This window comes from Protobothrops mucrosquamatus, unplaced genomic scaffold, assembly GCF_001527695.2.
Source record: "Protobothrops mucrosquamatus isolate PMUCROS unplaced genomic scaffold, P.Mucros_1.0 scaffold1157, whole genome shotgun sequence".
In the NCBI taxonomy this organism is placed as follows: Eukaryota; Metazoa; Chordata; class Lepidosauria; order Squamata; family Viperidae; genus Protobothrops; species Protobothrops mucrosquamatus.
In genome coordinates, this window is record NW_015387372.1 from 182,092 (window position 1) to 249,254 (window position 67,163).

General features: G+C 54.7%; 5 protein-coding genes across 6 annotated transcripts; 1 reads left to right on the plus strand and 4 right to left on the minus strand.

Annotated features, from left to right (window-relative positions):
• Positions 1-1,284: 1,284 nt before the first annotated feature.
• Positions 1,285-2,397, minus strand: GPR4 (G protein-coupled receptor 4). The gene has a single exon (XM_029284982.1). It carries the CDS (start codon positions 2,395-2,397, stop codon positions 1,285-1,287), a length of 1,113 nt encoding a protein of 370 aa, XP_029140815.1.
• Positions 2,398-21,827: 19,430 nt separating this feature from the next.
• Positions 21,828-39,822, minus strand: EML2 (EMAP like 2). 2 transcript variants are annotated; one of them, XM_015820677.1, is made up of 22 exons: positions 39,756-39,822; positions 37,974-38,139; positions 37,667-37,828; positions 34,758-34,874; positions 29,712-29,740; positions 29,220-29,349; positions 28,952-29,101; positions 28,615-28,684; positions 28,067-28,177; positions 27,543-27,638; positions 27,259-27,393; positions 26,345-26,444; positions 25,735-25,889; positions 25,199-25,324; positions 24,986-25,117; positions 24,825-24,892; positions 24,294-24,382; positions 23,753-23,850; positions 23,407-23,494; positions 22,710-22,805; positions 22,197-22,327; positions 21,828-21,953 (listed from the first exon to the last, which is right to left on the minus strand). In XM_015820677.1, exons 1-22 carry the CDS (start codon positions 39,820-39,822, stop codon positions 21,828-21,830), a joined length of 2,442 nt encoding a protein of 813 aa, XP_015676163.1. The 2 variants fall into 2 exon arrangements, with proteins under 2 accessions (XP_015676163.1, XP_029140811.1); XM_029284978.1 differs by having other exon boundaries at positions 37,667-37,787; positions 37,957-38,139.
• Positions 39,823-41,683: 1,861 nt separating this feature from the next.
• Positions 41,684-44,256, minus strand: LOC107291640 (kelch-like protein 17). The gene is made up of 4 exons (XM_015820661.1): positions 44,178-44,256; positions 43,642-43,720; positions 43,321-43,548; positions 41,684-43,202 (listed from the first exon to the last, which is right to left on the minus strand). The coding sequence occupies exons 1-4, from the start codon at positions 44,254-44,256 to the stop codon at positions 41,684-41,686; spliced, it is 1,905 nt and encodes a 634-aa protein (XP_015676147.1).
• Positions 44,257-44,801: 545 nt separating this feature from the next.
• On the minus strand, positions 44,802-49,184 carry LOC107291641 (F-box only protein 27-like). Its single transcript, XM_015820662.1, has 5 exons — positions 48,827-49,184; positions 48,435-48,558; positions 47,561-47,656; positions 46,803-46,941; positions 44,802-45,618 (listed from the first exon to the last, which is right to left on the minus strand). Exons 1-5 carry the CDS (start codon positions 49,182-49,184, stop codon positions 45,418-45,420), a joined length of 918 nt encoding a protein of 305 aa, XP_015676148.1. The 3' UTR covers positions 44,802-45,417.
• A 1,108-nt stretch (positions 49,185-50,292) lies between these two features.
• Positions 50,293-56,601, plus strand: ACP7 (acid phosphatase 7, tartrate resistant (putative)). The gene is made up of 13 exons (XM_015820663.1): positions 50,293-50,395; positions 50,722-50,922; positions 51,841-52,023; positions 52,111-52,136; positions 52,325-52,422; positions 52,601-52,663; positions 53,310-53,424; positions 53,508-53,621; positions 53,974-54,031; positions 54,682-54,749; positions 55,097-55,168; positions 55,519-55,656; positions 55,983-56,601. The coding sequence occupies exons 1-13, from the start codon at positions 50,293-50,295 to the stop codon at positions 56,058-56,060; spliced, it is 1,317 nt and encodes a 438-aa protein (XP_015676149.1). The 3' UTR covers positions 56,061-56,601.
• The last annotated feature ends 10,562 nt before the right edge of the window (positions 56,602-67,163 follow it).

Below are 67,163 nucleotides of genomic sequence, written 5' to 3' on the forward strand. Positions count from 1 at the left end.
GAACGGGCATTGGTGTCTTTCTGCACAATCAGGAGTACTTCTAAACATCTCCTGTTTTAGGAACTGGTACCCACTGAGAGCTGCCCTCCTCTGGAAGGAAGACAGAGTCCTCCCCCTCTTCCCGTTGGGTGACGGATCAGGCCAGGCTGAGACTTAATTATGTGACAACCAATCATGGACTCTGAAAATGTTCCACTAATGACCCTTCCAGAAACTCCCTGTGTTCGGCTTCCTGTCCTAACTAGGAGATGGGAAACTATAACCAGCTAAGGAGAAACAGACGCGGGTTAATGTTTTCTTCTTGTGATGTTTGAAGGGGCCCTGGGGAAGCATCTGTGTACTGAGAACTGCTAGCTCTGGCTTCATCCATGCGGCTCCTTTCGGCTGCTCTTGTTTAAAGAAGCAGACATAAATTGGGCGAGGGAGAAAAAGCAGGAAGTTCCCAGCTCTGTTGCACAGGAACCCCTGCGTGGCCACTCAGGGCTCAAACCTTACTGCTGCTGCTTCTCTAGATAAGAGAAGTTATCCGTTATCTTTAGAAACCTTTACCTGTTGCTGTCCCGATGCCTTAGGGCGGCAGCTTCCAAAATCACAAACAGCCCTTTGACCTGGTTGTCTGGAAATTGAATGGAGGAAGAGGAAGGCTAGCCTAATGGAAATGGCTGGTTTTGGAGCCGTGCAAAAATGACGGAGGTGAAGACCAGAGAGAGCCCAGTGCAAGGACCCGGTGGCTCCTTTCTCATAGAAGGGGAACTTGTAGAAGAGAGTGACAGTAGGGTCGGGGTGGTGGTTTTTTACACCCTTAAATGGTAAATTGTTGGATGTCGTGTCACATGGTGTCACATAGCGCACATAGTAGGCCGATGGGAATCAGCGCAGTTTTACTGCTTGTGTCTGTGATGGGAGTTTACAGGGAACATCTGGCTGGCCTCAGCATGTGAAATTTGATGGAGCTTCAGCCGTATCCCTGGGTCCCATTTTTATGTGATACAACAGGGTATCGCTGATGAGGTGCTGCTATGCCGCCTGACTGTATGAGGGGAAAATTGCTCTCCCTGCTGTAGTATGGGCAATACATGTGAAGTGCTTTGGATGCTTGGAAGTGTTGTAAGAATGCCAGGTATTGTTATCAATGGACCTAAGTGTGGAACATGTGACAGAAACATGCGCGGACTCAGGACTGTTTTTAAATTGTTGTAATATTATTACTGGCTCTTCAAGACTCCGTTCCTTGTGTCCTCGAGATGCTGCATGGCAGAGCACCTGGTGCTTCTCCAGGAGCATTCACTGCTTAAAAGTCAGGATCTTCATGGGGAGATCCTCGTCTCCCATCCCCAACCCGCCAGCCTGCGAGGAGGGCGGCAGCGGGAAGGCCAAGGGCTGCCGGCAGAAGATGCTCTTCTTGGTGGAAAGAGGGGTGTCGAGGGTGAGCGAGGCACTGGCCATCTCCTGGGGCTTGGAGCTGGTGAGGAAGCGCACCAAGGTGGAGAGGGCCTTGGCCACATCGCTTCGGGCACCTTCGTTGGCAAAGCAGTAGAGGATGGGATCCGCCACGCAGTTCAGGCTGGTGAAAGCCAGCGAAGTGTGGTAAGCCACGAACATCTTCTCCTCAAAGCTGCAGTCGCACGGCCTGCTCAGGTAGACGGTGCTGCGGGAGAGCAGGATGAGGTGGTAGGGGCCGAAGCAGAAGAGGAGGATGGCGATCAGGCTGAGCGAGAGGCGCTTGATCTTCGCCTTCTCCTGCTTCTCGGTGGAGACGTTGCCGCGCACGGCCCTTAGGATCCCCTGGTAGGAGCAGAGCATCAGCATCCAGGGAAAGAGGAAGCCGATGAAGACCCGGTAGAGGTTCATCCAGGCCACCCACTCCTCCATGGGGTACTTCTCGAAGCAGAAGGTGTGGTTGTAGCGATCGTGGAAGAGTTCGTTGTGAAACAGCGGGGCTGAGTTGGCCCCGATCTCGATGGTCCACACCACCAGGCTGACGGTCACCGCAGTCTTGACCCTCCGGAACTTGGCAAAGCGCAGGGGGTGTGCCACGGCCAGGTAGCGGTCCACCGAGATGCAGCAGAGGAAGGCAATGCTGATGTAGATGTTGGTGTAGAAGATGAACCCAAACAGCTTGCAGGATTCCTGCCCGTGGATCCAGTTGTCGTAGTGGAGGAAGTAGTCGATCCAGAGGGGCAGCGTGGCGATGTAGAGCAGGTCCGCGATGGACAGGTTCATCAGGTAGACGCCCAGCTCGTTCTTCTGCCTGACCTGCAGGTAGGCCGCCCAGAGCGCCATGCAGTTGGTGGGCAGCCCCACCGTGATGACGACGATGTACAGGGTGGGCGGGAAGAGGTGGTCTACCCTGGAGTCCACAAGGCAGCTCCAGCTGGCTTGGCTCGCGTTGCACATCCTGGAGCCCAGCTCAGCACCGGAGTTTGCGTGGCTGGAGGTGGTGTATCCGCAGGACCAGGCGGGCCGCCGAAAGGAAGTTCCTGAAGCTGCCACAAGGAAGAGGCTCCATCATCACCCTCTAAACGGTGCCGATTACCTTTGGCTGCCGTCTGCCCGATCTCCGGGGTTGGGCTACCGCCCAGTGGCCTTTCCTGGCTTTTCAGACCTGGGGGAAAGAACGAGAGACGGGTTGCCACTTGCGTCTTTTGTGGTTCGGTTGAGAGCACAAGTCACAGAGAAATTACATGACGCACGTTTTGGGCCAGAGAGGCGAGAGCGGCGGGAACCGTGCCAGAGCCTGGGCTTGTACAAGAAAAACATATGGCGCTTTCCTGGATGTTGAGCCTTAAAATAATAATAATGTTATTGTGAGGAGCCATCAAGTCCAGCCCTTGCTGGTTCACTGCAGGAACTAAAACTGAAACTTTTCTGACAAATGGCTGCTCAGCGTCTGCCTGAACACAAACTGCATCCCCTTTAGAGGAGACCTTAACCTCCCTTGGTCATTTGGATCCACCATCAAACCTGTCTTCCTGTTTATTTGGGATGGTAAAGAAAATGTGTGTTTCTATTCAATAGTATCCTATCCCTCTCCATTCTCTTTTTTCAAGGCTGAACACGTGGGGTCCTCGGTGCTCTCTGAGCTTGGGGTTTTTCTTGCAGATGTTTCATTACCTAATTAGGTAACATCATCAGTGCTAGTAAGTTTGTTCCTTGTTCATATACTGTAGCTTGCCCTGTCTGTGTTGGTTGGGGTATGATGGTAGTGAAATGTCTCCATGAAAACCACCAAGCTGAGAGAGCACCAAGGACAAACCCCCCCCCCCCAGTTCAACCTGGAGCTACAAATGCTCACTTCTGAAGGCTAAATACGTCCTCAGTGTCTTCTGGCAGAACATGAATTCCAACCCTTATGTTACTTACATACATACATACATACATACATACATACATACATACATACATACATGCCTTTGAAAAATGGTTCTGCAGCTTCTGATGAGAGAGAGAGAGCTGAGAAGCCAAGAATTTCTCGGGGCAGGGAAAGGAACCTTTGGGTCCTCCGGAACTTCTGAGAGTAGGGCGGTCATTGTCCTAGACTAAAGTGTCTCAAGATTCTTCCCTATTTTTACAGCAATAAACAAACATGCGTGTGCCCTATTACTTCCTCGGAAAGCACATCCCTTCTTCCATCAAGATCGGTGGCCTGAAACCGAGTCTCAGGCCAGCAGCCCCAACACTCACGATCCGCAATCCTCAGCCTAGCACTTCTGGGAAGCAGGGAGCATATAGAGGGGGCGCCCTCCCCTTTCTTGTGGATATAACCTCACCCATTGGAAAAGGGGTGACACGTGTGGGAGGGGCCCATGAGCTGGTGTGGCAAATTGGGAAGGGGCAGCACCCGAGGAAATAGAGCTGCAATTGAAATGCAGGGTCCCAAAAAGATTTTCCAAAGTCTCAACATCTTTTTTTGTAATCAGCACATTACAAAAAAGATGTTGAGACTTTGGAAGAAGTGCAGAAAAGAACAACTAGGATGATTAAAATCCTGGAGACTAAAACATGTGAAGAACGGTTGCAGGAACTGGGTTTTTCCCAAAGCCTATTGATGGTTCACACGTGTATAGCTGAAATCCGCATCCGTGTGGGCAGCCCCTCTGTTTTAGGGTCTTCATGTACACAGCGCCAAGTCTGCTGCCGTTAAGCCATTTCTCAAGGAATGGCAGGTTGATTCTAGGCAGAAAAGTCTCCTGAAAAATTAATGTTGACCTATTGGGGATGCTTAATCCTTCTGGCTGGAACTGAAGGTCACAAGGACCCCCCTCCCTGCTAAGAGGGTTCCTGGAGGCCCCCCTGCCGGGCTCCAAAGGGCAGAGAACAACGCAGAGACAGGCTGGTGCGCCCACAGCAAGGTTTCTGCCAGCCCAGCCAGGATGTGGGAAGCAGAACCACACTCCCCATCATCCCCAAATTAAAAGTTGTGCCAATTACAAGCCACGCCTGCCAGGGTCCCTGGGCACCAGTTCTCCCCTGCCTCCAACCACGTTTCCTTCACCAGGGATGTTTTTGGAGGTGAGTAAATACAGCTTCATCCTGTTGACAGCAAAGAAGGAACAAAATGGCCGTGTGCAGGCAAGTCGCTCAGATGTGGTGCAGGTACTTTAATGCACTTTGACGAGACGTTAGTGGACCTGAAATCTCCACCAACAGGGAAAGGGGGTCCTTGGAAAAGGACAGATCCCACAAGAAGCAGCGGGTGGAAACTGATCAAGGAAAGAAGCAACCTAGAAATAAGGAGAAATGTCCTGACAGTGAAAACAATTAACCAGTGGAACAACCTGCCTCCAGATGTTGTGGGTGCTCCAACACTGGAAGGTTTTAAACAGATTGGACAACTGGTACAGGGTCTCCTGCCTGAGCAGGGGGGGTTGGACTAGAAGACCTCCAAGGTCCCTTCCAATTCTGTTATTCTGTTAATGTGATCTCCATCCGCTTCCTCCAACTTCCGTGATCCTCAGCCGGCCGAGGGTCGGATTCTGTTCTGCTCTGTACAGCCTCTGGGGCATTGAGAAGAGAGTGGGATGGGGCATACTGGGAAGGGGCGGGCCCTCCTGCAAGGAAGAATGGCAACTGGGGTGAGACTGATGGATTCTGGGCTGGGGAGAGGATGCCAGAGGAAGAGAAGGACTCAGGATTCCCTCCTCCTTTTCCAAACCCGGGGAATGCAACCAATCCTCAAAACCATTTATCTTTTGAAGAAGAAAGGGAAAGCAAAGTTTTACTTCTACGAGCAAGTCAGCTGCTCGCCATCGGTGGCCTTCCTGGAAACGGAGAGCCTGCCGTGGGGAGAGCCTTTCGCGGCCACTCCTGGAGAAACAGCCGGAGGGCCAGGAGGTCAGGCGGAGGTGGGGCACCAACCGGCAAAGACCTGTTGTGGGCACATCCAGGCAAGAAGCCAACATTATCCAGGACCCGCAGGACCCTTTGGGTACTGTTAGCAGGGCGTGCTGAGTAAACGTGTGTGTGTGTGTGTGTCCTGTGAGTTTGGACTTTCCCCGCAGCTCAAATCCTGCTGCCAGAGGTGCCTTCTATTTGTCAAAGCAGTAAAAACGAGGTCAGGGTAGATAAGAAAGGAGCCTCGCAGATACTTAAATTTTCCTCAACGTCTGTAATTGCCCTGCCCCGCCCGAAAGACTTGGGCTCAGCACATTCTCCACTTTGGGCTGCTGTGGAGGGGAAGGGAGATCAAAGGCCTTCGGTGGAAATCGTACTTCTTGTAGGAACCCTTTGGCTTTTCCGAACAGTTAACGAGCAGAACGACTTGACTCCAGACACTGGAGGTTTTTAAGCAGAGACTGGACAGCCGCTTGTCTGAAACAGTGAAGTATACAGGTAGTATACAGTAGCTGGCTCGGGAATTCTGGGGGTTGAAGTCCACAAGACTTAAAGTTCCAAGGTCGGACACTCTTGATCTAGGGTCTTGGGCTTTGAGGGATTGGATGAGAAGACCTCCGAAGTCCCTTCCAACTCTGTTATTTTGTTAATTAATCAGTGGAAAAACGCCTTCAGAAGTTATGGATGCTTCTTCACTGGAGGTTGTCAAGAAGAAACTGGGCGACCATTTATCTGGAATGGCATAGGGTCTCCCGCTTGAGCAGGGGCTGGACTGGAAGACCTCTGAGGTCCCTTCCAACGGTATCATTCTGCTATTCTGCTAAACAGCAGCATCTTTGGTGGGTAATCCAAAGCAACTGGAGGCTAAAACCCAGGAACCGACCCCAAGCAAGCAGCCACCTCGGCCCTCTTTGCTCTCCGCTCTGAGCCACCATGAAGCGGACAGGAAGCTAAGCAGAGAGAGCATCACTGTCCTGGGGTGCTTGTGTGTGTCTGGGGGGGGGGGCTGAGTCCAGGAAAGGGCAGACCCAGCCCTAAGGAAGATGCTGCCATTGTGCAACCAGGTGGCCTGGCTGAAGGCACCCACCGGAGTCCAGGCTGACCACAGTGGGTTGACCCAGGACGCCCATCTGGTGAGCTTAGAGGTCTCCCCAAACCGGGACAAGACAGCCGTAGCACAAGAAGTGTGCAAACAGAGAGTCCAGCTATATACAGGTAGCAATTGCAACCATTCGTTTAGTGACTATTCGAAGTTGCAACGGCACAGCAAAATGTGACTTACAACCGGTTTTCCCACCCAGGACCGCTGCAGTCAAGATTCAGGCGCTTGGCAGCTGGTTCATACTTATGACGGTCGCAGCGTCCCGGAGTCACGTGATCCCCTTTTGCCACCTTCTGATTAGCAAAGTCAGTGGGGGAGCCAGCTTCACTTAGCAACCGTGTGACTAAACAACTGCAACGATTCGCTTAACAACTCTGGCAAGAAAGGTGACAAAATGGCACAAAGCTCACTTAGCGGGTGTCTTGTTTCGCAGTGAAAATTTTGGACTCGGTTGTGACCGTCAGTGGAGAACGGCCTGTCTGTGGAGCCTCTCCTGGGAGGACCGTCCTTACCCGGAGGGTCGAGCCAGGGAGTCAACCTCAGGGGGTCAGTACAATCCACCCAGTTTTAAAAAAGGAATTGGAGCAGTTTGTTAACAAGGAATTAAATTCTGGATGGGCGCCTGTTACGCCAGGAGCCACACACGGCTGCAGCAGACGGCCTGCCCTAGAGGCAGAACAAGGACAGAAAGGGATGGGGGGGCCGGAGCCGTCTCCCTCCTCAAGGACATTGTCTTCTTCTATTACTGGCCCAAATGAGATTAAGAATACAATTCTGGACCCCGGTTCCCACCTGCTTCCGAATGGGCTAAGCAGCTGGCAGACGGCCTCTGCTGCCTGGAAGGAACGTGGCCAGCCTTGGCCCTGACCTGCCATCCTTACAAATGTTTGAGTATCCTGAATAAATTCTTTGCTCACCGCTCATCGTAGGGAGGCAGGGCAGAAATTCAAGCCAGGAAATGGGTTGAGGATGCAGAAGACTTTCCTCTCTGGCTGGAGAAAAGGGAGCCAGCTCAGAAGGAAGGGAGTCTTACAGTGCAGATGCGACTAGGGGAGACCTTGTAACGGCCATACTGGAGGAGAAGGAAGAGGACGGACGAAGAATGTCCTCACTTCTGCAGAAGATTTCAGTTAGAGTTTTCCAACTGTGGCAACTTTAATTCTGCCAGCCCAGAATTCTGAGAGTCCAAGTCCAGAAGTCCACAAGTTGCCAAGGTTGGAGACCTCTGCTCTAGTCCAGGGCTGGCTGGGGAATTCTGGGAACTGAAGTCCACAAGCCTTAAAGTTGCCAAGGTTGGAGAGCCCTGTATTTGAGGAGCACAGAAAGAAGCAGCAGGCTTTTCTTGAACGTCTGGTGGCTTCTCTGGAGGGACACAAAGGCTGCCCTGGTTGCCTAACACACTTCACCCGATCAGTTAAAACCCCAGCAGCTTCCTTAATTGCTCCACTTCTCGGAGGAAGCTCAACCTGCGTGAACCATCTGTTTACTTTGTGGTTCGATGTGTTTTGCAAATTCAACAAGATATAAAAAAAAAACGTCAAGCTAAGTGTCCTGTAAAAATGCAATTTGGACTTTATGAATTTGTTCCCATTTGAGATTTTTCCGTGTCGACCTCTGAGACCAGTGGGCCTGCGGGAGAAGCAGGAGGAGAAACTGGGCAGAAAGCCGCCTCAGTTCCTGGAGAGTCAGAAATAAAACGCAGGCGGGCGAGGCGCTTCCTCTGTTCCTAGGCGCCCAGCCGGTAATCCTTAGACAGCTTTGCGTGTTCTGCCCTGTTAAACACGCCAGGTTCCTCCCAGACAGCTTCTTCCAGCCAGTGGATATATTAAGGGGAAAAAGGGAGTGGAAAACACTGGGGGATGAGAAGGGAGAATCAATGCGTGTGCAGATGTTGAGACTCTGGAAAGGGTGCGGAGAAGAGCAAGAAAAGATGATTCTGGAGGCTAAAACATATGAAGGAAGTGGGAATGTCTAGTCGAACAAAGAGAAGGACCAGGGGGGACATGATAGCCGTGTTCCAGTATCTCAGGGGCTGCCCCAAAGAAGAGGGAGTCAAGCTATTCTAAAAAGCACCTTCTGAAGGCAGGACAAGAAGCAACGGATGGAAACTAATCAAGGAGAGAAGCAACCTGGAACTAAGGAGGAATTTCCTGACAGTGAGGACAATTAACCAGTGGAACAGCTTGCCACAAGAAGTTGTGGGTGCTCCAGCGCTGGAGGTTTTTGAGAAGAGGCTGGGATGCCATTTGTCAGGAATGGCCCAGGGTCTCCTTTTGAGCAGGAGGTTGGACTCTTTTGGCCCTTTCCAACACTTATTCTGTAATAGAGGAGAGCACATCTGGATGGTGTTGGCCTCTGCGCAAGGAACAAATAAAACGCTTTATCTCTGACATGGAGAGAGGGATGGCTCTCCTTCGGGGGGGGGGAGAGATCCCAAAGCCCAGGGATGCTACTTTGCAGCTGGAGGGCCTGGGGGGGCCCCTCCTCCCCTCCAGCCCATCAGGTGCCTCTCTCTGCCCTCCACCCACCAGCAACAGTCAGTGCTCGGCCCCCAATTCGATCATTCTGCCACTTCCTATTTATATCCCAGAAATGCAGGTGTTTCTTAAGCAGCTGCTGTATGGACAGACGGAAGAGCCCAAATGTTCCTGTGGGATCTCAGCAGTGTGCCCAGGATGGGTGTGTGTGTGTGTGTGCGCGCGCTCGCTGTGGGGCTTTGCTGCTTCCTCAGAGAGGTGATGGTTGCCTCTCTTGGGTTAGGGCCCCCCCCCTGCAGCTGGGGAGTCTTTCTTTGGAGCTGCCCTACTTTCAGGACAGGAGCCTCTAGGTTCTCCTCAATCCAGGTGGGAGGCAGTGTTTCGGTGTCGATAACCGAATGAAAATGCAGAAATGCATTAAAAAATCTTACAGTTCCCTTTCTTAGGCAGCTCTTAAGAGGCTCTTGGGGAAGGGAAGAAGATGTATTTTCAGTTTCAAAATTAGACACAGAATGAGCTCACATTTGTACAAATCTGGACAGCCAGTTCCGAATTGCTTTTATTGGTGCCTTTTGTCATTTGAGCGGAGAAGCTACGCAGGGTTCACGGGGAGAGCAGCCCTCGGCCAAGACAGAAGAGGCGGCTTTGGGAAGCAGGCAGGCAGAACGGTGCTGCTCTCCGTTTCCCAGATCCCACGATCCCCAGCAAGCCGCCAGTTCCCTGCGTCAGGGATTTTCATCCCCCGGAGGTGTTTGGGTGGGTCTGACGAGCAGCTCCCGGCTAATCCAGGGTCTGGGTAAATAACCACGTCTAGGCGTTCCTGCAGGCCTGAGCTTGACCGGGCGCCCAGGCCCGGGGGTGCTCCTCTTGGGGGGAGGGAGGTGGCTTGACGAACCGCTTTTGTTAATCAGAGGGCTAATTGTTCCTGGTTTGCTCTGCTGCTGGCTGATGGGTGGAAGACGGGCGTTTAGGCTCCAGCCCAGGGGGCAGCCTTCCGCTTCTGTCCAGAAAGGAAAGGGAGGGATAGATAATATAAGATGAACCCCTTTGACTCTCTTACTCTGTGCCACTCAAACAAGATGGTCTTGTAGAGATTCAAACCATCTGAGAACGCGAAGGTGGCCAAGAGTTGCTACAGGTCTCACTACTACATGCAGGGGAACTGAGGCAGTCTTTCAGCCATTAAGCACAGTGCCTCCTTTAGCTAAACCCAAGGCATTGGAGTGGGCGCACTCCCGTCCCTCCAGGCCTGGGCATGAGGTCTGTGGGCCACGTTTTGCCTCCGTGGCTGGCAGCAGCTCAGCCTGCCTTCTCCAAGACCCAGATCCTTCAGCAAACATTCACACCCGAGGTTTACCCGCATCTGTTCAAGCTGAGTGACTTGTCTTTGTGCAAAAGGCTGGGCTTCCTTGGTCTTAACCACGGTTAGATGTTTGTGTGTTGCTACTGATGCCTCTGAGCCAGTTAGTCTATGATTTGCTCACAGGGCATGTCCAGCGAGTGGGCTAATACAGTAACCAGGTTAACTGCAAAGGAGGATATTTGTAGCTCAGGGTTGAAAGGGTGGTCTGTGAGCTGGGTGGTTTCCTTGCAGGCGTTTCATGACCCAACTAGGTAACACCATCAGTGCTAGGAGGGAGTGGGAGGAGAGGGGGGCTCTGTGGGGTCCTTGCTGCTCTCTGAGCTGGGTGGCTTTCTTGCAGGCGTTTCATTACCCAACTAGGTAACACCATCAGCGCTAGTCCTGCACTAGACCCCTCAAGTTAACTGTGTTGTGTGAACACTGAGACTCCAGGTATCCTTGGCCTGAGTTGCACATGATCTCCAGCCGTTGCCGGCTCCATGGAGTTTTCATTGATTTCACCTGAAATCTGAGCAGTCTGGAAACCTCAGGCCAGCTCCTTCGTGGGGATATGAGTGGGCAAGGCGGGCGGAGGAGAAGTGTCCAGCCCTGGAGCCACGCCAGGTGACCAATCAGAGGAACAGACAAATAGCCATCTTTGGGGCGGAGGAGAGTTTTAATCCTGCACCTGGGTCATTCTGACGGTTAATCTGCCCTTTGCAGCTAAAACGATTATGTGGCCCTCCTGCCTTCCGGCTGCGTCTCAGCCGTGGTTTGGAAGCCTCCACGTCTCCTGCTAGATCCCCTAACTGCTCTCATTATTACTATCAAAAAGGATTATTAGCATTAAATCCTTGCCTAGCCTGTTTCTCCAGATAAAAGCCTCATCCAGCAGGTTATATCATATTTTGAAAAGGTCAAGTATAAACACAATACGAAATATGTAAGTAAGTTCAAATGGTAAATAAAATAACAGTAAGGTAGCGCTAGTAGGTAAAACCTGAGCTAGAAAGATAATAAAAACCAAACCGCTTGGAATAAAGACTCCAGAAGGCCCACAAAGAGAGGCAAAAGGCAAAGCTGGCTGGGGAATTCTGGGAGTTGAAGTCCACAAGTCTTCAAGATGCCTAGTTTGGAGACCCCTGTCTTAAAGGAATTTCCCAGAAGTGGATCCACTCCCAAAAAAGTTCCGGCACAAGACTCCACCACAGTTGGTGGCATTAAAAGCCCAGAAAGAGCCAGCCAGGCTCCTCTCCTCAGCCCATGCCCCCTCCTCCCCCAGGTCACCTTCCCCCCCCAAGGCGGTCCAGGTGTCCGTCCCCAGCAGGCATGTGGCCGGAGAGGCGGCAGGAAGAAAGGGCTGCTCCTCTCCCACCCGCCATGTGCTCTGGGATTTCAAAATTGCATTTGGACTGATTTCATTATCGCCAGAAACTTCCATTATTTGTTGGGGATATCGGGGCAATTTTGCTATCCGCGCAGCGAGTCAGTAAAGATGAAAATAGAAATACGTTCGGGAGGGTCAGAGGGGTAGGGGGGCTGCCTCCCTGCTCCTCCCGCTGGAAGTATCCCCTTTCTCCTCCCTGCGGTGTCTCCGGAATTGCATGGGAAGGGGGGGGGAGTCTCTGTTAACCCACGGCCACCGTGGGGACAAGAGCCACAATGAAAAGCCGGCCACTTGGGTGGGTGGGTTTGCCCATGATGTGCTGGAGCTTCTTGGCTGAAACCCACCCCATTTCCTGACCTGGGGGGGGCCCGGGAGGGAGCTTTCTGATTGGAGTCGGGAGTCCAGGCAGGCTTGGGGTGCCACTCAGTTGCCCGAACTTGAGCAGGCGGTTTGGCCGGCGGGAAGCCCATGGGCTGCTCCGTTTGGGTGCAGGAGGGGGACCGAGGTCCAGAATGGGGGCTGGATCCAGCTGCCACCTTGGTGATCCTACTAACCTCAGAGGTTGGGGGAATCCAAAGTCAGAGGGGGACTGAACTCCCTCTCTGCCAGGTGGGGCATCTCCCTCGTGCCCTTCTGTTGCTGGGTTCTCAAAGAGGGCCCGGGACCCCAGCTAGCCAGGCTCCCAGAGACCCCTGTGGAGAGCCAGGGCTGTCAAAGGGCTCCTCTTGTGCAACACAAAAACTGCCCTTGGCCAACTGTGCCTGTGCAGCCGCCATTTCTTTCCTGACTGCCATGGATCAGCTAGCAGGGGTCTCCAACCTTGACCACTGTAAGACTGGTGGACTTCAACTCCCAGAGTTCCCCAGCCAGCGCAGCTATAGGCTGGGGAACTCTGGGAGTTGAAGTCCACCAGTCTTACAGTGGTCAAGGTTGGAGACCTCTGACCTATAGGCTGGGAGGGTCTCCTCTCTGCTCAGGGAGGTATGCCCCCCACCGCCGCCGCAATTGCCTGAAAAAGACTGCTGGAGCATCTGGAATCTTACCCAGGTTGCAGGGCCAGGGCCTTTTTGCAGCCAGCCTCTGGGAATATGCAGAGTGTCTTTCCTCTGTGCTGAGCACACAAACTGCCCAGCTGGAGTTGTTACCTGGGCAGAGGGCAAAACTTGCCAGGCAGGCTGGGGTCCCAGGACCTCCTCTGTATTTATTCAGGCAGGATCCAGGAATCCCTTTCCGAGAGGGAAATGCTCCCTCCCAAGCCCCCCACCACGGGGCATGCTGGATCCCTGGGGCAGCAGCCTCCATCACAGACCCCTTGTGAGAGTAAGATCAAGCCCCCCCCCCCAACGGCTTGGTCTCCCAACCCCTGCTGACTTTCAAGAGGTGAAGGAAAAGCACTTGGTGTATGCTCAGAGGCCCTCTTTGGCCTCTCTTGGCACGGCAAGGGCTTCCCTTTACTCCGGGGGAAGCGCCCTCTTGGCCCCCTCCTCCGGCAAGCAACGGACCCCATTTCCCTCCCCCCCCCGCCTGTCCCCGTCCCGGCAGTGCCGGCCAGCGGATGCTCACGGTTGAGCCTTCCCCGGGAAGGTTGCCGCCGCCGCCGCCTCCTCCACCGGCGGGGTCGGGGGGCGTCTCCCGGGCGGCGCCGGTGCGAAGGGGGCGCGGGACAGCCGCTCACACCGCCGGCGAGGCATCTTGCCCGGCTTCCATCAGGACCTCCGCTCGCCGCCCGGCTCAGCCCGGAGTGATCGGCGGCGGTTGCCCGGAGACTTTCTCGGCGCGGCGCCTTCCGCGGAGCCAGCCTCTCGGGGCGGGGAGCCGCTTAACCCGCTCGCTGCCGGCTCCCCCGGGCGCCCCGCCGGCCCCGCCTGCCGGGCCCCCCGTAGGGGCTGCGGAGACGGGGGGGCTCCGGGGAGGGGGAGGGGAGTGAATCCAGACGTTAAAGGTCAATTTGGGGCTGGGGGCGGCGGGGAGAGGAGCTGGAGGGGGATCTGGGCGAGCCTCGAGGACCCTCCTCGCAACGCCTCCGCGCTCAGGCAGCCTTCGCATCCCGACGATGCTGTGAGCCCGACCGGGCTCTGCCCCCTCCCTGCTCAGCCCCGCTAGCGACCCAGGGCGGACGGGGCGGAGGAGGGCAACACTGGCCTGCGAGGAGCGGCATTTCGCGCATCCCGGGAGCCCCCCCACTCCCCCTCCGCCGAGGCAGCGCCCACCATCGCGGGGACGGTCCTGCCGCTGCTCCGGAGCGCTCCTTCCCCTGCGAGGGCTCAGCCTGCTGCCTTCCTGGGCGAAGGGCCCCTTTGGGCGGCAAGAGCCGGTCTGGCGTCCCGGAGAGCCGGAGTGCCCCCACCATCCACGATGTGCTCCTTCAGTCCAGGGGATTCGGGTGAGAAGAGCCCCTGACCTGGGACCTCCACTCAGGCGACGATGGGCTGCTGGCCCAAAAGATCAGAGAGACCCCTCTGCTCCCCAATTCCTTTCTGGCCTTTGAGGTGGGGGGCCCTGAGGGGCTGTGGCCCCATCTTGTGGTGAGGGCACACAGAGGAGGTTGCCACCCTGAGGCTTTAGGGACTCGGCCCTCACCCACCTTCCCAATGCCTGGAAAGCAGCTGCTTCTCAGGGAAGCCATTCAGACGTTCCCTGGCTTCCCCTGGGGGGCTCCTGGCTAATGAGCAAGCCCACTGAGAGAGCATCTGCAGGGGCTCCCCCCCCCGTAGGAGCCACTAGAGTGCTGGGGCTGCCAAAGAGATGCAGGACAAAAAGGGCAGGCGGGTCAGCCTGGGGTTGTGCAGGAAGGGTGGTCCTGCTGCCTGCAGATGCTCTTGGACAGTCCCCCCCCTCAGCAAAGGACAGGAAGGGCCTCCTTCCTTGATGAGCTGCTTCCTGCCTCATCCTCCTTCCTCACTTCCCAAAATAAGGCCGCCTTCCTTTCCAGCACCCTGCCCCAGAACCCACCTCTCTCCTTCCTCCGGCTGGACGTCCCTTTGATGGAGACCCTCCCCCCTTGGCCCCTGAACCCCCAAGAGACTCACAAGGGCCCCACGTTGCAGGCTTGAAAAAGGCCCCCGACTCACAGCAGGCAGAGGAGCAGGGCCCGGAAAGGCAAGGGGGCCGGGTGGCGAAGCAGGAGATAATCCTGTTTGGGTGCCCTAATATTTTAATAGCAGAGCGGCAGGGAAGACTTACCTGCGCCTATTTAAAGATGCCCCGTGATCCAGCCTGCTAAGCCCTGGAAGGGCAGCAGAATGAAAATCCCACGGGAGATCAAGACAAGCACACCTTTTTCCTGCCTTAGACACACACACACGCGCGCGCGCACACACACACACACACGCAGAGAGAGAGAGAGAGAGAGAGAGAGAGAGAGAGAGAGAGCTTCTGCATTTATATCCCAGACTTTATTTGTATTCAAGAGTTTTGCTTCCCATCCATACAAAGGAAGACCTCCTGCCCACCCCCATTTTAAGAACCTCTTTAAGAACTTGTGAGGCGGGTCAAGCTGAGAGAAGTTTCAGCCCAGGTTTGTTTAGCCCATATCCGAGGATGGTTGTCTTTCCACCGTGTGCTTGTGGTTCCCTCAGCCACAGCTTGCAAGTGGATCCACAGATTTTCACTTGCACAATACGCCCAAGTCACAAGCAGCCACAGAGTTGGATGCCTGCCACAGGGCAGGTCCACCAGGGATGGTCTGGTGGGCTTTGTGCTTGAGGCAGGGGCAGCGGCGTTTGCTTGGTCCGGGGGAATCCTTTCCTGGCTTCTGACCCGCAGGAGAGGGCAGGTCCTCCCGCCTTCTGCCATTTGCCAAAGGAACTGAATGGGGGGAGATTCCCAGAAGGGAGACCAGATTCCAGTCTTCTTCTTCTTGAATTGGCCAATAAAGCTGCTCTTACCAGCCAGGTTGCTATGAGCCTCTCGGGTGGTCTGGAAACACACCTGAGGCCTGACTTTGCTTTGGGGTGCAGTTGCAAGTTGTAGCCCGACAAGGCCAGAGGTTTTGGGGTGGAGGCACGCTGATCGTGCAAGGATCCTCTGAAGCGTAACAGCCAAAGCTTTGTCGAAACTCCACTGATCTCCCAGGGCAGCGGTTCTCAACCTATGGGTCGCGACCCTATTTGGGGTCGATCGACCATTTCACGGGGGTCGCCAAGCAAGGCTGTCCGCCATTTTTTTTTGTCCATTTTTTCCCCCTTTTCCGGCGGGTGCCTTACCTCCCTTGGGCTGGGCCAGCTGGTGGTCGGCCTGCTCCGTCTCTGCCGCTTGCCATCTACGCCTTGGCCGGCGAGGGGGCGGAACCACACATGTGCGGCGCTCCCGGGCAGGGAAAGTCCTCGACTTACGACCGGTTGGGTAGTCCTCGACTTACGACCGGTTTAGTCCTCGACTTACGACCGGTTGGGGGTCTCGGCATTAAAAAGGTTGAGAACCACTGTCCCAGGGGGATTCTTCTCAAGACCTTGGGACGCAGCAACCATGGGTCACGAATGCCACGTACATCAGGACAGTTGAGGCCCTTCTGTGGAGCAGGAGGAGGAGGAGTGAGGAACTCTGAGCATACTCGGAGAGCTTCTTCAAACCCTCCCACTCAGCTGGGGCCAAAGACAAGCCGTCCCACCCCAAACCCCTTCTCGGTGTGGCGGTGTTCCAGCCGAGGATTGTCCTGGCAGCCAACACTAAGCCCTGACTAAGCCAGGATTTGGGGCTGGCCCTTGTTTTCCTCTGGAGGCGTCTTCAGGCAAGTGCGACATGAGAGCCGCCCAGCCGCAGGACCCGAGCCGGCTCCGTTGGGAGGCTGCCTTCAGAAGCTGCTCATTAATAAGTCAGAGGATAGCAAAAATAAGAGAGCGGGAGGGTCCCCGAGATCCCAGAGCAGAGAGAGAGAGAGAGAGAGAGAGGATTTGGCACCTGGCATGAAACCTTCAGCCGCAGCAAAGAAAGCCAGGGACTCTGGGAGGGGGGGAAAGGGACGGGGACGGTGGGGCCCTCCGCCCAGAAGGCTCCCAGCAGAGGCCGCAGACAGGAGGGCTACGCTGGCCGCCTCCCCCACCCTCCAGGCAGCCAGGAAGGCAAAGGGTTTGGGGGTGGGCGAGTGGGAGAGCCGGCCTCTTTGGAGAGGAAGTCCTACGGGTGGGGGGGGGGTCCCGTCCCTGTGGCCCGTTGCCTCCCCCACTGGAGGCCCCTCAGGCTTCCTAAATAGCAGAGCCTCTTCTGGTCCTCCAGCATCAAAGCAGCCCTGGGGACGTTATCCTGGGGCTCTCTGAGAGCTCTCTAATCCGGGGGCTGGGGGAGCAGCGGACGATCCATCCCAGAAGCCTCCAGCCCAAAAACTCCACCGTGGAGCTCCTTCAGCGGGAGGATAGCCAGACCGGAGACGCAGGCAGATCAGCTTCTTTATGCCCAGAGGTGCCCCCCCCCCCCTTTTGCAGGAAATGCAGATCCTTCTTTCCCCAAAAATCTGATTTTCAGAGACAGGGCACCCCAAGGTGCTTTTTTTTTCCAAAGGCAGCTGGACTTTCTTGGTTCTTTTTTCCTCGAAAACGTTTCTCTTCTCATCCAAGAAGCTTCTTCACCATTCGGTGGCTCTTCAGAACTGGAGAACCTTCTTGGATGAGAAGAGAAACGTTTTCAAGGAAAAAAGAACCAAGAGAGTCCAGCTGCCTTTGGGACAACCCTGGCTGGGAGGATGAAGATTCCCCATGGATGCAGGTAGTCCTCAACTTACGACCACAGTTGAGCCCAAAATTGATGTTGATAAGTGAGCAATTTGTTGCGGCTTTTGTCCCATTTTATGGCTTTTCTTGCCCCACTTGTTAAGGGAATCCGTGTAGTTGTTAAATTAGTAACACGGTTATTAAGGGGGTCTGGCTTCCCCTGCTGACTTTGGGGATCACAAAAGGGGACCACATGACTCCGAGAGGCTTTAACCGTCATAAATGAGAGTCAGTTGCCAAGCCTCCGAATGTAAACCACGTGACCCCGGGGATGCTGCAACGGTCACCAGTGTGAAAAACGGTCCGAAGTCTCTTTTTTCAGTGCCGCTTCAACTTGAACGGTCACTAAGCGAACTGCTGTAAATCGGGGACCGCTGGCGGTTGTGTCTGCTGCGGACTCGGTTTTGGCCAAGGCAGAACCCCTGCCGGACACAGGAATCTGCTCTCCCGTGGTCAAGGCCCTCCGGCTCTGGGGCTCCAACCCTGACATCCGGCGCAGCCACCATGCTGCTGGGCAAGGCTGGCTGGGGGCGATGGGAGATGTAGTCCAAGCGCCTGGGAGCTGGGGAAAGACAAACCTTCTGGCTGGAAGATCTCGGTCAGAGGGAGGATGATTCTTTCCCGCCTCCCTTGAAACCCTCACCCAGGAGTTGGTGGGAAGAGCGGAGCTGCAGGGCAGGCCTTCCACGCTGAGCTTCGGCCCCAGTAAACTGGCCCATAACTCCGCCAAGGGCCCCATAAAGCCCCAGGGGCCTCTGGCTCAGGGGTCAACGAACTTCCAGGCGAGAAGGCCAAGGCAAGCCTGCAGCCCCACCTTTGCCGTAAAGTAAGAGTAGCCTGCTTGCTTCGCTCTGGAAATGCCGGGGGGTGCTGGTGGTGGTGCTGGTGGCTGTAAAAAGGAGGAGCTGGGGAGGAAGCCAGGCTGCCTTTTGGGTCGAGGTAAAGAGGGGAAAAGGGTGTGTGGATTTTTTTCTAGGAAATTTGAAATGTAAGCAAGGAGGAACGCCAAACAGACCAATGTGGTTTTGTTTTACTGCGGTGTTTATCCACCTCAAGAACTTTAAGACCTGTGGACTTCAACTCCCAGAATTCCCCAGATAGCACGTCCACACCGTCTTAAAGTTGCCAGCAGGCTGGGGAATCCTGGGAGTTGGAAGTCCACGAGTCTTAAAGTTGCCAAAGTCGGGGACCCCTGCTTTCAAGCATTGCAACCAAAGCTGAGCCTAGAACGATGTCTAAAAGCAGTTTTCCAAGGAACCGAACGCTCGTCCCTTCTACAGTTTTTGTAAACCCAAAGCTGGCTTGTCAGCCCACTGCAAAACAAGCTGCCCTTTTCCAACTGGCCCTCCCTCCGCAATTGCGTTACCAGGAGGGGAGCTGAAGAGGAACTTGCTCTACTTTACTTATTTTGAATGGCGATTAAATCGGTCAGCTGGTTCCGCGTCACAGGGGCTTGGGAAAGCACAAGGCCAGTAGCCACCCAGAAGGGAGGGGAGGGGAGGGAAGGGGCAGTGATCCCTTTCGCTGCAAACTTTTCAAAACTTTCTCCCCCTTCCCCCCTCAGCTGCCCTGCAAACCCAGAGGGCACTTCCGCGGTGGCACTTACGGGCATGGGTAATTCTAGGCCACAGCTGTGACATCGCCCTCCCACCCACCCCCCGAAGAGCCGGAGGGGCTTCCAGCAAGTCCCTCCCTCCCTGCCTGCCTGCTGCAGCTTGCAGTCAGTCGGAAGGAACTGGATCCAGTGTTTGGGTGAGATCCAGTTCTCTGCAGCTGATGTATGCAGTGACCTTTGCCTCTCAGCTGAGTTTTCCCCTTTTAATAAGAGACTAGCAGAAAAGACACACCCCCCCCAGCGAGCAGGACAGTTGTGGCCCTGGCACTCCCCTGCCAGGCAGGCACTTTTAGTGCAACATGTTGGTCTACTGGAGGAAGCACTTAACTTAGGAGAGCGTTTCTCAACCATGGCTACTTCTAGACTGGAGTTCGGACTGAACAGACTGAAGCCTGGACTTCAACTCCCAGAATTCCCCAATCGGCCTTCTGACTGGGGAGTGCTCCACCCATCAGGCACTGCCACCCGACCCATGGTGAGATTCTAAAACCTTCCCGCTCGCTTTCTCTCCACCTCAGGCCCCGGAAGTGCCATCTTACCAATATCGGGTAATAGACTAGCGGAATAAGAGAGTCGGAAAGCACCTTGGAGGTCTTCTAGTCCAGCCCCCGGCCCTCTCTTGAGCTGCACCAAAGCAGAAGCAGGACTCCCACCAAGGCAGGTCGTTGGCACAGCCTGTTCACCTCCCTCTCGGGGCCTGGGAGTCTGTGGGAGCTGCTGCGTTTGCAGAGCAGCCTCCACCATATGTTTGATTGCAACCTTCGGTCAGGAGCCTTTGTGCGCTTGTCAGTTCCCGGTGGAGTTTGCTTAAGGTTCAAAAGTTGCCCCTGACAATGACATTTGTGCACCAGAGGCAATGTGTGTTCTTCTACCTCTTTTTATTGGATTGTATACACAATTCCTAGGCTCCCCCAGTACCTTTTCTTTGGAAAATACAGAAGACAGTCATGCTACGGTCACGCTAAGTCCCCCCGCCCCACAACTGACGGTGCCACTGGCCCGCAAGCCCCCTCAGCCCCCTGGCCCAAACCAGGAGAAGGCCCAGTGCCGAAGACCCCTCACCCCGGGCTGAAACTGTGGCTCTCCCCAGCTTTTCCCACGGCATTTCCTGGACAGAAAATGTGCCCCCCCCCAGCCTGGCATCTCCCCTGCCCAAGGGCCCTTGGTCCCCCTTCTGCACCAGGAGGAGCTTGTTCTGAGGGAGGAGCCTCTCCCCCACCTTGGCCTCCCCGCCCTGCCTTCCTCCTCCTCCTCCTCCTCCGCCTCTGCCCTTACCAAGCCTGCTGGATTCCACCTCCTGGCGCATCCCCAGGCAGCAAAGGGGAATGAAAGGGAGGGAATTGGGTGGGGGGGGGCAGGAGCCCCTCCTGCTTCCTCCATAGGCCAGCATGGAAATGACGGGGGTCCTCAACCTACGACCACAGTTGAGCCCAAAATCTCTTTGGCTAAGTGAGACATTTGTTCAGTGAGTTTTGCCCCATTTTACGACCTTTCTCGTCAGAGTTGCTAAGTGAACAGCTGCAACTGTTAAGTCAGTCACATGGTCGTTAAGCGAATCCGGTTTCCCCATTGACTTTGCTTGCCGGAAGGTCACAAAAGGGGACACCGCAGCCGTCATAAATGTGAGCCAGTTGCCAAGGGTCTGAATTTCCATCATGTGGCTGTGGGGACATTACATTAAAAAATGGTCCTAAGTCGCTTTTTTCAATATTGTTGTAACTTTGAACCATCACTAAAATCATTGTAAGTTGAGGACTATTCGTAAGTCCCCTTGGACTGGGGAAGCTGGAGGGGGGGATTAGGGGGTGGGAGGCAGGCTGAAGAAAGGAAAGGGGAGGGGCTCTTTGTCTGACCAAGCCCCTTATGCAGAAATTGGACCTTGCAAAGAGCACACAGGATAATCACCAGCATGTGTGTGTGTGTGTGTGTGTGTGTGTGTGTGTTCACAATGCTGCCATCACAAAAAGAGTGAACTAAGTAGCCTGAGGATGCAAGAGAATTCGAGGCTCTCTCTGCTCCCCCCCCCCATGGCAGATCAATGCTGGGGGCGAGGCTAGCGTCCTCCCACTCGGGCTGAGTATCCCAGGACAGGGGTCTCCAACCTTGACAATTTTAAGACTCAGCCGGCAGAGGAATTCTGGGAGTTGAAGTCCGTGACAAGTCTGAAAGTGAGACCCCTGTCCCAGGAAACGTCCCAAGGCTTCCATCTCACCTGGGCTGCTTCACCTGTGCCACCCAGCATTATTTTTCCTTGGGAGGAGGATGGGGGGGGGAAAGAGGGGCAGAGACCCCATCCCTCTTTGGCCCAGCAAGATGTCTTTTGCCCACCCTCCAAGTGCTGGCTTCTGACCGAGCAGCTGGCCCCCTCCCCCCCCAGGGGGAACCCGGGAACCCAACTGGCTTACATTCATAGTGCAAACGTGCCCCAAAGCATCTGGGGAGTCGGAAAGAAACCGGGGGGGGGGCTTCAGCTGTTCCTGCCAGGATCTCTTGAACCGGAGGCCAAGAGACCCCTGGCTGGGGGGGAGATATTTGTGCCCCCCCCACTCTCCCTCAACTCCCTCACATTCTCAGCCTGTGCAACCTTCTGCCTTTAAATATAGATATATAGAGATCGATCTAGATATATATTATCATTATTCATATAGGGATTTCTGTAAATATAGCTGCCCGCAATCTCTTTAAGTGCCTCTTTCCGTCTCCCTGGCCTCCGCCATTAGCCCCCCTCCCCTTCCCCTGAGTATTAAACCCTCCCCAAAGTGTTTAACAGGATGCAGCCTGCCTCCCCCTCCCCCGCCTTTGCACCCCCTGCCCCCTTAGCCCCACCACCGAGGCGGCCCCACTGGCCTCCCCACCCCTCCCTCCCTACACGAGGCGCCACTGGAGGACACTGGTGTCCACCCCACCGGTGGAGAGCAGCAGGCTGTCGTCGTGGAGGAAGGCGATGTTGGTGACGTGGCTGCTGTGCCCGCTGTAGGTGTGGCTGGGGCCCTGGGGAAAGAGAAGGGGGTCAGAGGGCCAGGAGGCATCCCTAGAGCCTGCTTGGCCGGCCTCTGTGGGAAAAGTGGCAGCCGGCTGGCCTTGTGCCACCCCCTGGCAGCGCAGCCCATTCCCCAAAGGCCACAAATGGGCTCCTCCCTCCGGCTGGGGCCTTGGGCCCTTCTCCCCCCCCCCCCGGCCGAGAAGGGTTTCAAATCCCAGCGTATCTCAGAGGCTCCCGGCGTGGCTGCTCACCCGCGGCTGGCAGCAGGGGTAGGAGAACAAGTGCACTTTGCCGAAGTCGTCAGCCGACGCCAGGAGCTTGCCCTCGTGGGAGCGGCACACGGCGTTGATGTCGGTGCCATCCGCCCCCTCCGGCCAGATCCCTACAGGGGCAGGAGAAACGGTCAGCGGGAGGCTGAAGCTTTTGGGCCACTCGGCCTCCTCTTGACGCCCTCAGCCCACCCTGGGAAACGGAACTGCTCTGGTAAGGCCTCCAACGGCACCTGGCAGCCAGCAGGTGGGGCAGAAGGGGGGCTTTCCGTTTGTGCCTCTGGGTGAAGGGGGGGGTCCCAACACGGGGGTGTTGGCTGCACTTGAAGCTAAATCCCCACCTGGGTGGATTCCTGAAGCTCAAGGTCCTCAGAAGATGCTGGAGGGCAGAGCATCCCCTGTTGCCTAGGCACACGTAGCCCTGTGCTGCCCCCTGCTGGCCCAGGCGCAGACACCCTCCTGGCACCCACGGCTGCTCAGCCCCACGGCGCTTACCAAACACCCCGAAGCCCAGCACGCAGGTGGCGGTAGCCCACTCCAGGTTGCGCACAGCCTCCGCGCTGGTGACTTGCCGGCAGGTGGAGGGATCCCCTGGGGCGGGAAGGAAGGCAGCAGGAATGAAGAAGGCGAGTCTAGAGCTGCCTGTAGCCTCAGCATAGCTAGCTGAGGAGTTCTGGGAGTTGGAGTCCACAAGTCGTAAAGTTGCCAAGGTTGGAGAGCCCTGCGCTAAGGGACAACTGCCCTTCCACCCACTGAGGCTGGGGCCAGTTGGCTCAGGTGGGCAGGAAGAGGCCCCTAAGGGAGGGGCTCCGTGCCAGCTCCAAGATGCCAGAGGGCCCCCCCCACACACACACACGAGGGCCCTTCCGCTCTCTAAAGCCAAGGAAAGCAGAACGGACAATCTGGCTGGCCTGAATAGGCCTGTCCTGGGGGGGGGGGGGCATCCTTCAAGGGCCAAGACAGCATCTAGACTAGCAGGCCTGCAAAGTCCCTTCCGTTATTCTGAAACTGGGCCAGGAAACGGCCAAAGGCCGCCCTCTTCTTCCAAGGGGGGAGGGGACACACCTCAACCCCCAACAAGGACACGGCAGTGACCACAAGTCACCCTGTGGGGGAGAAGGGCAGCTTCCAAATTTGATAAATAAATAAAGTGGAATAAACGACGGTCCCTCTTCAGGCCCAGAATACTCACAATAGAGAATCTCATAATCCCCCGAATTGGTGACCAGGCAGCTGCTGTCAAAGGCCCAGTCCAGATGGGTGATGAAGCTGGAGTGACCCTGGGGCAAGGAGGACAGTCAAAGCCAGTTTTGGGAAAGGCCGACAAGGAGAAGATCCTCGCATCAGCGCCCTCTTTTTCTTTTGGACTTTCAGGAGAATCTGGAACTCGCAGCAGCTCTGTGACTTGGCAGGAGAGCCTTGGCCGTCCGGGGCTGCCCAGCTGAGCCCCAGTTCAAAGGAGCGCCAGCCCGCCCTGCCGCGCCCAGAAGACCCCACCTGGAGAGGCCTCTCCCCCCCCGGCAGCAGCCTCCACTCACCGAGCATTTGCCAACCCGACCGTACTTCCTGCCACCCTCGGAAACCAGGTAGATGTAGACAAAGTTATCATGGGAACCCAAAGCCAGGTACTTCCCGTCTGCAAAGCCAAAGAGGAGAGTCAGCAGGGAGGGGGCAACGGCGTGGAGGAAATGTGGGGCAAAATCTTTCTTTCTTTCTTTCTTTCTTTCTTTCTTTCTTTCTTTCTTTCTTTCTTTCTTTCTTTCTTTCTTTCTTTCTTTCTTTCTTTCTTTCTTTCTTTCTTTCTTTCTTTCCTTCCTTCCTTCCTTCCTTTCTTCCTTCTCTCCCTCCCTCATTTCTATTTCTAAACCACCCATCTCTCTCAAACACCCCCTGCGGCATCTGGGGCTCAGAACCCCAAGAAATCACCTTCAAATCTGTGTCTTTTGTGTCCTTCCCACAGAAGGACACGGGGGGGGGGGCTGGACTGCCTCCTCTTTGGCAAACCCACACCCGATGCCACGCTTGGCCTTTGCAAATTCTCCTACCCCCTGCCTGTACGGAGCCCCCCCTCTTTCCAACCTGGGGAAAAGCTGACCACAGAGATGGGCTCTCCTCCGTCCGTGTGAATGGCCACCAGGTCCCGGGTCTCCGTGTCCAGCACTAGCCACCTGGTGGGAAGCAGAATGGGGAGGGGGGGGAAGAGATGTTACAGCAGGCCAGAACCCCGCAGGGGCTGCAGGTGCGAGTCTCCCTGTCTGTCTGCTCCTTTGCACCTTCCCCCATGATCAAGGCAGAGGAAGCATACCAGAGCAAGGAGATTAAAAAGTGAGCAGGTTTTATTAAAGGAGGACAGAGTCTCCTCCACGCCAGGGGCACAAAGTTTGGGGCACTTGAGTCTTTCTGAACCGAGAGGCCCCCAGCAGTTGGGCCCAGGGAAACTCCTGCCCCTCCCGAGATTTCCGAGACCGCTCCCCATTCCTCTTTGAGCAGCTATCCAAGACACCCAGGAGCCCCCAGAAGGGCAGCACAGTACCAAAGCATTGAAGGGAGGGGGTCCCAGAGAGGGTCTTCCACCCTCCCCACCCCACCAGGACTCCCTGCGCCCATTACCTGCCCGTGACAGTGCCCACCACCAGTACCGAACCGTTGGGGTGGAAGCCAGCCGAGCGAGCTGCATCCTGGAAGAGGGAACAGCCTTCAGACGGTGCCCTTGGGGCCCCAGAGGTGGTCTTCATGGCCCCAGAAGCCCCTGCAAAAGACCCTGTGCTCACCTCAATTCCCTTGCTCCACAGAGGCTGGTGGGTGGCCACACTCCACAGGTGGACCTGCTTGTCCTGCCCACAGGTCAGGAACTGGTCCACGGTGGGGTGGGTGGCCAGGCCCCAAAGCTCTTCGGTGTGTCCCTAGTAGGAGAGGGGGGGGGTCAGCTGGCCTCTCCATGAGGGTACCCAGGGTGCCAGGGCCCTCCCAGCACAGACCGCTACCTGCACCAGGAGAGAGAAGCCGGTCGACAAGGACCCCTGTAGCACAGAGTTGCGAGTGGTGCCCACAAAGAGCGAGTCGCCCTTCCCTTCAGCAATGGTGCGCACTGGTCCGAAGCCATCCGGGACCTGCAGAGAATCACAGAGTTGGAAGGGACCTTCGAGGTCTTCTGGTCTGACCCCCTAATCCAGGGGTCTTCCTCCTGGCTGAGGAGTTCTGGGAGTTGAAGTCCACAAGTCATAAAAGGGCCAGGTTTGAAGACCGCTGCCCTAATCAATCGGGAAACTCCAGAGGGACAGACAGACAGACAGACACGGCCCTGAGGAAGACCCGGAGAGACCCAGCGCATGTCCACAACCCAGACAGGGAGCGACGTGAGTTGGGCTGCTTAAGTAGGGATAAAATATACTAAACCTATTTTGGCTTGGGAAGAGGCTCCTATGGAGAGCGAGCACTTTCCTCTCTTTTACCACTAAAAGCCGAGCATCTTTTTCACCCTGCTGGTCATTTATTTCAGGGGTTTGGCCCCGGGTCTCACCTCGTTCTCCTGCAGCTTCTGATAATCCCGTCCCCAAAGCACCACCCGGCGGTCTCGGCCGCCCCCCGTGAGGATGGTCCCATTCCGCAGCACACAGAGGCCGAAGATGCCCCCCTCGTGGGCGCCGGGCACCGCGTGGCAGATCCGGTTCCCCCCTGCCGGTGAAGGACAAGAGTGGCACAGAGCGGGCATTTAGGCACAGCCCGCCCAGAGCACCAGGTGGGGGGATCTGCCTCCTGTCCCATAAACAGGGCATCTTGGTTTTATAGCAGGGGTCTCCAGTCGTGGGAACTTTTAAGACGTGTGGACTTCAACTCCCAGAATTCCCCAGCCAGTCCACACGTCTTAAAGTTCCCATGATTGGAGACCCCTGCTATAAGCCACAGGGGTTGAGTCTTCCTCATCTTGACCTGGGGAGACCATGGAACCAGCAGATTCGCTTTGGAGCAACCGTAGTCTGGCTTGCATGATTTAATAGTTAATTTCCACGCTGTCGGTTGCAGGGATTTAATCCACAAACCCTGCTTTATGCAAAGTCAGTACTCCTGGCCTGGGGTGCCCAGACAGCCTTTGGGGAGTAAGAAAGAGCCTTGCCCACTGCCCAACCGACCTTTGCCCCAGATGTAAAGGTTGCCCCCGGAGTCGCCGGTCACCGTGTCCCCGTTTTCTGTAAAGGCCACGCAGAGGACATACTTGGGCTTCTCGTGTTTCTGCAGAGAAAGGGGGGGGGGAGAAGAAAGGGAGGAGTCCCCAAAGGGACACTTCAGAGCCCCCCCCGAATATCTCCATTCACCCGCTGCTGAATTGCGCCTAGTCCTCGGCTTACGGCCACAGTTGAGCCCACACTTTCTGTGGCTAAGCCAGACAGTTGTTAAGAGAGTTTTGCCTCATTTTACGACCTTGCTTGCCACAGTTGTTAAGAGAATCATTGCTGTTGCTAAGTTAGTAACACGGTTGTTAAGAAAATTTGGCTTCCCCATTGACTTTGCTTGTCGGAAGGTCGCAAAAGGGGATCACACGACACCCCCCTCCCCGGGTGCTGCGACCGTCATAAATGTGAGTCAGTTGCCAAGCGCCTGAATTTTGATCATGTGACCACGGGGATGCTGCCACGGTCGTTAAGTGTGAAAACAATCATCAGACACTTTTTTTCAGTACTGTTGTCACTAAGCGAAGTGTAGTAAGTTGAGGACCACATATACTACGTTTGAAACAAAAGGTGTAAAGCCTGAATCTCAGCTTCTCGTCCCACTTCTGAATGGGAGGGAGATGGAAGGCAAGAGGGAAGCCCACAAGAGAGTGGGGGGGGGGGCTGATCGGGGCCTACATTTCCCAGAGTTCTGTGCTCCAGCAGAACTCAGAACCTGCAATTAGCACAGCGAAGTGTCTGCTTATTTCTGGACACCGGTAAGCTCTCTGGCACGAGGCCCATGGACACCAGTGGACCTGGGCAATGGGGCTGAGGGCAGGGAAGCCACCCCAACGCTGCCCCCCTCCCAGCCCCCCTTCTCCCCTTGCTCTCACCTCAAAGATGCCCTGCCTTTTGCTGAGGCTGCCACCTTCCAGGGTCCAGAAGTGGATGTGGGATTTTCCACAGGTGATGAGGAGTGTGGGCTCCGTGGGGTGGAACGTGGCGGCCAGCACGGACTCATTGGAACACTTGGGAAGGAAAGGAAGGAAGGAAGGAAGGAAGGAAGGAAGGAAGGAAGGAAGGAAGGAAGGAAGGAAAGGAAGGAAGGAGAGTGTGTCAGATGTGAAACACGGGTGCCGGATTTGGTGCAAGGAATGGAAGCGAGCAAGACGGCTACCTTCACGTCAGCCAGCTTCTGCTCCTTCTGCCAGTCCCAGACGGAGAGCACGTGGTCGTTGGAGTCATCCACGGCACACAGGAGGCCACCCCCGTTCTGGGCAGAGGAAAGAGAGGGCCAGTTGGGCAGGGAGGCAGCTGCCCCCCCAAGAGTCGCTCAGCCTGGGCAGGTCGTTCCTTGCACAGGTTGAAGGGGAGATTGATTCTATTTTGCTCAGTTGGGTGGGAGGGGTCTCCAAACTTGGCAACTTTAAGACTTGTGGATTTCAACTCCCAGAATTCCCCAACCAGCCATGCTGGCAGCCAAATACCCCATCTTGACTGGCTGGGGAATTCTGGGAGTTGAAATCCACAAGTCTTAAAATGGTTGAGGTTGAGAAACGCTGCTCCCAACCAAGGATGCCCCATGTTCTAATCTGGCCACAACGTGGTGTGTGTGGGTGTGTGTGGGTGTCCCAGGTGGTCCCTTTTGGGCCACAGGAGGAAATCGCGCTCCAGAAGCTGGCAGGAGGGGGTCTCACGCACAGACTTGGAGAATCCCACGCAGGTGACTGCTCGGTCGAAAGGTCCAGGCCCCAGGACGTGGAGGGTGTTGAGGCTCACGGAATCCCAGATGCGCACCTGGGGCGGCAACGCCTGTGGGAGACGCAGGGAGACGCACCTTGAGACAAAAAGCATTTCCTCCGAGAACGCAAACTCGGCTTGTGCCGCTCGTTGCCAATGGATGCAACGTTAGCCACGGGGGAAAAAAGGAAGACGAGTGGAACAGGTTCCCGAAAAGGTCCACTGATTGCCTGTTAGCCACGACAGGAACAAACAACACAGGGCTCTGGGCCAGGCAGCCTGCAGCCTGTGAACACCCTGAAAATGCCAGGGGAAAGTGGCTGGGCGATGCCCACTTTAAATGCTCCCGTTTTGTGCACTTCTGACCTTTCTGCACCAAACGCCCAAAGCAGCTGAGGCAGAGACGCAACTTAACAGGCGCCGTTTTTCAAACGGCATTAATTCAGCTCTAAACTGGGGGGTTTCCTCTCTAACTGTAGCCCCCCTCCCCCTTAGGTCACCCCCTTCACCTTGCCGTCCTTTGACGTCCCGGCCACCTGTCCGGTTGCTACAGTCACCATGTCTGGATGCACAGTCAAACTAAGGGAGACAGCGAAGGGCCCAAGTTACAGGGGTGCAGGATACCCCGGTTTACTAGGACCGGGGGCCACCATTCCTATCGCACTCTTTTCCCCGGGGTAAAGCGCCTCCCCGCCTCCTTACATTTCTTCAGCCAACTACCATTTTCCCAAACCATTCTCCAATTCTGCCAAGGTGCCAGTGGCCTCCCCTAACCTGGCGGTGCCTCTTTCCCTCCCCGCTGCTTGTGTCCGTCTCCCCAGCCATGCTCCCACGGGCCCTTCCTACCACTTGATATCGTCGGTGTGGCCCAGGTAGTGGCGCTGTCGCTGCTCTTCCACGTTGTAAAGGACGGCCACGGCAGCCACGAAATAGACAATCTCCCCCGTGGGCAGCAGGAAAAGGTTGGCCCGGCAGTCACGGCCCCGATACCCGTACCTGGAGCGATGGCCACGGGTCAAGGGACAACACAAGGGGACTTTGCCAGGACGCCTGGAGCCAGCCTTTGGGGCCCAGCCGCCCTCCGCCCCGGGGGACCCAGCCGTGAGCAGGATACACCCAGTCCAGCTTCAGCTTCTTGTGCGGCAGCTCCAGCTTGGCGTCCAGGCTGTAGGTGGCCACCACGGCATCGGGGACAAACATGGGGATGGGCCGTCCCCGCAGGAACATTTTCACGTAACCATCCTCTGCAGGGGAGAAGGGGAGGGGGGCAAGGTCAGGTAGGGCAGCTGGCTGGATCCTCGTTTGATCCCCCCCCCCAAAGGCCAGGTAAACTCCCAGCTCTCAGCATGGCCCACCCCGCCCCATGGGTGGCCTGCAGGTAGGGCAAGTGGGGGCCTCATCCTCATATGGGACCCCAAAGGGGCGCCCTGCAAATAGGAGGGCCAACGCCAGCTTTAGACCTCTTTAGGACTGGTCTGCATCCCACTCTTTGTAAAACTTCCCTCCCTCCTGTGGGTTTTCTTCTCCTGGGCTGCCCCCACTCTGGCCCCAGTGAAATAAGCTGGACCTTCTCCCCCCCCCATCTATCATGGCTGCATCCACTCACCAGCATTGAAGATGGCTTCTTTTGGTTTGCTATGAGAGAGAAAGAAACTTGATTGGGAAGGAATAGGAAAGGGGGGGGGGAGATGGGGAGGGGAAATAAGCCCCACACATCTAATTGCAGAGTCAGCTGACCCTGGATGACCCTTCAGTCACCCACAACCTCCCCCAAAGGGAGACAGACTACTTCCCCCCCCACACCCCCAAAGATACCCAGATACTTGCCTGAACGAGTGTCCTCACATTTTAGGGGTCCTCCTTTCCCTACCAGTCCATCACTCCCTTCTTCCTGCCCCTCTTATTCCCAAGTCCTGGACCTCTCCAGATATTAAGGCATTCCCGTGTCTTCCCTGCCCCCAGCCCCAAGTGACCCCTCGGGAGACCCCAGCCCCATTGCAGGAGAAGCCAGTTGGAGTCCAACACAGCATGGTGTGCAATGTGAACGCTGCCCAAGCACAGCGGGGAGGAAGCAGCTCTGGCCCGGGGTGACTGCTGGGGCTGCCACAGTCCCCCCCCCGCTGCCCCCCCCNGGGGGGGGGGGTGTCCCTAACATAGGCCACATTCACAGCATGGGTGGGTGAATTTGGCTGCTGCTTGGTGGGGCTGCATATGTTGCATGCAGATAATCAACATCAGAGAGGAATGATCTTCCTGCTTAAGTCACCCTAGTTTCTCTCTTTTTGCTTATCTAATTTTCTGCATAGTTTCCTGGCGTGCAAGGTTGCCGGATGTCATGGCTGCAGATAACGCTCCTTGGCCTCAGCTGGCTAAAGGAATTTTGCTCTGCAAGGTTTCGGCTGCCCTGCAGAGTGGCCGGGGCAGGCCTCACCCAGTCTGAGCTGCCCAGCTCCCAGGGAGATTAGATGGACCAGCAAAGGAGAATATTTGCCGCTCAGGGTTGAAATGAGGGCTCCTCGGGGCTCTCTGAGCTGGGTGGTTTCCTTGCAGACGTTTCCTTACCCAACTAGGGAACATCATCAGTGCCGGAAGGGAAGGGTTTTAACTTCCCACTGATGATGTTCCCTAGTTTGTGCAATGAAGCGTCTGCAAGGAAACCACCAAGCTCAGAGAGCACCGAGGAGCCCTGGGATCAAACTGACCGATCCTGACTAGCTTCATAGCTCAGAACACTCTTCTCTGCATTGCAACGTTGCTTTGGCAGCGGGAGGTGCTGGTGGCGATGGCGAGGGTGGCAGGCGCGCAGTGGGGGTGTGGTGTGGGCATCTGCCCGAGTGGCCAGTTCAGACATACCCGTCGCGTTTGCCGCTGCAGGAGCTGCTGGAGGAAGTGGTGCGGCTCCTCTGGTCCTTGAAACTCTCGCGCTTGAGCGAGGCGGGGCGCTCCGGCGAGGGGCAGCTACTGTGCCCGCTGTAGGAGAGAGAGCCTGAGCGAGAGAGCCAGACAAGGCCTGCAGGGGGGGGAAGGCAGCGGGGTGAGTGAGCCAGCTGGGAAACGGGCGATGGAGAAGAGGAAAGCCAGGCGGAAGCAGATGCAGGCAAGAGGCTGAGAAGCGCCAGGCCGGAAAGAAAAGCCCCCTCCGAGTCGGAGGGCTGAATGTGCAGAAGAGGCCATGAAGTTTTTCCCAGCAGCAGCTGAAGCAGCCAAAGGTGGAAGCAGCAAGCCAGGAGAGGGAGAGAGAGAGATGTGGGGCCCTTCGCTTGGGTGCCTGACCCTCCTGCACTTGGAGGGCTGGAAGAGGAAAGCTTTGCAGAGCTGTTTTTGGTTGCAAGGGGTCAAGCCACGAAGGGCTGCTCCCTTTCCTCCCCCTGGCCAGGGAGCCTATTGCAGAAGAGACCCCCTGCAGACCTCCCCTTTCTCCCTGGGGGGCTGGAAGTGGGGGGGGTAAGGACAGTGCTCTGGAAGACAGGCCTGGGGGGGAGCCTGATCAGTCTGGTTGACCCAGGCCAGTCAAGCAAAGGAGGAGAGCCGAGGCAGCTCCCTGAACCTAGGCAAAGGCCTGCCTGCCTGCCCCCCAACTTAATGAGCACCCTCGGGGTTCACCAGCTGCCCTTGGGGGACTCGGCCTCACGTCGGTCTTGCACTGTCACAGAGGCGAGGGAAGGTTCCCCAGCTACCAGGCCCCTCTGCGCCCCCCTGGAGGGGTTAGCATCACAGCAGAAGCAGGTGGGGCGCAGGAAGCAGAGAGCAGCAGCAGGGGGGGGTGAAATGGGGGTCAGGAGCCATGTCATGATCCCATGGAGAGTCAAGAGGCATCCCTTGAGTCCCTAACCACCCTGGAGGGATGATTTACTGTTCCCCTCCCCACTCTATCACATATTGTATGAAGAGGTAAATGTATGATTTGCTAAACCCCCCCCCCCCATCCTGGAAAAAAAAAGATTTATCCCAAGATCTAACCAGTGCCACTACGGGTGGCCAATATAAAATGTTATTCTTTAAAATCACTAATTTTACTGCTTCTCTCAGTGCAGTGGTTCTCCACCTTGGCCCCTTTCAGATGGGTGGGCTTTAAAGTGGGTGGGCTTTGGTGGTTGTGGAATTGTGGGAGTTGAAGCCCACCCATCTTAAAGGGGCCAAGGTTGGAAAGTCCGTCTTTCCAGGAAGCGCAGCCTCTTCTAGAACTAAACCATCACAAACCATTTCAATGGAAAAAAAAAGTATTTTCATAGGCCTGTTCAAAAGAATCGTCTCTGCCTCTGAATTCTGACTCTTGAGAAGGGACTTTGGGGGCCTTTGGGGACTGTAGTTTTTAGGCAGCTGTCTGGCTGACCCCCACCCCACCCCCACCACTAGGAAAAGCTGCTAGGGGAAGAGGATCTTGCGCTGACTCAATGCATGCGGTTTCATTCATTGAGGACCAGCAGCTTGAATGTTTGTTCTACTGTTCTCCCACTTCCCTCATTTTTAGCGAGCAGGGACCCGGAAGCCAATCTCTCCATCAAGTCCAAGTCTTTCGTGGAAAATAACCCCCAAGTTTTCTCAACTGCACAGAAGAATTCAGCAGGAATGTTTGTTTGCGCTCTGCCCGTCCCCAGAGTCAGAGGCGCCGCTGCGGGAGACAGAGATGGAAGCGCATCAGGCTGTCTCCAAGATACAGCCAGGTTGGGCGAGGCGCCCGCAGGACTTGTGGAGAAGTTTCTGGCTTTTTCTGACTTCCCAGGAGCTTTGGGCAAGCCTGCTGCGCTCTCCCAGAAGGCTTAAATCTCATCGGATTGGAAAAAGAGGAATTTTCCTTCGCCTTGCTCACCTGCCTAGGAAACCTAAACTGCATTCCTGAACCACAATTCATCTTTCTTGAATTTTTTTTCTTCAAAAAAAAGAATACAGGGAATCCTTGACTTATAACAGTTCATTTAGCGACCGTTCGCAATTACAACAGCACTGAAAAAAGCGAGTCGTGACTGTTTTTCACACTTACAAGCATTATAGCATCCCCCAAACCACGTGATCTAAATTCGGACGCTTGGCAACTGACTCATAGTTATGACGGTGGCCGTGTTCCGGGTCACGTGATCCCCTTTTGCGTCCTTTAACAAGCAGAGTCAATGGGGGAAGTCCGATTCAGTTAACAATCTTGTTGCTAACCTAACAACTGCAGTGAGTCGCTTAACAACTGTGGCAAGGAAAGTCGTAAAGTGGGGCAAAACTCACGTAGCAATTGTCTCGCTTAGCAACATAAATTTTGGGCTCAATTTGTGGTGATAAGCCGAGGAGTGCCTGTGCTGCCCGCGAGGGGGACTGTTGAGGAAATAGTGAGGCCAGCCACGTCCCCTTTGGCGCCTTGCAACTCAACCCTGTTGCTTTCTACTTTCCTCAGCAGGGAACCGGGGAGGTCCCGATTCTGTGTGGACTGAATTTCCACGCATTTCAGTTCTTGAGGGGAATGTGCACCCTTCAGAATGCTTTTCAAAACTGAAAAAACATTTTAAAACTTTTATCTGTTCAACCCCTAGGTAGGTAGCCCTAAGAAGAGCCAGAGTGGGGGGGCATCTCCCGCTCAGGTTTTAAATTCCTTCTAATACTAGAAATCCCTTTTTGATTCAGGCGCAAAAGGCCACCAGGCATCTAAAATGCAGCAGCAACCGTCATCCTGAGAGCTGTGGGTGCGATTCCACAGGCCCTCCCCGCTTCCTAAAAGGGGCAGCGCCCCCTGGTGGACCAGCGCATCACCTTTTTCCANGTTTAGTTGGTTCCGCACCGAAACAGAGCAGCCTCGAGATGCGGGAGGGAGGGGGGTGAAGAAGGGGCGCTGGTCTTTGTGTCCAAAAATGGCCAGAGGGCTTAGAAATCAGCTGCAGTATCTCCCCAGGCCCATCCCAGGCCCAGGCTGCCCTGCCCTATTAATGGATGGATTTCTCCTGTTGAAATGGGGGGGGGGGTGTCCCTAACATAGGCCACATTCACAGCATGGGTGGGTGAATTTGGCTGCTGCTTGGTGGGGCTGCATATGTTGCATGCAGATAGTCAACATCAGAGAGGAATGATCTTCCTGCTTAAGTCACCCTAGTTTCTCTCTTTCTGCTTATCTAATTTTCTGCATAGTTTCCTGGCATGCAAGGTTGCCGGATGTCATGGCTGCAGATAATGCTCCTTGGCCTCAGCTGGCTAAAGGAATTTTGCTCTGCAAGGTTTCGGCTGCCCTGCAGAGTGGCCGGGGCAGGCCTCACCCAGTCTGAGCTGCCCAGCTCCCGGGGAGATTAGATGGACCAGCAAAGGAGAATATTTGCCACTCAAGGTTGAAATGAGGGCTCCTCGGGGCTCTCTGAGCTGGGTGGTTTCCTTGCAGACGTTTCCTTACCCAACTAGGGAACATCATCAGTGCCGGAAGGGAAGGGTTTTAACTTCGCACTGATGATGTTACCTAGTTTGTGCAATGAAGCGTCTGCAAGGAAACCACCGAGCTCAGAGAGCATCGAGGAGCCCTGGGATCAAACTGACCGATCCTGACTAGCTTCATACCTCAGAACACTCTTCTCTGCATTGCAACGTTGCTTTGGCAGTGGGAGGTGTTGGTGGCGATGGCGAGGGTGGCAGGCGCGCAGTGGGGGCTTGGTGTGGGCATCTGCCCGAGTGGCCAGTTCAGACATACCCGTCGCGTTTGCCGCTGCAGGAGCTGCTGGAGGAAGTGGTGCGGCTCCTCTGGTCCTTGAAACTCTCGCGCTTGAGCGAGGCGGGGCGCTCCGGCGAGGGGCAGCTACTGTGCCCGCTGTAGGAGAGAGAGCCTGAGCGAGAGAGCCAGACAAGGCGCGGGGGGGGGAAGGCAGCGGGGTGAGTGAGCCAGCTGGGAAACGGGCGATGGAGAAGAGGAAAGCCAGGCGGAAGCAGATGCAGGCAAGAGGCTGAGAAGCGCCAGGCCGGAAAGAAAAGCCCCCTCCGAATCGGAGGGCTGAATGTGCAGAAGAGGCCATGAAGTTTTTCCCAGCAGCAGCTGAAGCAGCCAAAGGTGGAAGCAGCAAGCCAGGAGAGAGAGAGAGAGAGAGATGTGGGGCCCTTCGCTTGGGTGCCTGACCCTCCTGCACTTGGAGGGCTGGAAGAGGAAAGCTTTGCAGAGCTGTTTTTGGCTGCAAGGGGTCAAGCCACGAAGGGCTGCTCCCTTTCCTCCCCCTGGCCAGGGAGCCTATTGCAGAAGAGACCCCCTGCAGACCTCCCCCTTTCTCCCTGGGGGGCTGGAAGCAGGGGGGGGTAAGGACAGTGCTCTGGAAGACAGGCCTGAGGCCTGGGGGGGGGGGCTGATCAGTCTGGTTGACCCAGGCCAGTCAAGCAAAGGAGGAGAGCCGAGGCAGCTCCCTGAACCTAGGCAAAGGCCTGCCTGCCCCCCAACTTAATGAGCACCCTCGGGGTTCACCAGCTGCCCTTGGGGGACTCAGCCTCACGTCGGTCTTGCACTGTAACAGAGGCGAGGGAAGGTTCCCCAGCTACCAGGCCCCTCTGCGCCCCCCTGGAGGGGTTAGCATCACAGCAGAAGCAGGTGGGGCGCAGGAAGCAGAGAGCAGCAGCAGGGGGGGGTGAAATGGGGGTCAGGAGCCATGTCATGATCCCATGGAGAGTCAAGAGGCATCCCTTGAGTCCCTAACCACCCTGGAGGGATGATTTACTGTTCCCCTCCCCACTCTATCACATATGGTATGAAGAGGTAAATGTATGATTTGCTAACCCCCCCCCCCATCCTGGAAAAAAAAAGATTTATCCCAAGATCTAACCAGTGCCACTATGGGTGGCCAATATAAAATGTTATTCTTTAAAATCACTAATTTTACTGCTTCTCTCAGTGCAGTGGTCCTCCACCTTGGCCCCTTTCAGATGGGTGGGCTTTAAAGTGGGTGGGCTTTGGTGGTTGTGGAGTTTTGGGAGTTGAAGCCCACCCACCTTAAAGGGGCCAAGGTTGGAAAGTCCGTCTTTCCAGGAAGCACAGCCTCTTCTAGAACTGAACAGACATCCTTTACAACCATCACAAACCATTTCAATGAAAAAAAAAAGTATTTTCATAGGCCTGTTCAAAAGAATCGTCTCTGCCTCTGAATTCTGACTCTTGAGAAGGGACTTTGGGGGCCTTTGGGGACTGTAGTTTTTAGGCAGCTGTCTGGCTGACCCCCACCCCGCCCCCACCACCCCCACCACTAGGAAAAGCTGCTAGGGGAAGAGGATCTTGCGCTGACTCAATGCATGCGGTTTCATTCATTGAGAACCAGCAGCTTGAATGTTTGTTCTACTATTTGCCCACTTCCCTCATTTTTAGCGAGCAGGGACCCAGAAGCAAATCTCTCCATCAAGTCCAAGTCTTTCGTGGAAAATAACCCCCAAGTTTTCTCAACTGCACAGAAGAATTCAGCAGGAATGTTTGTTTGCGCTCTGCCCGTCCCCAGAGTCGGAGGCGCCACTGTGGGAGACAGATGGAAGCGCATCAGGCTGTCTCCAAGATACAGCCAGGTTGGGCGAGGTGCCCGCAGGACTTGTGGAGAAGTTTCTGGCTTTTTCTGACTTCCCAGGAGCTTTTGGGCGAGCCTGCTGCGCTCTCCCAGAAGGCTTAAATCTCATCGGATTGGAAAAAGAGGAATTTTCCTTCGCCTTGCTCACCTGCCTAGGAAACCTAAACTGCATTCCTGAACCACAATTCATCTTTCTTGAATTTTTTTTCTTCAAAAAAAAGAATACAGGGAATCCTTGACTTATAACAGTTCATTTAGCGACCGTTCGCAGTTACAACAGCACTGAAAAAAGCGAGTCGTGACTGTTTTTCACACTTACAAGCATTATAGCATCCCCCAAACCACGTGATCTAAATTCGGACGCTTGGCAACTGACTCATAGTTATGACGGTGGCCGTGTTCCGGGTCACGTGATCCCCTTTTGCGGCCTTTAACAAGCAGAGTCAATGGGGGAAGTCCGATTCAGTTAACAATCTTGTTGCTAACCTAACAACTGCAATGAGTCGCTTAACAACTGTGGCAAGGAAAGTCGTAAAGTGGGGCAAAACTCACGTAGCAATTGTCTCGCTTAGCAACATAAATTTTGGGCTCAATTTGTGGTGATAAGCCGAGGAGTGCCTGTGCTGCCCGCGAGGGGGACTGTTGAGGAAATAGTGAGGCCAGCCACGTCCCCTTTGGCGCCTTGCAACTCAACCCCGTTGCTTTCTACTTTCCTCAGCAGGGAACCGGGGAGGTCCCGATTCTGTGTGGACTGAATTTCCACGCATTTCAGTTCTTGAGGGGAATGTGCACCCTTCAGAATGCTTTTCAAAACTGAAAAAACATTTAAAAACTTTTATCTGTTCAACCCCTAGGTAGGTAGCCCTAAGAGGAGCCAGAGGGGGGGGGGCATCTCCCGCTCAGGTTTTAAATTCCTTCTAATACTAGAAATCCCTTTTTGATTCAGGCGCAAAAGGCCACCAGGCATCTAAAATGCAGCAGCAACCGTCATCCTGAGAGCTGTGGGTGCGATTCCACAGGCCCTCCCCGCTTCCTAAAAGGGGCAGCGCCCCCTGGTGGACCAGCGCATCACCTTTTTCCAGGAAGGAGTTCCCTCTTGGGGGACGAGGGGGAGGTGGCGTAGCCTCTCCTGTGCGGGACGACCCCATTGCTCAGGGTGGGCCTGGAGGGCAGCCCCCGCAGCAGCTGGTAAACTGCAGGAGAGACAGGACAGGGGTCAGATGGGGACCCCCGCCTCCCTGATCTCCTGCCCCCAGTTTAGACCCCCTTACCCCAGTTGCCCTGCACTCCACTGTGGCCGGACCTCTGGACACCCCGGGACTTGCAGGGGCCCAGTCTGCAGCCCCTCCACGGCCCGGATACCTTTGTCGGGTCTCCGCTTGGAGAGGCTGAGCCCGTTCTCCTCGCAGGTGCTCAGGCGCCGCAGGACGTCAGCCAAGGCCGCCTTCAGCACCTGGATCTCGTCCTCCTGCAGCTGCAGGCGCTGCTCCAGGTAGGAGATGCGGTCGTCCACTTCCATGCTGCTGAGGCCGGACAGGTTGTCATCTGGGGAAGCAAAGGCCGTTAGGAGCAAGGAGCCTCCAGGACAGACCCTCCCCCATAAGCGTCTCCCAGCTGCTCTTTCATTTCCCCACCTTCCCTTTTTGCCCCTCGGGCACCCCAAGGACTGGCAAGGGTCCCGCTCCTCAGGCAACCTCTAAGCCAGGCGGTCCAGGCTGAAACTGCCATCCTAAAGGATTTGGAAGACCATCACATTTTTTGTGCCCAGCGATGTGCAAGGCCTGCCCAGGTCATTAATTCACAGATCAATGGCCATGCCAACCCCCCTCCCGATAAATATGCCCTTATTGGCGAAGGGAGGGAAAGGGGACTGTGGGCTCCCTCGTGGGAACGGGGCCATGGGGTGGGAAGTGGGCTTCCCTTGTCAATCGCGAGTCAGAGGCAGTGGGACTGGTGCTTGGCCCACCTGCTGCCTCCTTGGCTCATTGGCATTTCCACAGCAGGGAGGAGGCCCACTCAGAGCTGCCCGTGAGTGGCCTGTGCCCACCTGCTCACCCACAGGAGTGTTGCCAACTCCACCCCTGGCAACAAATCAGCAGCAGGACCAGCAGCCTTCAACGGGGGGGGGGGCTCCCCTCTTTCTTGATCTCTTCTGCAGTGATGGGCCCAGTGCCCCTCCCGCCCGCCTGTTGCTGCCGCTCGCCTGGCACTGCCGGCCCCTCCCTCCGCCTGCCCACAGCATCCCTTCCCTGCCGCTTCCACACCCAATCAGAGGCTGGTCTTGCAGCCAGGCAGAGTACCAGCCACGGATGGATGGATGAACAGAGATGGTCCTGGGGGAAAGCGGGGGGGGGGGCTTGTTGGAGAGGGGCTCCAAGTGATGGCAGGAGGGCAGTCCTGCTGGGTTGGGGTCATCCGTGCCTCCCCATCCCCCGGTCTGGGCCTGCCCCCTTTGCTGGCTGGCCTACCTCCCAGGGCTGTGAGGAGGAGGCTGCATTCGTCCCCAAGTGCCCTTCAGTAATCCCTGGAGCTGACGCACATGCGGGGAGAGCAGACGCCCTCTGAGCATGCAAAAAAGGCCGGTGGTCGCAGCAGCGGGAGGGGGGACACAAGCCCCGAGCAGGGGGGCAGACTGCGCTTCCTGCCCTTCCCGGCCCGCGCGCGGCTCTTCCCTGGGGCGACTCGGAATTCTCGGCACGGCCGTTGCGGCCGCTAGGATGGGTCGCCCCCCGCCCCGCCCCGCCTCGCCCCTCTGGGCCTGCCTGAAAACCCGGGAGGGGGTCGGAAGGAGGGGCGGCGGGGCGGCGGGGCGGGGCGAGGCTCGGGCTGCCCCGTCAGGCGCCGAGCTCGGCTAGCGGGACAGGCCGGCGCTCCCCACCTGCCTGCGCGGACGGGCGATCGCGCCTCCCCGGGCGCTGGGCAGCCTTCCCCCCCCGGCTCCGCCCTGCCCCGCGCCCTGCCCTCCTCGCCCGGGCTGCGAGACCCCCGCCCGCCCGCCAGACCCGAAGCCCGATGCGCGCACCTGCCCGGGCGGGGAGGATCGGGGCCGGGCCCCTCCCCAGCGGGCCCCGGGCGGGCGGGCGGGCGGGGGGCTGACTGCGGAAGCGGGGCTGCAGCAGAACAGAAGCCGCGGCGGCCGCTGCAGAGGCGCCCCCACTCACCGTTGCAGAACTGCAGCAGCAAGGAGGTGTCGTAGAGGCGCCCGCAGGCGGGGATCCCCTCGGCCATGCCGGCCCCGCGCCCCCCCCCCCCCCGCCCGGGCCCCCGCCCGCTCCACTCCGGGCTGCTCTCCCGCGCCCGTCCTCCCCGTGCGGTCCCCTGCCCGCCTGCCTCCCGTTGCCATGGCAACCCACCTCTCTCCTGCATCCTGCTGGCCGGGGATGCCCACGGCAAAGACCCCCCGGCTGGGCTCCCCTCTTGGCGCGTCCCCGTCCAAGCAGCCGAGCGCCCACCCGCCGACCCGCAGGCACAGGGCAGCCCTACCTTGGGCTCCTTCCGAGCCCCACCCACCGGCCGCGGAGCTCCTCCTGCTTCCCTTCCCCATCTTCACCCCTCGAGCCTCTCGCTCGCCGCTTCCCTGCGCTCGTGCTCCCCCCCCTCCCCGAAATCTGCAGACTGCTCGCCCTGCCCAGCCCCATCTTGACCACGCGAGACTGACTTGCAACTTCGGCCCTTCCAAGCTCTGGCTCTCCTCCCTCTCTCTGGGTCCCAGACTTCGTCCTCTCCTCCACTGGTGCTCCTTCCCTCTCTCTTCCCCTCCTCCTTTCCTGAAAGTTTCATTCCAGCGTTTGCTGTAGTCCTTCCTGCCCTGCAGACTCTCAACCCAAACCATTTTTCTCCTTCGTTCCTTCCTTCCTTCCTTCCTTCCTTCCTTCCTTCCTTCCTTCCTTCCTTCCTTCCTTCCTTCCTTCCTTCCTTTTCCTTCCTTCCTTCTCCTCCCTCCCTCTATTCAGAGCAGCACAAACCTTTCTCCATTCTGTCTCTTCTCTCCCCACCCCTCAATCAGATTTCCCCTCACTATTATCTAAACCCCAGGAGGCAAAATTCTGAAGCTAATCCAGGGGTGCTCAAGCCTTTCCGAGCATGCGCAGAGTGCCCACCATTGAGAACTGTTTTGCCTTAGTCCAGGCAGGTGTCTATTTGTTTCCCCTGGTTCGGTCCCTGGATGTACTTCTAATACTATATTTATATGCTGTACAAAATGCAGGACATCCAGCGTAAAATGCTTCCTCCACGTTCGTGACTGGTCTTTCGGAACCTCCTGCCACAAACGGCGAGGATAACGGGAGTCAAGAACGGTGGAGAGGAAGGGCAACGGTGTCAGTAAAATCAATGCAGATATTCCCAAATATGTGAGCTGAACATCGTCAGGGGATTTATGGGAATGACATAATGGGGAATTGTAGGCAGGACAACCAATCAACCTTGCAGCTTAGCCCCCTTTTTAAGCGAGGGATGCACTTCTATTTTTATTTCTCTGCCGTCTTGGCATGACGGGGCTTAAGTGCTTCTCCAGAACAGATGTGGAGGGGATAAATATTTCATGGCCATCAGCGACTGAGGATCCTGCTTCCATTCCAGGCCTCCGCTCTTCTCTGCAGCGGACCCCTCCCCCCCCCCTGCAGCAGCCCAGATTCTTCCTGCTTCCAAGGCAGGCGACTTAAGCCGCCACTCAGCCGGACGGGCCTCTGAGCTGTGTTCCCGGAGCCTCTGCTGGCTCTCCACGGGCCTGGTGGTGCTTTTATCCCAAGGGTTGACGGGGCTGCCAGAGTGGGCCTTTGTGACCCCACCCGCCCTTGGAATAGAGAGGGGTTCTAGGTTCCCAGTGGGTTCCTCCTCCTGGGCAGAGCCAGTGTCTGCCAGGGCTGTCCCCACCCTCCCAGGAAAGGAAGCGCGGGAGCCCAGAACCTGTGCAGAAAGCTCTCCTCTCAGCCTTTGACGCTCCCTGTTATGGCAGGAAACGGCACCTGAGGGCTTGGAGGGGCCACGTGGATTTTTAATGAGTTGAATACTAGAGGAGTTCACTTGAAAATAGTTCTTCTGGGGGGGTGGTCTTCAGCTCCTACAGCTCCCCACCGCCTGAGAGTCTCTATGGTGCCAGGTCAGGAGGAGGAGGAGGAGGGTGGTCCTTTCCATTCTCTTCCAAGGAGACCTGGGGGTCTGCTAGCCCCACAGCCACCCGGCTTGCCGAGGCCTCTTGCATGAGGGCCCTCAGCTTGAGCGTTGGCACTTTGAGGGTCACACATTTGAGCACCCTGCGCACAATTGTTCCTTGACTGGTGAGGTTCTCTGGGTACTGGGTCCAGGCGGCTTCGCCGGGTTGCCAGTGATAGATGGCATCGTGGGTTCTGGAGGTACAAACTCCGCCGATCACGTAAATCTTCCCTTGGAAGAAAGTGGCACCGGCAAACGCAAGTGGCACAGGCAGGGGAGGGATGGCGACCTCCTTGCTTACGATGCCAGCTTCCTGCATGAAGAAACATTTTGAGGTGCAAGGAAGAAGTTGGCTGAACCTCCGGTTCGGGTACGGCTGGGTGACCTTCCTGGAAAAGAAGCCCCCAATGACACAGATCCCAGCCTCCATGGGGACAGCCGCCGCCCCGTGCAGACTAAACTCAAGCGGGACCTGCGCCCAGGTATCCAGGTGGGTGTCGTAGATAAGGATGCCCTTGTAGACCACCTCATCGGAGTCAGCGTCACCGCCGATCAAGTAAAGCTTGTTTTTGTACGGCGCAGAGGCAGAAAAGCGCAGGATGATGGGCAGGCTGGCAATAGAGGTCCACACCTGCTGGGCCACATCGAAGCTCTCGGCCGAGGCGAGGGGGCCGGCATCGTTCCAGCCGCTCAGGGCAAAAAGCTTCTGCTTGCAGGTTAAGAACATGTGGACGGAGCGGGGCGTTGACATGGCGGGGAGCTGGGTCCAGCAGTCGGCCAGAGAGTTGTACTCGTGCAGTGCGCAGGAATAGGAGCCATCGGCATGCTTTCCTCCGGAGATGTAGACCCTGTGGTCCAGGACGGAGCAGCCCGGGAGGGCCACCAGTTCCAGGGCCGGCAGCTTTGTCCTGGATCCAGTGATCGGATTCAGGCACTCCATGTAGCAGTCCATGTCTTCGCTGACCGAGAGGATGTCCCTCAAACGGGGCACTTTGATGCAGATGATCTTCTCCTGGTACATGCCCTGGCGGAGCCCCCCGCTCACCTGCAGCCTCCCAGCTCCGTCCAGGTCCTGCCAGTGGACCTCCAGCTGCAGACCCAGCTGCTCTGTCTCCGCCTGCACCTGGGCGACCTCCTCCCGGGTCAGGAGTGGGAAGCGGACGCACCTGAGCAGCGTCTCCAGCACCGGAAGCCGCTTGCTGGGCTCAGCCCTCGCCCACCGCTGCGCAGCCCGGAAGACCTCCATCTCTGAGGCCACCACCAGGTGGTCCGAGGAGAGGAGGCGGGTCAGGGCCCTCAGGTCGAGCTGCAGGAAGTCCTGGTGTTCAAAGAGGAGGCCAAAGTGGAGGCCCAGGTAGCGCAGGGCCCCGTGCAGCAGGGCGGGCTGGTTGTGATCGTGGCCCAGCATGTAAAGGCGAAGGCAGTTCTCCGGGGAAATCCTCTCCATCAGGAATCTGCCGGGGCGGGGGGAATGGAAAGAAAGATCGCTGGAGAAGATGGCAGGAGAACACCCCACCCCCCCACCCCCCCAGAACCTGGGAGGAGATCAAAGAGCAGGACGGGCTGGGCTACCTGCTGATGAGTGTCAGCGCTGGGCTGAGCTGGAGCCGGCTGGCCGCGATGAAGAGGTCCTCAGCGCTTCCGGGGCTGAAAACCAGCTCCCCCGAGTAGAGGTAGCCCAAGAGATTCTGGAGGACGGAGGGGTCCATGTCCTCCAGAAGGACCTCCCCGTCCCGGGACTCCTTGAAGCCGCTTGTGAAGACGGCCTGGAAGTAGGGGCTGATGGAGGCCAAGAGGGCCCTGCGGGGGAACAGAGACGGTCAGCTTAGCCCTGGGCCTCCCTGCCCCTCTCTCTGAGCCCTGCCCAGCCTGGGGGGGGGCACCAAGACGCACCTGTTGCAAGGGAACCTCTTCCCTCCGGCGATCAGAGTGGCATCGCAGAGTTCTGGCCGTTGATGCAGATGCTTCAGACCTGGGGGGCGGGGGGGGGAGCGAAAATGAAGGGAGATGAGCTCCTTCTGCAGTAGGTCCTTCTGATTGATCACCGCAACAGTGAAGAGAATTTTGTGTGTGTGTGTGGGGGGGGAAGAATATCTTTTTTTCAAGGGGGAGGGAAGAGGAGTTTGTGACAAAACAGGAGCTCTGAACCTTTGCTCTCCTCCTTCCCTGTTTATAGGAAATTCAGCAGGATTTCCCACTGCTAGGTCTGGGGGAGTGGAAGAACAGGGGGAAAGGCAGGATGAAAGCAGGAGCTCCCAGGTGGGGAGGGGGTTCCCTTCTGCTCAGCCCGATCCCCTTTGCTGTTTGGGAAGTTTAAGGATGACCTCAGGGAGGAGGACATTGAAATGGCACCACAGTTCATGGCTCCTTCTGGCTGCTCCGCTGGTCATTTCCTACCTCCATAGCTGAGATCGGCCCCCGAAACCCACCTTGGCTGAAACAAGCTTTGAGAGACACGGCCGCCTCTGGCTGTTCATCGTTGGCCCCGTCGTCTTCTGCTGGATCCATTGTGGCCCAAGTCTGGAGCACTGACTCCCAGAAGGCTGCCCTCTCTCTGGGCCCGTTGGTTTTCGGTTGCCCCAGAGGGTCCCCCCGACCCTCCTCCTCCTGCCCCCTCAAGATCCCCTGAGAGCCCCCTGCAGAAAAGGTCCTGGGGTCTCCAAGGCAGCCCCCACCTCACAATGGGGGCCAAAACACCCTGAACCCCTGGCATCTTGGTCAGAATCCTGATGGGGACCATGAGGGTTGAAGCTCCCTCTGGCTTCCTCCGACGCCCCTTTGGGAAATCAGACTCTTCTCTCCACCCATGGAGGTGCTGGAACGCCCTTCCCAGGTTGGCCTTCAACCTGCTCCTCTGGAAAAGGGCTGTTTTGGGACAGCCCCTATGGTGCCCCCCAAAGGCTGCATGTTTTCTCTTTCCCTTCATGGGCATTAAGTGCAGGGCTGCTTATAGCTTAAAGTTCTTTGTGTAATTCCTTGCACAACTACACTGGGGAATACTTTTTGTCCTTGTGTTTGATTCAGTTAGAAAAGAAAGGCTCTCAGATCCATGGTTAATGAAAGCACACTTTATTAAAGCCACAGAGAAGCAAAGCCGGATCTGAAATTTTGTGCCCAAAGCATCCGCTTAACTCTTCCCTTCTCCCCTGGTTATCTTTGACTTTCTGATTACATCCAAACAAATTGTTTTGCTAACAGCCTCTGGCTTGGCGGGCTGGGCACATTTTCCCCTGCTTGAAACAAAAAGATGTTGATATAGTAACTTTTGCTTGGATAAGTGTGGACAACCAGCACTGAGAGGAAGTGAAACAGTAGAACAGCAGGCTGTGGAATTCTGGGAGCTGAGGTCCACAAGTCTTAAAGCTGCCAGAGTTGGATACCCCTGAAGTAGACCGATGCTGCTACGGAGTGATGTTGCCACATATCTAAACAGAAGGGAAACCCCCCACCCAGAGGGTGTAAGGGGGCAGGAAGAGGAACTCCGATCCTGCCGCCGCCCCCCCTGCAAGTTAGCTTCACCCCTGGCTTTCAAATCAGCAATTTACGTCTTTCCTCCAAATTCTGCAAGAATGATTGATAACCTTCCAACAATGGTTTATTTTACAATTATATTCAGGAATATCCCTGGGGTTCCTCATACTCATTTTTCACCAGGTCAGAAATACAATTTCAGAGGCAAAACTGGGAAGATTGAGAGGAAGCGAGCCCGGGGTCCAGGGATTCTGGAGACTCCGAGGAAAACTGGATTACGACGGAAGAGTTTGTCACCCGGGCACCGTAGTGCCCTGCCCAGAACCGCGTGTCTTTCCCTCTGTGTCTAAAATGTACGTAGCGGACTCCGCGGCCGTATCTCCTGAACGTGTGGGTTACCTGGAGAGACAGAGAAATGAAGAGACAGGGGCTCAACCATCTTTTGGACTCAGGAAAAGAGTTTTATGAAGCAGAAGCTTCTTCATTTATTTGTCATTTATTGACATTTTTTAGAATCCTTTATTTACAATTTTAATCATTCATACCAGGAGCTGTGATGGTGCAGTGACTAGATTCCAGGCACACCCCACCCACTGCCGGGAGTTCGATCCTGGCGGGGCTCAAGGTTGACTTGGCCTTCCATCGGTGAGCCACTTAGAGAGGGCTGTAAAGCACTGCGAAGCGGTATATAAGTCCAAGTGCTGTTGCTGTTTATTTGTTATGATCTTATTGCCATTGTATTTAACATGATCTCACCCAGCTACTTGCACTTTGGGGTGCTGCCCTTCTGAAAACTGGGGTAGCCTGTGAACTTGTTGCAAGAGCTCCTTAAAGCGCCACCGGCCCCCATCCAGGAACACAGAGTTTTTGATTCTGAGCTGCTTTAAGGTCTACTTGGTCCTCGATGTACGACCTCAACTGAGCCCAAAATTTCCATTGCTAAGTGAGGCAGTTGTTAAGTGACTTTTGCCCCATTTTGCTGCCTTTTTTGTCACAGTTGTTACAAGAATCACTGCAGTTGTAAAGTGAATCATGCAGTCATTAAACAAATCTAACTTCCCCCATTGACTTTGTGCGTCAGAAACAGCTGGGAAGGTTGTAAAAGGGGAACCACGTGATCCCGGGACAGCGTAACTGTCAAGATGAGGTGCTTGTTACCAAATGCCTGAATTTTGATTACGTGACCATGAGGATGCTGCAACTGTCATAAGTGAAAAACGGTCACATCAGTTTTTCAGTGCTGTTGTAACTTCGAACAATTATTAAATGAATGGTTTAATAATTAAATCGAGGACTACCTGTAGTATAATACCTATGGACATTTTAATTGATTCTGCTTGAATGTTGCTACTGTTTGCTTGGTTTTTCTTTTTTTAAAAAAACCCCTCACCTATTTGTGCAACCCCTAGATACAAAATCTATATTCTTCTTTCCTGGCTATTTTATTTTAAGACACTTTAATTCCCAGCACTTAGTAAAATGTGTGTAAAAGAAGGAGAAAGGGAAAAAGAGGAAGGAAACAGCAATCAGCCCAAGGGCAGTGACATTCAAGAGAGGCTTGAAGCCAATGTGGCAAGCAGCACCTTGTGGTAGGAGGCGTCATTCCCGTTAGGGATGGGATCTGGTTTGGCTTCAAAAAGATCAATCTTCTTTCTTTGATTAGCTGCCAAGAGGGCAACAGAGAGCTCATATACACAGCCGCAGTCCTGACAGCCACCCCACCTGCAAGAATCAGGGAGATGAAATGACAAAGCTTAAGTGACAAGTGTGGACAACCAGAAGCACTGAAAACCTCCTGTGGGTGTTCAACGTCCACAATAGCAACCTGCCTGTCCAGGCTTTGGACACTCCATCTGACCTCACATACCAATGTTCCTCCTTTGCTCTGAAATGGGAAGACCGAATAACTAAGTTGGAAGGAAACTTGGAGATCATCTAATCTAACCCCTCTTCTAGCAGGAGACCTCATACCCTTCTGGACAAATAGTTGTCCAATCTCTTCTTAAAAACCTCCAGTGTTGGAGCACCCACAACTTCTGGAGGCAAGTTGTTCCACTGGTGAATTGTTCTCACTGTTAGGAAATTTCTCCTTAGTTCTAGGTTGCTTCTCTCCTTGGTAAGTTTCCATCTGTTGTTTCTTATCCTGCCTTCTGGTGCTTTGGAGAATAGCTTGACGCCCTCTTCTTTGTGGAAGCCCTTCGAATACTGGAGCATTGCTAGTGTGTCACCCCTAGTCTTTATTAGACTAGACAATTCAGATAGTGTCACCCGAGGACCAAGGAGCCCTGTGCCGTTTCTCTCTCCTCGGGCACCCAAGGAGCCAGGAGGGAACAACACTCACCAGTCGGAGACGACAATATCAGGCTGGTAAGTGTCCAGCAGATCCTGCCAGAAACCCTCCTTCAGCAAATCGATTACCTGCTCCTTCTGACACCACCTTGATTGAGAAAAGAGCGTGGAGAAGAGAGGCAGAGGTGAAAGGCCCGTCTGACCTGGAGCCAGAGTTCACTCAACAACGCAAAGCCCTGAAATACAGGTAGTCCTCAACTTATAACAGCTCGTCTGGTCTGGTGGCCTAGTGGTAAAGACACTCGCCTCCCTTTGGAAGGTTGAGAGTTCCATCCTGGGTAGCCGCCTGCAGATGCTTCTCTATCAGGGCACAAAGAGAAAATGTCTGCTGCGAACTTGGATTAGGCGTCAGGAAGGGCATCTGACTAGTAAATGTTCGGCTCCATCTAAGTCGCCCCGACTCCAGCCCTATACAGGGGATTGCAGGGTCATAAAAAGGGAGGCTTTTTTTTTAGTGGCCATTTAAAATTACAAGAGCACTGGAAAAAAAGAGCCTTATGAGGAGTTTTCACACAATCTTTGCAGCATCCCGAGAGATATATGATCAACATTCAGATGCTCAGCAACTGAGGCATATTTATGACAGTCTCAGCATCACGTGCTCATCTTTCGCAACTTCTGACAAGCAAAGCCAATGGGGAAGCCAGACTTGCTTCATGAACATGTGATTCACTTAACTATGGCAAGAAAGGTCATAAATTGGGCCAAAGCTCAATTAGCTGTCTGGCTTAGCAATAAGAAATTTTGGGCTCAACTGTGGCCTTAAGTCAAGAACCACCTGAAGCAGAGGACGGCGTTCCTACTGATGGGAAACCTCCACAGGATTCCTCCCAAGCGACCCAGGAAGGGAGAAACCCAGGACTCACCGAAAGGAGGAGGCAAAGCAGGTCTGGGCCTCGGCGCCTTCCAGGGGCCTCCAATTCCTTTCCACGTTCCACCCGTCATTCCATTCAGGAAACTCGCATTGGACACTCCAATGTCGGAACTGCTCTACAGGCACAGAGCGAGGCTTTTGGAGGCAAGGCTAAGCTTGGCACCTTTTTTCTGCTCGCTTCCCAGCGAGGCTTGCGCAGCGCGTGCCGGGGGAAACGCCAAAGGGAGGGAGCCTGCGGAGCACCGACCGACCCCGAAGCGGCAACCCGCAAGCAAAGCGAGGCGCCCCGGAAGCCCAGAAGGGAGGGGAGCGGCGCCCGAGATGCAGCCGGGGCCGCCTCCTTCTGCCTCCTCCTCCGAGCAGCGGGGCGGCCGGACTGCCTACCTGTCCCGCAGGGGTTTCGGACGAGGTTCCTGCCCAGCGGCCGCAGGACGCCCAGGCGGCTCCAGTCCAGGCCGGGAAAGCGGCCGACGGCCTCCAGGGCTGCGCGCATCGAGGGCTCCCTCCGCCACTGCAGCTGCCAGGCGGCCGGGCCGTCCACCAGGTCCCTCCAGCGGCGGCAGACCAGCCGGCAGCGCGTGGCCAGCATCTCGGGCGGCAGCCAGCTCAGGATCAGCGCCAGCACTTCGTTGGGCAGCCGCGCCCAGTCCGGCGAGGGCGGCCCGGGGAGGCTTCCGACAGCCCGGGGCGCCTCCTCCGCCGCCATCTTCGCCTCCCTGGCCCGGGCCGTCGCGGCGCCCATCGCGGTCCCGGGCCGAGCTCTGGGGCGGCTGCCGCGCTTCCGTCCCGGGACGCGCCGTCTAGGCATTTCCGGTTCTTTCAGGTCGCTCCGCGGCGATTCTTTCAGCCAGCGCGGTCCGCGGCGCCCTCATTGGCGGATGAGATCGGCCGCGACGCGATTGGACAGCGGCTGGCCAATGAATCCCGGCCTCTCCTTCGCGGAAACCCCCGGCGGGAGAGGCGACGCAGTTTTTCGGATCCCGCCGGGTCCCTGTGCCCGACCGACACAGGGCTCTGCTGGTCGCTGCTGCGGGGTCTCCGCGTTCTGCGCCCGCTGCGCTACTCGGGGCAGCCTGGGACCGACGGCGCTCGCCAGAAGGCTCCGTGTCCCCGGTTGCGGCGTCTTGCAGGTCCCCGAAGGAAGGCAGACCCCCTCCCTCCCTCCCTCCCCCGGGTAAGCGATGTCCTCCGCGGACGAGGGTGCGGCGTCTGGACGGGGATGCCGAGCCCCGGGACGGTCCGCTGCTGTCCTGAAGCGGCTCCGCCGTGTCCAGCCGACGCCGGGTTGTGCCTCCGGCTTCTCTGATACCGTTTCTCAAACTTGGCCACTTCCAGCTGAATGGACTTCAACTCCCAGAATGCCCTTGGGGCTTCTCCCCTCCGCCCCCCCCGCCCGGCAGCTACTGTTCGGGTGCCCCGGTTTCCAGCCTGCCCGCCCGGTTCGGCCATCGCGGGAGGGGCTGCTCTGAGCCGCCGGTTCCTCCGCGCTTCCAGTCCGCTCCAGCCGGGCGACGGAGACTGGCAGCCCGTCCGGTGGGCGAGGGCGGCTCGTTCCCGCGCCCAATTTTGGGCAGCCTCGGGTGCTGTTGCGCGGCGGGGTCCCTAAAACGATGCGGAGGGGCGCGATTAAGGCGGGTGGGGTTGGGTGGGAGAGCCCCCGTCCCGAGCCCCATGCGGGGTCTGCGGGCGCTGGTAGCCCTTGGAGCGTCCCTTCCTGGAACTGGAGGCGGGCCCGGATTGCAACACCGCATCTTGTGACTTGCAGGGCGGCCGGGCCTGACGTGACTCCGGCCGGCCATCGCTTGCTCGGCGGGGCCGTTGACGGCTGGAGCGGAGCCCCGGGCGGGAACATGAGGCGAGGGGCGCGGCTGCTGGGCTTCCTCTGCCTGTGGCTGCCCCAGCTGCGCTGCGAGGGGCCCGTCCAGCCCGAGCAGGTGCACCTGTCTTATCCAGGTGAGCTTTGGGGAGGGGACCGGCCTTCCTTCAGGTGTGCTGGTCGTGGGTGGTGCAGGTCGTGGGTGGTGGGCTGCCAGCCCGCCTGGGCACAGCGGGATTCAATACCCAGTGGGCATTAACCTTTAACTTAACTTAAACCTGGACTTGGTTGGAGCCTGCTTGGTGCGGTTCTTTGCTAACTCGGTTACCAACTTCCTGTGTAGGAAGGAAGACCTTTGCTTTGCATATTTATCCACCTGGCTTTTTTTCCTTTGCCACTTTCTGTAAAGAAGGAGCCATTTCCTCCTCCATGAATGATCCTTGCCTTGGTGCTTTTGCTGCAGGAGACCCCACCTCCATGGTGGTCACCTGGACGACCTTTGACCCAGCTGAGTCCCTTGTAGTCTTTGGCCAGGCTCCAGGGAACGACCTCCCTCACAGGGCCAGTGGAAATGCGACACGCTTTGTGGATGGCGGCAACCTGAGCCGCGCCATGTTCATCCATCGAGTCACCCTCCGCGGCCTTCTTCCGGGACAGGACTACCGTAAGGGCTTGGGGCATCTCGTTCTTGGCAGGGCACCGCAGAGAGCACGCCCCCCTCTGCCTGGGACAGCACCTCATGGGCTGCACGGTCCATATAGGCAGCCTCCAAGAGAAGCCCCGGGGATCTGAAGGTGGAGGGGGGACACAGCTAGTCCTCGTCTTACACCAGTTTATTTAGTGACCATTCAAAGTGATAACAGCACTGAAAAAAGTGACTTATGACAGTTACGACCTTTGCAGCATCCCTGTGGTCACGTGATCCCCTTTTGCGACCATCTGGCCATCAAAGTCAATGGGGAGGCCAGATTCACTTAACAACTGTCGGCAAGAAAGGTCATAAAATAGGGCAAATTAACTTGACAATGTCTCAGCAACAGAAATTTTGGGCTCAATTGTGGTCATAAGTCGAGGACAACCTGTACCCTAGAAGCCACAGCATGTTCTCATGAGGGAGGAGGAGGCGTCCAGCTGCCACCCAGAGCCCAGGTCTCTCTCAGGCCTTCTGTTTCCTTATTGCTTTATTTTTCTGCCTGGCCGACCTCCTGAACTGCCTCTGGCTTGATGGAGGAGACTTCACTTCCTCAAAGCCTGTTGGAGAAATATGCAAAATATTTCTTGAAGCAGCAACTCTTGGAGGCAGAGTGCCAAAGCCTCCAGGTGGGAAGGAGCTGGCCTACCTCCTTGCAAGCCCCCTTCCTGTGGTGATCTGCAGAAAACTGCCCAGGGTTTCCCTGGGTCCTGAAATGCCAGGGGCCCCAAAGTCCTGGTTGGGACCCCAAGAGCTGGAGACCCCCATTGGCGCAGTGGGTGAAGGAGGGGAGGCTGCTGCGGAGCACGCAAGGGTCAGCAATCGGAAGGGCTGGGCTACCTGGTCCGGCCCTGGGTCTGGATACCTCCCTCTGCTTCTCTCTCCTTGCAGTCTATCGCTGTGGGAGCCCATGGGGCTGGAGCCGGCCCTATGGCTTCCGGGCATTGCTGGACGGCAGCAGCTGGAGCCCCCGATTTGCCCTTTTTGGAGACATGGGCCTGGAAAACCCCCAGTCCTTGCCCCGGTTGCGGAGGGAGGTTCAACAGGGCTGGTACGACGCTGTGCTTCACATAGGTAGGCTGAGTGGTTGTCCAGCTCTTCCCTCTTCCCTTCGTTTGACCGTGTGACCTTTGATGGTGACCCTCTTTCCCCCCCCCCCAGGAGATTTTGCCTACGACCTGCACTCGGTAAGACATCTGGGAGCACCTCTGGGCTGGAAAGGAAGAAGCGTGGCTTGAAAACTCAGTCCCAAGGCCGGACCCAGTGAGGCCGTTCCAAGAGGGCCGCATGGATGTGCCCATGGCGGGCAGGGGTGGGAGAACTCTGCCCCCGGGCACTGGCCCGATTCCAACCTCTGTCTGTTCTGCCCCTGCAGGACAACGCCCTCGTTGGAGACGCCTTCATGCGGAAAATCGAGGCAGTGGCTGCCTTTGTGCCATATATGACTTGCCCAGGAAACCACGAGGACAAGTAGTGAGTGGGGCTGCAGGCTGGCTCTGGTAGCCTAGCTGTACCTTTCTGGGTGGGGGGCATCATAGCCTTGACGTCCAGGGTTTGCTGGGTGGCATCCTGAAGTCTGCAGAAGGAAGGGAGAGGGCACCGTGTTTGTGCCTGCCCACCCTTCAGCCTTCTCCCTCCCTCTCCCTTGCAGCAACTTCTCCAACTACCGGTCCCGCTTCAGCATGCCCGGAGACACCGAGAGCCTCTGGTACAGGTGGGTCCCTGGGCTGCAAGGGGCACAAGGGCAAGACAGCTGAGACCCTCTTCCTTCCCAGCCCTCCAGTTGCTTTCATGGGGGGAAAAGGAGGCCTGGAGGTGCTCCTGCCTTGTATGGCTATAGTATTAATGTCAGTCACAAAAGACCGGTTCACCCACGAAGGTCCAATTAAACTGCTTTATTGCTAAAAGCCTTTGCACAGGAACCTTCTCAACCAATGGCCAGCACCTGCTTGGAGTTAGATAAGGGTCCACGGAATTCAAGGCAGATTGGACTTAGTTTGCTTGTGGCTATGTAGGGATTCTCGGCTGATGCCTCTTTTAACTCTGTCCTAAGTTTTGCTATTCCTTGTCCTACACGCAGCTACCCTGTAGGGAGGCTGAGACACAATTCCTGGTCCAAAGCCCCCCGGGGAGCATCTCCAGCTGAAGGTTCTGGCTCTCCCTGTCCCCAATCCATCACCTCCCCTGCTCCATCAGATTCCCTGTCTGGTTCTAATGGCACCTGAAGCAAATCTGAGTGGAGGGCCTGGGCCTTGGGACCCCCATGGAGATAGATGTCTCCCCACCTTTTGGGGGAGGGGGCTCCTTTTTCCCGCTTGTCTTCCTGCTCTTACTGGCTGCCTATCTTGCTTCCTTCTCAGCTGGGATGTGGGCCCTGCTCACCTCATTGCCTTCTCCACGGAGGTGTATTTCTACCTGGAATACGGGGAGCAGCTGGTGGCCAAGCAGTTCCAGTGGCTGGAGAGGGACCTCCAGGTAGGCTGGACCCGGTTTGGGTGGGCAGAGCCAGTTTATGCCAGGCACACACGAACCTCTGGCTTTGTTCCTCTTGGGGGCAGGAGGCGAACCGGCCTGCACGGCGTGGGGAGCGTCCCTGGATTATCACCATGGGGCACCGGCCCATGTACTGCTCCAACAACGACAAGGACGACTGCACCCAGTACGAGAGCATCGTAAGTAGGCCAGGGAGAAGCCGGCCTGAGCCCCTGGCTTTCCTGAGAAAACAGGGAGTGGCCAGAACGTTTGTTTGTTTCACTAAGCAAATTTATCTGGCTGCCCAACTTCACACTTAGCTGACCCCAGGCAGCTCACAGACATTGGGGAGTCTCTCTGTGCTGCCAGTGGGCCAGCCTCACCTGGGCCTGGGCCCCGACCCTTTCAGCCAGGAGGATAAGGCGGAAGTGCGACGGTGCTCCGTTGTAAAATAAAGCCGTGAAGGCTGGGCAGATGTGGGCAGCCTGGAGCGGGACGGGCAGGAGGAGGAGGCAGTGCTCAGTCTGGCTTGAGGGCTTTTCGCCTTCCCAGGTTCGCAAAGGGCTGAAGCCGGACGGTTACGGGCTGGAGGACCTTTTCTTCAAGTACGGTGAGCCTTCCCAGCAGCCTCTGCACTCTGCGGCCGAATGCACGTACCCAGGTGGTCCTCGACTTACAACGGTCCATTTAGTTACCGTTCAAAGTTACAACAGCACTGAAAAAAGTGACTTAGGACCGTTTTTCACACAACCGCTGCAGCATACCTGTGGTCACGTGAGCAAAACTGAGACACTTGGCAACCGGTTCATATTTACGGCGCCTGCCATGTCCCAGGGTCACACGATCGATCCCCTTTTGCGACCTTCTGACAGGCAAAGTCGATGGGGGGAAGCCAGATTAGCAACCGTGTTACTCAGTTATCAACCACACTGATTCAGTTAACAACTGTGGCAAGAAAGGTCGTAAAATGGGGCAAAACCCATTTTGGGCTCAATTGTGGTTGTAAATCGAGGGCTACGTGTAAAAAAGGGCGAAGCTTTGATCGCGCAGTTGCAACTGCCGTCTTGACAAGGTGAGCCCCGTCCTTCCGTGCACAATTCGCTAAGGACGGATGGCTTCTGAGGCTGCAGGCGGAGGGGATCTGCCTTTGCATGGAGAGGAAGCCAGCGGGAAGGAGGGCTACACCCTGATGCAAGCCCCCCCCCGAGGCTCCCCTTCCTGCCCTGACTCCCCCTTCCCTCACTTCTTCTCTTTCTCCAGGGGTAGATTTGATGCTGTGGGCTCACGAGCATTCCTACGAACGGCTCTGGCCCGTCTACGACTACAAGGTGAGGCCAGCTTTGAGGGGGGGGGGCGGAGGGGGGCATCAGAATGGGCTTCCTTCCTCCTCCACTGCCCAGGGCAGCAGCTGAATTCTTTGCCTTCTGAGCTGGCCTGCAGCCCCATGGGCCCCGACTCCCTGGCGTGGGCCGGGGGGCTCCCCTGATTTTAGACCCTTTTGCGGGGACAGAGAGCCAGAAGGCAGCAAGAGGGACCAAGCGGCCCCAGTCCGCAGGGGGCCCCAACGCAGAGAAGTGGCCCCACCGTCTCTGGGCAGAGCAGAGGGGCAGGTCTGGCCCCCAGTGTCACAATTTATTCTTTCTCTCCCCTTTTTTCCTTCTCGTTCCTCGTTCAGGTTTACAATGGGAGCACCACAACCCCCTATACCAATCCCAGCGCCCCCGTCCACATTATCACTGGATCGGCTGTAAGTTTGCAAATAGGCAGCATTAAATGTGAACTAACAATGGTGCATCTCTGAGCCTATACAGAGTTCTTTTCTTAAGAAGCTGCCTTCTTCCTGTGGAGTGTTTGGTGAAGTGGTCGAATGGGAGTGGAGAGACGTCATAAAATGGGGCAAAACTCACTTAACAGCAGAAATTTGGGACTCAATTGTGGTCATAAGTCGAGGACTACCTACCTGTATATGGGAGCACAGGGTGGAGAGAGCCCAGGAAGGGGAAGGGGAGGGCTGGCCTTAGGGCTGGCATTCTGGGCCGGTGGGCCTTCAGAGGCAGAGCCACAGGCCCATCAATCTCCTCCTCCCCCCCCCCGCAGGGTTGCGTAGAGCGGCTGGACCCCTTCATCCCAGACCCGCGAGAATGGAGTGCTCTGAGGATTGAGGACTACGGCTACGCCCGCATGCAGATCATCAACAAGACCCACCTCTGGCTGGAGCAGGTCTCGGATGACCAGGTGGGAGCTTCAGCAGCCCCGAGTCCTGGATTCTCACCATTGCTCTGCCTGGCTTGAGCTTCCATCCCTGTCGGGAACAGCTCGTCCCCAGGTCTTTGGGATGTGAATTTCCTGAGTCTCGTACCTGGCTGACAAGCAGCCTTGTCCCATCCGAGCTGGTCTTGAGCTGCAGCCACAAGCCTCGCGTGGGAGATGCTTCAAGCAGTGCTCAGGGTGGCAAGACCCCTCTCCCCTTCCTCTGTGGTAGCCAGACTTAGCTTGTTGTCAGATCCCATCTCTTTTTCCAGAGATTCCTCCAGGCTTGACCCTTTGCTTTTGGTTTCCAGAATGGGAAGGTCGTGGATAAGATTTGGCTGATCAAAGACCGGCCTGCCCCCGGCACTGACCTGCGCCGGAAGGTCTGAGAAGGCATCGCAGCGCCCTTCTGGTCCAGACAGCTGGCCAGGATCTCACCTTCTGAGCTCCAGCAGCTTCAACTGCAAACTGGCACCGTGTTCTCTGGCCCGAATGTGAAGCGGTTTGCATGATCCCAAATGTGACCCCGGCTACAGAGGGGGTCAGAGAGTCAAGATGGAGACCTTGACCCATGGAGAAAAAGCGGGAGCTTCAGTGATGTGGCTGCAGCTGCCCTCTTGATGGCCTCCTGCACTTATCTGTCTGCCCTTCCTGAATTTAGGGTTAGCTTGAGAGAGAAATAATGTTTCATGTCCTTAGTGCAAACTGTCCCTACTTAACACCGATAGGAATTGGTTTTCTGCCTGCTAATGGCAAATCATGGATTGTAGCCCAAAGAGATGGCAGACTGGCCCAGGGCAATGAGGAGTTATGGGTATCCACAAATTTATGGGATGCTGGTCTTTACTGTAGCATTAAAGACAAACAACACAGCTTGATTTTTTTCACATAATACTGTAATTACTTGAATAAAAGTCAGAAATAAAGGGAGATAAGAAAAAAGGTGTTTATTTTTAAACCAGACTTTTCAGATGGTTTTTTTTATAAATTTCTGCCTGGATTAATGTACTGGTAGGATGGAATTTGCAATTTGGAAAACAATCAGTAGTGGTTCTTAATGGAAACAGGTAATTGGCGGAAGGAACAGGGCAGGCTCAGCAGGACACAGTAAAATACACAAATGGGCATTTCTTACAAAACCTTGCAAAGGCTCTTGGCTGGGGGGGGGCTGTGTGTGTGTGTGTGTTGGTGATCGGATGGGAGACCACGCGGAGAGCTGGAGGCTGACAAGAGCGGGAAGGAGCCAGGCCAAACCTCCTCCGTTGCTGCCCAACAGACCGGGCCAGCTGGGCGTGAGATCCCCGTTTTACCTCTGGGAATTGCCGGGAGGGCTCCTTTGCCACTCGGACCCGGGACGTTCTGCAGGATCGGGCCGCACCGAGGGTGAGGAGCAGCTCCAGGACGGCTGGGCTCAGCGGTGGCTGCCGGCCAAGTAATCGAGCCTCCCCTCCCGCGGCAGTCTACCCCAGGCCTCGCCAACTTTGGGAACGGTAAGACTTGCGGACTTCAACTCCCAGAATTCCCCGGGAGCCGCGACCGCAGCAAAACAGCGAAAGTGCCTCGAAGCGCCTTTTCACGCGCAGCCATTCGCCCTCTCCCGCTCCGCCCCTCTCCCTCTCGGCCAATAGCAGGCGGCCTCCTAGAGCGCTCTCCGGCCCGGCGTTGCCTAATCAGGAGCGAACCCTCCTCCTTCCGGCCGCCTCGAGGGGCGGGGCACTCTGTCGCCAGGCGACGGGGAGGCGCTTGTCCCCGGATGTTGCCCGGCCGCGGCTTGGCCGGCTCCCAAAATGGCGTCGTCGTTGTCGTCGTCCTGCTCGTGAACCGCACCGGGACCGGCCTGCGCGGCGGCGGCGGCGGCAGCGGAAGCTGTTGAACACCGACCGGCGGCGCCACCTAGGGGGAGGCGGGCCAGCAGAGGGGTGAGCGAGCGCAGCGGTGGGCGGTTGGGGGTCCTTCGGCGGGGCAGCCCCTCGCCTCAGGTCTCCTTCAGGGGCCTCCCGCAGGCTCGGCCGAAGCAGGCGCCCCTTTGTGGGGGGCAATGGGGCCTCGTCGGCTGGGTCAGCCCCCCCTTCGCGTTTGTCACGGGTTAAAAGGCAGGGGGTGAATGGGGGACCACGCGGAGATGCCCGAGCTGTGCAAACCGCCCTGGGAAGCCTCGCCTGGGCTATTATCCTTGAGGGGCTTTGGGTGTGAAGCCTCCAGAGGGGCTTGAAGAAATTTGGGCTGTGGGAGAAGCTGCTTTTTGGTGCAGGTATCCTAGACTTACAACCATTCGTTTAGTGACCATTCTACGTTACAGCTGCCCTGTCAAAAATGACTTATGGCCATTTTTCACACTTATGGCCATTGCAGCATCCATTCGTGGTCACATGGGCCACTGACTCGTACTTATGACGGTCAATGTGTCCCAGGGTCACATGATCCCCTTTTGCGACCTTCTGACCAGCAGAGTCGATGGGGAAGACGGATTCGCTCAACAACCGTGTTGCTAACTTAACAACTGCAGTGATTCCCTTAACAACTGTGGCAGGAAAGGTCGTAATACGGGGCAAAACTCAAAATAGTTGTCTTGCTTAGCAACAGAAATGTTGAGCTCAGTTGCGGTCGTAAGTCGAGGATTACGTGTATTGCCTCTGACCAGGTGTGGCATGGAGGGAGGTGAGCCGGGCAGGTGGTTGTGCCTTTCTCCCTCACCTGGGAATTCCTGCGGAGCCGGCTTTTCTCACCGGGAGCCCCAGGCGGGTTCAGGGCTTCCCTTCCCTCAGCTTTGCTTCAGCCGCTCTCTGGGCCTTGAGAGAGGGCGGTGGAAACCCTCGTTGTGTTAAGTTTTCTTTTCTTTTTTGGTTGCCATTTCTGCCATTTTCGTTTTATTTTTTTAAATCAGCGGTTTATAAACTGCCCACTGGGAATAAGATGGCGTACACTATGAATTCACATTATTTAAATTTAAATAATTAAATGGTTGCAGGAATTGGGTATGTCTAGTCTAGTGAAAAGAACGACTGGGGTGGCATGACAATATTTGAGGGGCTGCCACAAAGAAGAGGAGGTCAACCTATTTTCCAAAGCACCTGAAGGCAGGACAAGAAGTGACGGCTGGAAGATTATCAAAGAGATATCAAACCTAGAACTAAGGAGAAATTTCCTGATATTTAGAACAATTAACCAGTGGAACAACTTGCCTTCAGAACTTGTGGGTGCTCCAACACTGGGGGTCTTTAAGAAGACCTTGGACAAGGACTTGTGTGAAATAGTCTAGGGCATGGGTGTCAAACTCATCGCCTCACGTGATGTGTCACAATGTATCGTGACTTTTTTTGCATTGCCGGAGCTGGGGTGGGCGCGGCCTCTATATGATGCAACTGGCCCGTGGGCCGGCAGTTTGACACCCCTAGTATAGGGTTTCCTGCTTGTGCAGGGGTTGGACTAGAAGACCTCCAAGGTCCCTTCCACCTCAGTTATTCTGTATTCAAATTTTCACAGGTGGATAATTGGGGGTAGGGGAGTAGACCAGTTCCTTTGATTCTAGGTGAGCTAAGCGTGGTTTTACAAAATGTCCCCCACCGCCCCTTTAGCTTTAAGCCAGCTGATAAGATCATCAGCTTGTAAGCCTCTTTCAAGAATTTACTTTTGGCTCACAGGTTTGAAGTGAATCTCTCATATTTATAAACTGCAAACTCAATTTCTGATTGTTTGTGACTATTAATGCCTAGATAGTCATGCCTCTCTGTAGATCAGAGAAATTTTAAGTCTGGAGAAGCTCAACTTCTACACTTTACAAGCGTTAAGTGTGCAAAAAAAAACCCTCTACTAAAGTGATTATGGGGTGTAGCTAGCTGGTATTTCATCTTGCATAAACTATTCTATCCCAGAAAAAGACCTGTCTGAATCTTTGAAACTCTGCTTTGCAGCATTTTGTTGAAGGCTCTTCTTGCTGTTTAAAGTAAATTTTTCTAGATCTGAGATGCTCTGGCAGATAAAAGTCTTGGAAAATTTAGAACATGAATGGCGGAGATGATCTGTTTCAGGATGAGCCCAGAGTAAGATTTTGGCACCTGTAAGTGGGACACACCCTGCTCCTTATATTGGTGTAGGCTCCGTATATCAGTAAAAGCTCCATATATTGGTGTGGTATATTAGTGTAGGCTCACTTTCATATTTAAGGATCATTTGTCTGAGGTTGTGATTGCAACTTCTGTATGTTGTTCTGTAATAAGGAATTCTGGGATATTTTGGTCATATACCGATGTTTGTTTGTGAAATTGTTCTGAATTCTATGCTCCAAAGAGGCCGATACCATTTTTTTTCTTATTATATACAAGGTGATTCAGGCATTTTGTTTATAAAGATCCGTATAAAGACAAGTTTCGTCTTGTTTCTCAGCACTTTCCGCCTCTGATTTATGCCTTGAACATGTCACCAAAAACAACTTGAATGCAGAGGTTTGTATTCCAGGATAATTGATTTACTGATAGATTCAGAAACCCTTCAAAATGTTTCAGAAAATGAGCAGTCTGTCTGAAAACTGGTCTCTGGTTGTTGTCCTTATTTTGATGAGATGTTTCTTGTGAGTCCCATTACAAACTTGGAATCACTTCAAAAGAAATCAGGATCTCTCTTCAAGGAAACAGGGAAAAGAAAGCCAAAGAAGCAGAAGATTAAACAGTTAACTATATTTGGAATGTTTCGAGAGGTGCCAGCTTGTGCTTACTGCATTTATATACGGAAGAACGCTCAGTTGGCACTTTATTTGTTTCTCTTAGAAATAAGAGTTCTTTCCTGTTAAAAGTTAGAAACATGTTGCTTCATTTTTTACAAAAGAGTTAGAATTCTTGGCCCAGTGGTCAAACTTGTTTCAAAGGAGATTTTTCCAGTAATCTTCAGGTTCAGATTTGGGGAGCGTGATGGTTAAGAGACCCCATTTTCATAGCCTGGAAAAATGCTTCCAGGGTGAAAAAGTTAATACGGGACATTCTGAAAGCCAAGAAGGATATACTTTTCTTTTGCCAATGAAAACATTAGTTAATCCAAGCTATGTCCTTAAAAAATGCTCAACTTCTAATAACAGAGCAGACCTGTTAGTTGCCTAAATATATTGCTCTGAGTCTTGTGGGTGAGAATTTGAGAAACACTCTGGAGCATAATTCAGTGGTGAGACAGACATACCTACATGGGGTATGTCAAATATTACCAGATGTTTTGCCTTGGATTACAAAATATTTTTTCCCTGAAGTATTTTCTAAATGCCTGTGTTTTGCATTTCTCTACAAAGACTAGAAATTGTTTTTACAAATCTTTCAGAAGAGGATTCTTGCTCTTTGATCATAATAACCAAGTCCCTTCTCCATCTTGGGCCAGCCAGAAGATGGCAAGCAGGAGCTTTCTTGCTGCCTTATTCCAAATCCCGGGCAGAGCCTGATTATGCTAGGCAGTCAAAGCCATTCCCTCTGAATGGCGGAATGTGATGTTGGGGCTTTTTCAATTAATGAAAGAGCAAGCAAGAAGGTATGCCTGCTAAGGGGCATACAATTATTTGTGCCCTAAATAAAGTCAAATATTAATGCAAAAAAATCTATTTCAGTAACTATTAGTTCTCTGTTCCAGTGTTTCTCAACCTTGCAGGCTGAAGTCCACATGTCTTCAAATTGCCAAGGTTGAGAACTCCCAGAATCCCCAGCTGTGCTGGCTGGGGAATTCTGGGAGTTGAAGTACATACATCTTCAAACTGCCAAGGTTGAGAAACACTGCTCTCTTCTGTTTAAATAAATCCACCACTCCTGTTTATTTTATAATAATAATATTACCTAAATCAAAAACCTAAGACTATTTCTGATTATAGCAGGGGTGTCAAATAGGCCGGATGTGTCATGCCGAAACCGCGCCCACCCCATTGCCGCCAGTGGGAAAAAAGCCACGATGCATCGCGACACGTCACGTGACGTTGCAAGTTTGACACCCCTGGATTGTAGGCTTTAAAAATAATATACAGTTGTATATAAAGGCAAGGGCAAATAGTAGAAATTGTAGATTGCCATTAAGTTGGGTTTTTTTTGTTAAATTGGAGGGGACAGGGCAATTTTTGCACGTGGGTGTGTTTTGAGATACACTGTGTTATTTCCACATGTATGATAGTAATACATTGGCTACAATGATTGGCATTCTGGATTGAACAAATTTGACTGCAGGGATCTTTAAAAAGGGACAATATAAGGCTGATCCAAGAAGGAGCATTTAATGGAATAGCAATTGAGGTAGATTTAACTTCAGCTCTGATGATCCCCAGACTGCTGGCTAAAAGATTGCAGGAATGGCAATCTAATCCATCTGGAGAGGTTCCAGGTAGGGGAGTCTTTTCTGCCTGCTGCCCTCTTAATTCTTCAATTGTGAAACTACATCCAGTGCCCCTCTTGTTCTCTCGGGCTCTATAGTACCAATAGAAGTGAAATAGGAGAAGAGAGCTTAGTTTATTGAGGAAAAATCCCCATGATAGATGTCAGAAAACAAACTGATGGAGAAATGTGACGCTGTATTGTATGTGCCAATTTTTTCACATCTTTCCGAAGCTTCTCAATTTTTCTCCCTTGTATGAAAAAACGTTAAAGCCTGAGTGGGAGAAAGAGAAACAAAAGGTATTTTAAGCCTGAGTGGAGAGTCTCTCTCTCTCTCTCTCTTTTTTTTTTTTTTTTTTTTTTTTTTTTTTTTTTTTTTTTTTTTTTTGCAGAGTCTTACTGTTCAAAATTTGACAATTTGTAGAGCATGGAAAGGAATAAAATTGCCTGCTCCTCCTGTATATCTATAATGATATATTTGGAACTAATCCTCGGGCATAAGAAAAAGATACTTTGTTCTAGGAGCTGCAGGCTTGGGATAATGCTGCTAGAATTTTTCTTGCATCTAAAATACTGGACTTCCTCCTTGAAACATCAGTTCAAAAAAAGAACTTTTTTGTAAAAAAGAAAAAAGAAAAAAAAAAAGCTCTGGTAAGGAATCTTAGCCCCCAATCAAATTCAAATGCAAACTGATGTGTGACAGAAGTCTCAATGGCCTCTGCCTCTAGGTTATGCCATTCAGGGGATAGGTGGCATTTTAGATTTTTTTGGCCTATATGTCAAACATGTTTGCAGGTGCATGCCCGAGTGGCCTTTTGGGTCACTGCCTGGAAGGAGCAGAGGACAAAATGCTTGGGAACCTTGTTGGCTCAGGAATTGTGGGAGTTGAAGTCCACAGGTCATAAAAGGGCCATCATTCCCCACCCCTGTTGGGAACAATCCATGAACTGGTTAAGAAGGGAAGCTGCGTCCTTGGGCGAAGTGAAGAGGAGCAGACAGCAAGGTGGGCCTTCTGTCTCTTTGCACCTGCTTTACCAAGGGAGCGACTAGCGAGCTGGCACTTCCCAGGTGCAGGTGCCCGTTGGAGCTGGACTGGTGCCACGGCTGCTGAGTGAAAAGTTCATTAATAACAGCGGGAGCTTCTCCTGGGACAAAGTAAAGCCTGTTTAAACAATTTTAAGTAATGGCTCTGCTCCCTGCTAATGAAAATTAGCAGCAAGGCGGTGAGTTCTGTCCCATTTTGCTTCTCTTCCACCCACCCCATCATCCCACATGTGTGTTTAGGGGAGAGAATACTCTGTAATTCTAGTAATGATGTAAAGAAGTAATTAAGGGTCTTGCTCAGTTAGCTTGCAGTTTAATTACCACCAGAGTAATTATTTGGCAAAGCCGTGTTGCTGCTGCCACCAGCCCTTTTGACAGGATGACTCTCAACTGGGGGGTTTGCGTAAAAACTGGGGGAGGACGCTGGTCTGAAAGGCCCAACCTGGGTGCAGCTTTTGAGGAGCCTGAACGATCTGGGGAGGACCCTGGAAAGCTTCAGAACATTTTGGGGGACAGCAGGCTGAGACTCCAAGGGTCCCTCTTTTCATTTGGGTTTAAGGCGGCACCTGGCGGTTTCTGAGGACCTCCCTAGTCAGATCTTGGCCGGAACAGCTTTGGAGGAGATGGCGGCCTCCTCGGGGGCAGAGAGTGAAGGTGGTTGGGATCGACGTTGGGGTTTTTGGGGAGGCCACTGCCTGAAACCTCAGCTGCTCTTGGTCAGTTTAAGGCGAACTGGACTAAATGGGCCACTGGTCTTAAGTCTATTTCTCCACCACCTCAGTTGTGCCACTGCTGTGATACGGGCTGCGTGCCAGTCAGTCACCGCTTGGGGTGCGATACAGATATGAGCGGTTTACTTATTCTTTTCTGTTGGAATTCTTGGTTCCATTTCCGGAATTGGGACCTATCGGCTGAGGAAGTGGAACTCTGGGCTACGAGGTACACGCTCTGTGGGACGAGTGGGCGAATCGCATTGGAAGCCTTAAAAAGTGTTGCTCACTCCAGCCGGTGTGTCTGTGCCTTTCATGTTCTCGACTGGGGAAATCTGGAGATGTGTGTCTTGGATGCCTCTGCATTCCTGGCGTGCCTGCCTTATCCCCTCTCTCTCCAGGGCCCGTCTTCTCCAGGCACTGCCTGCAGCCAAATTAACCAGGCCTGCTTGCATCTGCCAGGGCGACTGGTTTCCTGCAGCTTGGCCACCCGGGTGGGTGCCGATGGCCCATTTTGGCCTCCCAGGGAAGGGAGGTGCAGGGAGAGTGGAAGGCAGGGAGGGTGCCTGGACGTGAGAAGTGCCTGAGTGTGCAGCGTGTCTCCGATCTGTATTTCCCAGGGGCCCCGGCAACTTTAGTGGAGCTGGCTTTCTGGATCAGATGAGGATGGAGACGAAGAGGGATTGAGCTGGGGGCTTTGAGGAAAGCTGCCGGAGGGATTTTATACGGAAGGTGTAGCTCTAGCAGTGGTAGCCATTCCCAGGCCTGACCCCTCCCCCTGCCCCATCCTGTGGAAGGATGGCATGCCAGGGATGAGCCCTGCACAACGAAGGGAACCTGTCCCTGTCCGCTGCGGTGGTTGTGATGCTTCATGCCAGGAGCACTTGTGGCTGTCAAGTGTATCTTTGTGATAAGGAGTGGTTAGGAAGATCTGCAAAGCTTCACTCTCTGCTGATTAACGGGGGGTGGGGGGAGTTTTTAATCTCTTAGCTTCTCCCGGCCTCTGGCTGCTTTCCCCTCACCCCTATTTCAGGGAGGGGTAGAAGGAGGCTGCATAAAATTAAGGACACATGGAGGAAACCGGGAAGTGCATGGAAATAATTCTACTAGGATAAATATAAATCGGATTTCAGTCATGGTCTTAAGGAGGACAGAATCTTTTAAAAAGCTGTGAAGTAAACAGGCTTTACAGCTCTTGTAAACTGTAGACACCCTTCCCCCCCCCCCAAAAAAAAGAGCCTTTGGAGAATTGTGTGTGTGAGAATTCTGTGTATGTCTTGAAAAGACTGAAATGTAAGGAAAGGATGATCTTGGTTATATCACTTTCACTTGTATTTTAAATTAATTATTGGCAGGTAGGCTTTTCAGGAGGGATTTTGAGACCTTCCAGAAAAGGGTCCACAAACGGATGATGGGTTTTATGTTTCAAAATGGTTAGAATCACATTCTTGTTTGAAACATACCCTGTTCTCCCTTGCTTTACTTAATGCAGCAGGGGCCTCCAAACTTGGCAACTTTAAGACTTGTGGACTTCAACTCCCAGAATTCTTCAGCCGGCATGGAAAAGATGACTCAAGGTAGTTGATGGAGACACAAATAACAATACAACTTGTGAAAACCCACAGCTTGAGTTCAGAGGTATTTCCTTGACTCCGTTTTATTTTTACGTTAGAATCAAACTTGCTATGCAGATGTCCATCTTGACAACCGTCGTGTTTGACTGGCTATAATAGGGCTGGCCCACGAGAAGCGATGATTGTACAGCAAAGTAGGCAGGGAAATTGCTTGAAAGTACATCAGTCTTAGGAGGTCTGTGAATAACGTGGGAGAAAAGGACATTTTCTGAATTTTTTCCCCTGCCCCTCTCTTTCTGGGCCTTGCAATTACTTCATTGTCAGGTAAGATGTCTTTGCTTCTAGGATTGATGAAATACTATCAAGTAGCAAGAGAAAATAACTGAAAATGTCTCAGGTTCCGTTTCACAGTCACATTAAAAGCTTTGAAAACTGTAGCGATCTGGCTAATATCTTTTTGAATCCTCCCTGGGAGGGAGGCAGGAGAAGTAGACTTTTATCCTGGGCTTTTCTGTGCATGGTCGTCCAATATACAGATAGACTTTTCAAAAGACAATTAATGCTAGCGGTAAGCTCTGCTGCCAGATTGCATTACCGTCATCATTACCTCAAATTCCTTTTGGAGGCCGCTGGATTATCAGCAAGTGAAGAGGAATTTTCAGCTGCTTTGTGACTGCTTTAATACTTTGACCTCTCTGCCATTGGGGATGGCACTGCCATTTACAGGGGGAGAAGGAGGTGAAATATTTTGTCTGTCTGACTCTGGATGGTTTTGAATGGGGGCTGAAGTAAAAGCTATCCCCCAAATACAGTGTTTCCCAACCTTGGCCACTTGAAGTTGAGTGGACTTCAACTCTCAGAACTGAATCCTCCAGAAAGCTGAGTTAGCATTTTGGACAGGGTGATGTGCAGGAGTTCCTTTCTTTGGGGCAATTATGGGTTAGCAGACAGATCTCCTTGGCCACACAACAGAAGCTGGGGAAATCAACAGCTGATAATTAATCATTTCCCAGGATTTTATTCATCTATTTTATTAAGTGTATTTGCCGCCCATCTCGCCACAAGGTGACTCTCTTTGCAAATATTTTGTAGATGTTTTGTCACTTCTGCTGTTTTGCAGGGCAACCAGGACTTTGGGTCTTTTTTTTGCCTTTGCAGTTGGAGAACTAATTTAACCAATTTTTGGACTGTAATGAATACGATTCCTGGAAAATCACAGCACAATATATTTAATCTCACCTCATATTTTAAAGAGACTAGATTTGTACAAAAATCCTTGCCCTGAATTTCCAGTTATCTCTGGTGATTTAGCCCTGGGGTTCTGGGGTCAAGTCATGCCGAAGTGATTGGTAACCTGTAAAAAACTGTTCTCACCTCCAGGCTGAGCTTTTCCTGGGAGGGCTGGCTTCTTTTAAAGGGGGGGGCAGGCCCTTTGGGGCTGCCTGGGCAGAGGGGGGGGACAACTTGGCCTGGGCCTTTAAGCAACTTGTCCCCTGCCCTCTGGATTGCCTATTTTAGGGTGAATGTCTCTGGAGAGCCTCCGTCATCCGGTCGTGGTTGTCCCAACGGTGCTTTTTCAAGAAGCAACTGGACTTCCTTGGTTTTTCCTTGAAGATGTTTTGCTTCTCATCCAAGAAGCTTCTTCAGTTATGGAGTTGCTAGATTAGATTCCTGCCTTCTGGGATGCCCACACGGCCCCTGGTCACCTGGAATTGTCACCTGGAATTGCCCCTTTGCCAGGATCCATCCCATCTCCCTCTTCTGGGACCTGGCCACAGTTGTCCTTCCCCTAATCCCCCCCTCCTCCTCCCCCCCCTCTTTGATGGGTAACCATC

Coding starts and splice junctions, on each gene's coding strand:
- GPR4 (XM_029284982.1), bottom strand. CDS start 2,397: ATGTGCAACGCGAGCCAAGCCAGCTGGAGCTGCCTTGTGGACTCCAGG.
- EML2 (XM_015820677.1), bottom strand. CDS start 39,822: ATGGCCGAGGGGATCCCCGCCTGCGGGCGCCTCTACGACACCTCCTTG. Junction 38,140..39,755: donor GCTGCTGCAGTTCTGCAACG/GTGAGTGGGGGC, acceptor TTGCTTCCCCAG/ATGACAACCTGTCCGGCCTC. Junction 24,893..24,985: donor TGTGGAGCAAGGGAATTGAG/GTGAGCACAGGG, acceptor TCCCTCTTCCAG/GATGCAGCTCGCTCGGCTGG.
- LOC107291640 (XM_015820661.1), bottom strand. CDS start 44,256: ATGGATCCAGCAGAAGACGACGGGGCCAACGATGAACAGCCAGAGGCG. Junction 43,721..44,177: donor CAAAGCTTGTTTCAGCCAAG/GTGGGTTTCGGG, acceptor CCCGCCCCCCAG/GTCTGAAGCATCTGCATCAA. Junction 43,549..43,641: donor AAGAGGTTCCCTTGCAACAG/GTGCGTCTTGGT, acceptor GTTCCCCCGCAG/GGCCCTCTTGGCCTCCATCA.
- LOC107291641 (XM_015820662.1), bottom strand. CDS start 49,184: ATGGGCGCCGCGACGGCCCGGGCCAGGGAGGCGAAGATGGCGGCGGAG. Junction 46,942..47,560: donor GATATTGTCGTCTCCGACTG/GTGAGTGTTGTT, acceptor TGATTCTTGCAG/GTGGGGTGGCTGTCAGGACT. Junction 45,619..46,802: donor ATGACGCCTCCTACCACAAG/GTGCTGCTTGCC, acceptor CTGTCTCTCCAG/GTAACCCACACGTTCAGGAG.
- ACP7 (XM_015820663.1), top strand. CDS start 50,293: ATGAGGCGAGGGGCGCGGCTGCTGGGCTTCCTCTGCCTGTGGCTGCCC. Junction 50,923..51,840: donor TCTTCCGGGACAGGACTACC/GTAAGGGCTTGG, acceptor CTCTCCTTGCAG/TCTATCGCTGTGGGAGCCCA. Junction 55,657..55,982: donor AGCAGGTCTCGGATGACCAG/GTGGGAGCTTCA, acceptor TTTGGTTTCCAG/AATGGGAAGGTCGTGGATAA.